The sequence below is a fragment of the Indicator indicator genome, chromosome 10 (assembly GCF_027791375.1).
Source record: "Indicator indicator isolate 239-I01 chromosome 10, UM_Iind_1.1, whole genome shotgun sequence".
Taxonomy (NCBI): Eukaryota; Metazoa; Chordata; class Aves; order Piciformes; family Indicatoridae; genus Indicator; species Indicator indicator.
The window spans coordinates 28,127,233-28,190,001 of NC_072019.1; the positions used below are offsets into that span (position 1 = coordinate 28,127,233).

Below are 62,769 nucleotides of genomic sequence, written 5' to 3' on the forward strand. Positions count from 1 at the left end.
ATCTGATGAAGATCATATAGCTGCAACTCCTGCCAGGAAATCTTCATAAGCAATTGCCCTCAAAACCCATCTGCTCTGTCCTGTCCACAGTGGCCACCACTTGGAGGCAAGGAACTATGGTTGGATAATCAGTAATTGTCTTGAAACAGCTCTTTAATCATGAAATCATAGAGTCATTTTGGCTGGAAGAGACCTTTAAGGTCATTGAGTCCAACTGTTAAGGTCACTGCTAAACCACATCTCTCAGCTCCACATCTCCATGGCTTTTCAGTCCCTCCAGGGATGGGGACTCCATCAGTGGGCAGCCTGGGCCAGGCCTTGACCACCCTTTTGGAAAATAAGTTGTTCCTCATTTCCAACCTAAACCTCCCCCAGTGCAACTTGAGGCCATTTCCTCTTGTCCTGTCACTTGTTCCTTGGGAGAAGAGACCAACCCTCACCTGGCTCCAACCTCCTTTCAGAGAGTTGTAGAGAGCCAGAAGGTCTCCCCTCAGCCTCCTTTTCTCCAGGTTGAACAGCCCCAGTTCCTCCAGCTGCTCTTCAAGACTTGTGCTCTAGACCCCTCTTTCACCTTATGTGTAATGCTAAGAGATTGTCACTTCTGATCTCCTGCTACACAGCCTTCTCCTTGTGTCTGCCATCAAGCTTGAGATCATTTGCAGCACATCAGGCAATTGCAGAGGCCCAAGGTGCAGAACTTTGGCTGACTGATGGGATGGAAAACCAGTGTTAGTGTTCAAACTTTGAAGTTGCTTTGCTGGACCAGCACATGTTGCTGGGCCTGACACAGGTGGCAGAAGCACATGGGAGTGGTAGGAAGGGGTCAGGCTACTACTTTTGGCAGCAGCTGGCTGTTAGTACAGATGACTTGTAATGTGATACTGCATCTGGCTAGAAATAGAAGGTAGAAGATGATTGGCAGTGCATCACTTAGACTAGAAATGTGGGAAAGGCAGAGATGATCACAAAGTAGGGCAGATGAGGTAGATCTGGTGGCAAAGCTTGGAAGAAAGGAATAGAGAGACCCAAGGGCTGTTCTCCTAAAAGCTACCTGTGAAGTCACAGAATGGTAGGGGTTGGAAGGGACCTCTAGAGACAGAGTCCAATGCCCCTACCAAATCAGGGCAGGTCACACAGGAATGCATCCAGATGGATTTTGAAGATCTCTAGAGAAGGACACTCTACAACTTCACTGGGCAGGGCTCCAGCACTGTTACAGCAAAGAAGTGTCTCCTCACGTTGAGGTGGAACCTCCTGTGTTCCATCTTGTGCCTGTTGTTCCTTGTCCTGGCACTGGACACTACTGAAAAGAGCCTGGCACCTTCATCTTGACACCCACCCCTCACATATTTATAGACATTAAGAAGGTCCCCTCTCAGCCTACTCAAGAATAAACAGCCCCAGGTCTCTCAGTCTTTCTTCATAGGAGAGATGTTCAAGTCATGAACATGAAATTATCCTTGTAGCTTTCCATTGGACTCTCTCCAACAGATCCCTGTCTCTTGAATTGGAGAGCCCAGAGCTGGACCCAGTATTCCAGGTGTGGTCTCATCAGGGCAGAGTAGAGGGGGAGGAGAACTTCTCTAGACCTGCTGGACACACTCTTCTTGATGCACCCCAGGATGCTACTGGCCGCCGTGGCCACAGGGGCACATTGCTGTCCTATGGATAATTTGCTGTCCACCAGGACACCAAGTTTTTTTCCCATGGAGTTGGTTTCCAGCAGGGTGACCCCTAGTCTGTACTGGTGCCTGGTGGTGATCCTCCTCAGGTGCAGAACTCAACACTTGTCCTTACTGAACCTTTTGAGGACAAGTCTGTAGCAAAGAACTGAAAGCTGAACTTTTTTCCTTAAAGCCTGCCTGGCTTTCCATGTTCCGCTATGGTTTTGTATCCATGCTCAACAGGAAAAATGCTTCCTTCTGGTAGGATTCACTGCAGTGTATCTCCTGGAGCATTTAGTTACCAGTTATCGAAGCTGGAAGGGGGCATCCAGAGGTAAGCAATCCCAACCCATTGTTCAGAGTGGGGTAGGGGTTGGAAGGGACCTCTGGAGTTCATCCAGTCTGGCCTTCCTGCTAAAGCAGGGGCACCCACAGCAGCTTGTCCAGGACTGTTTCCAGTCTGGTTTTGTACACCTCCAGTGCAGACATCACAACCTTTTTGGGCAACGTGTCCCATCACTCTTAGCTTTTCCTTGTGTTTAAGTGTATCCTGGTTTCTGCCCATTGACTTGGCAGTGGATGCCATTGAGAGGACACCAGTTCACCCATGGCAAGGGGGTTGGAACTAGATGATCTTTAAGGCTACTTCCAACCCACAGCATTCTGTGATTCACTCTTCCTACACCTTGCCATCAATGCTTATGCACATGGTTCAGAACGTCCTGAGCCACTTCTTCTCCAGGCTGAGCAACCCAGGCTCTCTCAGCCTCTCCTCATATGTCAGATCATCCAGTCCCTTGGTCACCTTTGTGGCCCCTTGTTGTGCTGAAGTTGCTTCATTCTGTAATTGTCTTGAAACTGGAGAGCCCAGCACTGGGCCTGATAGAGTAGGAAAGGTCTGCTCCTGAATACCATCTGAAAGGAGACTGGAGTAAAGTGGAGGCTGCTCTCTTCTCCCAAGGAACAAGCAATAGGACAAAAGGAAATGCCCTCAAGTTGCACCAGGGGAGATTCAAGTTGGACAACAGGAACAATTTCTTCCCCTTAAGGGTTGTCAAGCCCTGGCCCAGGCTGCCCAGGGCAGTGATGGAGTCCCCATCCCTGGAGAGGTTTCAGGGTCATGGAGATGTGGTGTTGAGGGACATGGTTTAGTGGTGACCTGGCAGTGCTGGGGTATGAGTTGGACTCAATGATCTTGGAGGTCTTCTCCAACCTTAATGATTCTATTATTAAAGAGTTGTTCTAAGACAATTACTGATTATCCAGTCCTGTTTCCTTGCCTCCCAAGTGATTACCAAAGATCTTTTCCAACCAAAATGATTCAATCCTTCTGGCATTCCTGTTATCCCTGGTTCATTTCCTTTTTTTCTTCCTTCCTTTCTTTTTGATTTGAGGCCTTTCCCCAGAACTTCACCCCAGATAAGCAGGTGGATTGACATGGAGAGGCTCCACCTGCCCGATGACTGGGCCAGCTGGAATTCCTGGTGGATTAGCGCTGCAGAGCTGAGACTAGCACTGCTGATCTATAAATATAGCAACTCTTTCCCATCTGATCCCCCTTCAAAATGCCTCTGGTACATCAAAAAAAACCTGGGGGAGGCAGGGTGGGTTATTTAGCCCTACCAATGGTGTTAGGGTTAGGTTAGAGAGAAGCTGGCCAATGTGCTCTGAGATGTATCAAGAAGAGTGTGGACAGCAGGTCAAGAGGTTCTCTGCCCCACTGAGCCCACCTCTGGAGTCCTGGGTTCAGTTCTGGGCTCCCCAGTTCAGGGGAGACAGGGAACTACTGGAGAGGGTACCGCAGGAGGCTACGAAGATGCAGAGGGCCCTGGAGCACCTCTGTGAGGAGGAAAGGCTGAGAGCCCTGGGGCTGGTGAGCCTGCAGAAGAGCAGCCCCAGAGGGGATCTGAGCAATGCTCAGCAAGAGCTAAAGGACCTGTGGGGGGCAAGAGGATGGGGCCAGGTTCTTGTCAGTGGTGCCCAGTAACAGGACAAGGGGCAATGAGCACAAACTGGAGGTTCTGTCTAAAGAGGAGAAACTTTGGTGTGAGGGTGCTGGAGCCCTGGAGCAGGCTGCCCAGAGAGGTTGTGGAGTCTCCTTCTCTGGAAAGCTTCCAAAGCCAGCTGGGGATTGTGATCCTGGGCAAGCTGCTGTGGGTGCCCTGCTTTAGCAGAGGGCTTGGACTGGATGATCTCCAGAAGTCACTTCTAACCCCTAACCATGCTGGGATTGTAGTATGAGTAAGCATGGGTGAAATGGGCTGTGGTGTCTACACCTGAAGGCATGGTATGATTTCTATGTTTTCTCTAGGCTTTAGTGAGGAGAGCAAAACTTGTCTGTTTCTTTTTCTCTCCACCCTTCAGGCAAATATTCAAGGTATATTCTTTCTGCTTGACATGGGCAAGTACATGTTGAGTTCTCATACAGTGTAGGCAGACACATCAGTGAATTTTGGTCATTGATTCCTGGAAGGGTTTGTTTCTTTTCATTTTTAAGATCTCCTGATAGAAAAGAACTTTATAGTTACACAGCACTTTTCCTATTTGAATTTTTCCTTCACTGGGCCAAGTGTTTTGGGTGGTTGTGGCTTGTGCAAGTGACTGTTTGGCCTTACACCGTGAAGAGAAGGCAGATGCTTTAGAGAATCATGGAGTAGTAGTACAAGTTTTCACTTGGGTTCAAATGTCACAGTTTACTGGTTTAAATCTACCAGTTTTTAACAATGTTAAACCAAATGAAACCAGTATTAAACACAATAATTAAACCAAGTGTTTAATTTTGAGCTGGACAGATTTTGCAGTTCCTTGAGTACAGTGCCCAGAAGGTGGGCAGGACAAAAGGGATCCTGCAGCTCTCTGAAATAAAAAAGATCACTCTTCCTAACATGGAAAAAAAACCCCAAAACATTTCATTGGGTCTCTTTCTGAAAGGAGTTAAAGATTTGCTTGAATTTTCTAAACAAATGAGGTTTGCATGTCTGCCATGCAAATTCCATCCCAGGAGGCTGAAGACTGGCGAAGGTCTAAGCAAGGGAAAGCAGAATTTTATGAAAGATGTTTGTTCTGATTATGAATGTAAGGTTACCAAATATGGTAGACAAAAGGATGTCTCTTACATTGAGACTGTTGTGGATGCCTCATTTTGTTTCCAGATTTCAAAGAACATATTTGTTTTGGAGCCTGTGATCATATTAATTTGTGTTCTGAATGCACTTAGGAGGAAAGTCTGCCTTGCAAAGTAATTTTTGTTGAGTTTTCTTTCTCACAGCTGGGTTAGAGATTAAGATTAAAAGTCTTTTTTTTCCATTTGTTCCATGAGGAATTCTCATGGTGGTTTGGGAGCACCTTTTAAGAGTGTCTGCCTCAAGAGAGGCAGAGGGAGTTTGTGTGTTGCACAGCACAAAGAGGAAGGATAATTTCGCTTCAGCTCTGCTTCCACTCTAATCTACCATTTACAAACTGTAATCTGGCCTGCACCTTGCTCATGGACAAGGAGATTTAATACCTGCAGTTAGATCAGAGCTCTGTGTCTGTTAAAAACCAACCTACCTCTACAGCTACTCCTCATTTTGGTATTGGCAGAAAGGGAGAGCTGGGAATGAGCAGAGAGGTGTGGAGAGAAAGCTCCCATCCAGCCATAGAATCATGAAGGTTGGAGAAGAACTCCAAGAGTCTAACTCTTACCCCAGCACTGCCAGCTCGCCACTAACCCATGCCCCTCAGCACCACATCCAGGGATGGGGACTCCAGCACTGCCCTGGGCAGCCTTGACAACCCTTTTGGGGAAGAAATTGTTACTCACATCCGACTTCAACCTTTCCTGGGGCAGTTTGAAGCCATTTTCCCTTGTCCTATCACTTGTGCTTTGGAGAGAAGAGACCAATCCCCACCTGGCTCCAACCTCTTTTCAGGGAGTTGTAGAGAGCCAGAAGGTCTCCCCTCAGCCTCCTTTTCTCCAGGCTGAAAAACCCCAGTTCCCTCAGCTGCTCCTCACAAGACTTCTTCTTTGGACCCTTCCCCAGCTTTGTTGCCCTTCTCTGGACCTGCTCCAGCACCTCAATGTCCTTCTTGGAGTGATGAGTCTTAATACAGCCCCAGTTTTAGCCCTACTAAGTTGCCTGTGGAACTCTAATACCATTTCCAGAATGAATTGCTTTGCTTTCTTTTTGTATCTTCATCCATTCATTCCTTTCATCACAAAATGGGCAGCTCTTCCAATTTTTTTCTTGCTGAAACAAGGCAGCACTATTGAAACATCAAGGAGAAAATGAATATTGTTTGCCTGGAATTGCTTCAAGTGTGTCCATGGGGCTTTATTTGTATTTGCAGTGACTTGCTTTGTGTCAGCTGAATGATGGAATTGAGTTTGTATCACAGGTTAAACACAGCAACCAAAAAATTAATCTCCTGTGTTTTCTTTTTTAGCCTTCTGTTGAGTCTGCAAGCCCAGGTAAATATTTTTTTAATTTTTCCTAAACTTGTAAGGGAAAAGGGCACCCTTCAGAGGTTTTTTTAGCTCATCTCTTCCAGGATATAAGTTGAGGAGTTGGTCAGTGACATTCCTGGTTGAAGTAGTCCCTGCTCTCCTCCGGTTTATACCAGCACAAGTGTCTGAACAGCAAAAAACCACCAAGGATGGATGATTCTTTCTAAAGCTGCATTAAGGACACAGCTGGAAATGGTTTTGTCCTAAGGAGCACAGTGCCAACAAGTGCTAGGGGTGTGGAAGGGACTACTTCACCCGGCAGTGTGGCTACCATCCTTCCAGGCATGGCTGGAAGTTAAAACATTTAACTTGGTGGGGTTAAAAAGACAAAAGTTAAGGCATGGTGTTTCCCAGTTAATGAAACCACCATTGCTGGATGGTTTTTTGTGCATGATCCAGCAAGAAAATAATTATTTTACTTTTTATTACCCGATTGGAGTACTAAAAAGATGAGGGATTTAGTGACTTTTGGGTTTAACTCTGGTTATTTTCTGCTATTCCAGCATCCCAAAGCTACTGGATGTCCAGCAGTCAGCTTAAGAGTAAATTATGAGTGTCTGGGGTGGGTGTTTTTTGGTGTGTGCTGTACTTAGTGTTATTTATTTCCAAGGCTTTTGGCATTCTACAAGTGGAAAAGCTTCCCAGTAGTTCCTTTAGCTGGGCTGCTCTGTCTCTTGAGCTCTTAATTTCCTTCAGAGAAACAATCAGTTGCTTGAACACTTCCAAATACAGTTAAGCCTTTAGAGCCAACCCCTCTCTCACACACCCTTAGCATGGACACAGTCTTCAAGCTTTGGAAAATGAAATTGAAATCAAGCTTTGTAAAAGAAGATTGAAATCCTCCCTGGAAACAAGTGGACCACTACTCAGAGGGCTAGAATTAGAATTCAGGTATTGCTGGATTACCACCAACTGCTGCATCTGCCCAACCATTCATCCATTCCTTTATTTCTCATTGTCACAAAAATCTTAACCAGGCTTCTTGACAAAGAGCTGTGGCAAGGAAAAAAAACCAACAAACAAAACCCAACAAAACAACCAAAACCAAGAGGCATGGGGAAAAATAACTTAAGGATTCTGCATCCTAAATAAAATCTGCATAACCCTGAAGCTTCCTTCAAGTTTAAATTATGGAAGAGTCATTAGTTGTGTCAACAAGAAAGCCTCGTAAGCAGAAAGGAAACAACTGGCCTGAGTTTGTATTTTATGAGGATTTCTCCTCCTAGCAGAACTCTTGACTGAGGATTATTTAAGTCTTCAAACCCAGAAGCTTTTGCAAACTCTTAACTAGGAGCCCAATGTCCAGAGAGAAAGTGTTTAGAGAAGTGGTTAAACACTATCTCCTGGTCCTTTATTTCCTTACTACCCAAAGGACACCTCTGAGATTGACTTTCCCCAGATAAATGCTTGAGGGATTTAGAGGCTGTTTTAATTTCTGAATATAATCTGAATATTAAAATGTCACCACAATAAAACCTTAAACTCTGCAAGGCCATGATCTAACTCAAAACATTCTTTAAAATGTTTTCTATCAGGAGGTTCAGCAACATCTGATGACCATGAATTTGATCCATCAGCTGATATGCTGGTGCATGACTTTGATGATGAACGGACATTAGAAGAGGAGGAAATGATGGAAGGAGAAACAAACTTCAGTTCTGAAATAGAGGATCTTAACAGGGTAGGTAGCCTTAAATAGTCATAAAACATAACCACAGGCCACAGTCTCACAGAAAACATCTGCAGGTTTTTCTCCCTTCTATTTTGAAATTAAATAAAACACCCCACCCCGCCCCAAGAAAAACCCCCCTAATAGGCAAATAATATAGATGGGAGAAAGGGACTGAGTTCTGCAAAGCTGGGAAAAGGTAGCCTGGGCATAAATACTTAATCATGTCCAATTTCTGCTTGGTCAGTCTCTTCTTGCATCTGTATATTGCTGTAGGATTTGTAATCTAGAGCTAATACCAGCTAAACCATGCCCTGACTAAACTTGGCTATTCCAGTGTTGATTTGGGCATCTGGACTTGGATTGTTTCTTTACAGTCTCATAGTTTCACATTTCTTTTGCATTTTTATCCAAACATTTTTAGAATCACAGAATGATTTGGGTTGGGAAAGACCTCTAAGGTCATTGATACCAACCATTCTAGGCCATGACCCTCAGCCCCACATCTCAGCCTCTTTGAAAGCCCTCCAGGGATGGGAATTGAGCCATCTCCCTGGGCAGACTGATCCAGTCTTTGAGAACCCTTTCCGAGTGAAGAAGTTTCTTCTGATTTCCAACCTAAACCTCCCCTGGTGCAACTTGAGGCCATTTCCTCTTGTTCTATCACTTGTGCCTTGAGAGAAGAGACCAACTGCCACCTGGTTCCAGCCTCCTTTCAAGGAGTTGTAGAGGGCCAGAAGGTCTCCAGCCTCCTTGTGTCCAGGCTGAACAACCCCAATTCCCTCAGCTTCTCCTCACTAGATCTCTTCTGTAGACCCTTTACCAGCCTTATTGTCCTTCTTGGATTGAGGGGCTCAAAACTGAACCCAGTATTTGAGATGTGGCCTCACCACTACTGAGTCCAGGGAAACAATCGTGGCCGTCTTGGCTACCTGGGTACACACTGGCTCATCTTCAGCCAGTAATGCTTTATAACATGTTAGTGGAGCATCTTCATTTTTAAAGCAGAGGAAGATGCAGGTGAAAAGATTTTCACAACAAAAAGAGCTGGTGTCAGAATTCACAATTATTGTTAGCAGTGATAAATCTTAAAATGTACATCTTAAATAATTGAAGATAAGAATTATTTGTCATTGTGAGGTTCTGCTGTCACTTCTGTATTGTTAAATTACTTCTCAGGCAGGAATAATACTCTTAAATTCCAAACTAGGTTCATTATAAGTCATTTAGCTACTGTGATCTGAAATCCTTCTTGAACAGATCATTAATGATTCCCAGCTGCATATTTGATGTACAAATCCTATTTAATCTAAGTGGTTATTCCAATATGACTTTAAATTAATTTAGTGCACTTAAAACGTACATTTGAGGTGGAAATGATCCTTTCTGGGCAATTTCAGGTTTGATCAAATGGTTAAACATAAAGAGGACTAAATAGTGTGTGAATCTAAATATGCTTCATCTAGATGAGATGAGAAATGGAGCTCCACATGCATGTCATGTGGATTTGAAGTTGAAACTATGGGGTGGTTTTCCCTCATATTTTGTGAAGAGTCAACAGCTGGTTGTGTCATTGTGTCATGCTTTGTGCCTCGCTGTATTTCAGCCCTCACTTTATTCCCTCACGGCTGGAAGTTTGTCTTTTCTCCCTGTGTCAGCTCTTTTGTGGTCAGGACAGTGAGCAATGGTCTAACTTGAGTTCGGGTTGCTCCATCACAGAATCACAGAATGTGAGGGATTGGAAGGGACCTTGAAAGATCCTTGAGTCCAACCCCCCCTGCCAGAGCAGGATCACCTAGAGCAGGTTAGACAGGAACGCATCCAGGGCTCTGTCAACCTCACAGTGTAAAAGCTTTTCCTTACCTTCATGTGGAACCTCCTCTGCTGCACTTGCACCCACTGCCCCTTGTCCTATCACTGGACATCGCTGAGCAGAGCCCGGCTCTGTCCTCCCCACACTGCCCTTCACATCTTTATAAACATGAGTGAGGCCCCCCTCAGTCTCCTCTTCTCCAGGCTAAAGACCCCAGCTCCCTCAGCCTTTCCTCACAGGAAAGCTGATCCACTCCCTTCTGCATCTTTGTGGCCCTGCACTGGACTCTTTCAGGCAGTTCCCTGAGGTTCTTCGTGAACTGAGGGGTCCAGGACTGGACACAGTATTTCAGATGTGGCCTCACAAGGGTAGAAGAGGAGGAGAACCTCTCTTGATCTACTCACCCCACCCCTTCTAATATACCCCAGGATGCCATTGGCCTTCTTGGCCACATAGGTACATTGGTGGCTCATGGTCATCCTGTCCACCAGGACTCCCAGGTCCCTTTCCCCATGCTGGTCAGTCCCCAACCTCCACTGGTCCATGGTGTTGTTCTTTCCCAGATGCAAGATGTTAAGACTCTACACTGGCCCTTGTATTTCATTCAGTTTCTCTCATCCCAGCTCTCCAGCCTGTCCAGGTCTCACTGAATGGCAGCACAGCCTGAGGGGGTGTCAGTCACTCCTAGTTTCATGTCATCAGCAAAATTGCTGCCAGTGCCCTCTGTGCCCTCATCCAGGTGCTGCTCTCCTCAGCAGAATGCTTTGGCAGAGCATCTCATGGTCAGTGTGTGGCCTGTAGGTCAGGTTTTGACTAGTTTAAGGTGCTTCTGTGCCAGCAGGATCTTGCTGGAGACCTGTGGACTACTCTTTTTCTTCCCCCCCCACATTCACAGGTATTGTTTCAGATTTCCCCCACCTGATTTCCTAGTTCTGCTTCTTTAGATATGAGGTGGCAGTCAGGTTTTGCAAAGGAATTTTTAAACCTTAATAATTGAACTCCTGGCTGTCATCAAAATTGCACTTTCCTCTGAGGCTGAGGATCTTTTCTACTCCTGGGTTGAATCTGGAATGTGTTAGTACTTGGTGCTGAGCAGTATCCTGTGTTTCCCTGTGTGTAGATTTTTGGCTAGCAGCAGCATATCTGTGCCTAGAGACCTGAAGTCACCCTCTGTGCTGCACTAGTGTAGGACAGAAGAGTCCCCTGAGAGCAGAACTGCACTTAAAGAATCACAGGTTCAGGTTGGAAGAGACCTCTATGAACATCAAGTCCAACCTTCATCCTAAGACCACCATGGCCATTAAAACATGTCCCCGACTGCCATGTCCACATGTTTCTTGAGCACCTGCAGGGCTGGTGACCTCACCACTTCCATGGGCAGCCTGTTCCAATGCCTGACCACTCAAAGGGGTTCAGCAATGTTTTATAATACTTTAGTGCAGAGTTAGTTTTATAATACTCTTAGGGCAGAGGCAGACCTGATGTGGCCTTGGGTGCAGCCTGATCTAGTTGGAGGTATCCTTGCTGACTGCAGGGAGTGGACAAGATGACCTCTCAGAGTCCTTTCCAACCCAGTGCAATCTGTGAAATGGAGGTGCAGGTGAAATGATTTCCATAGCACAAAGAGCTGTCAGCAGAGCTAGGACTAGAATTCCACTTGTTGTCAACAAATCACAGAAGGTTGCAGTGCTTCTCCAAAAGGTTCCTCCAGCCTCTAGCAGGGTGCACTTCAGGCACATGTGAAGATAATGTTGTCTCTTTGTCCATAATGCCTGCCAGTCTTTTGGTTTTTCCTCCTGTGGTTCTGTCCATTTGGTTTTTAACCTCTGGGTGTCATGTCCATGAGGCATGTGGCCAGGTTGCACAGTTCATTTAGCATGAGAAGCATGTTTGGTTTTGCAGACCTCCTGTGTGCTCCTCTCAGTGGTTGCTCCTCAGTTAGAAGCATGTACAGTTGGGTTTGGTTACCTTCTCTCTTCTCCTTGTGACACAGTGCTGAGTTCTGTCTCTCTCCTCACTTCACATCTCCTCCAGATCCACGACTTAGAATCCATTTCCTGTTGCTAACCATAGAATCACTGACTGGGTTGGGTTGGAAGGGACCTTAAAGGTCATCTAGTTCCAACCCCCTGCCACAGACAGGGCCACCTTCACTACACCGGGTTGTGCAAATGGCTGCAGTGAAGCAGGAAATGCAGTGATCTAGACTCAGCATTTCTATCAGATTTCAAAGAATCATAAAATATTCAACATTAGAAGGGACCTCTGATGGTTATCTAGTTCAGTGCTTTGCTCCACGGGTCTTGTCCAGTCCACCCTCAGGGTAATAAATGAAGAAATTAAGAAGAACAAGCCAATTTCCACAATTCCAACTTGGGTTTGCTGCCTCCTGTCCCTGTCTCTTAGAATCACAGAACAGTTTTGGTTGGCAAATGCCTTTAAGGTCACCAAGTCCAACTCAGCACTTCCAGGTTGCCACTAAACCATGTCCCTCAGCACCACATCACAGCTTTGAAACCCCTCCAGGGATGGAGACTCCACCACTGTTCCAGGACATGACAACCCTTTTGGGGAAGAAATTGTTCCTCATGTCCAAACTAAATCTCCCCCAGTGAAATCTGAGGGCCATTTCCTCTGCCCTGTTACTTGTTCCTTGGGAGAAGATACCAAGCCCACCTGGCTCCAAACCCCTTTCAGGGAGTTGTAGAGAGCCAGAAGGTCTCCCCACAGCCTCCTTTTCTCCAGGCTGAAAAACCCCAACTCTTTCAGCCTGTCTTTGTAGGAGAGGTGCTTCAGCCTTCAGATAATCTTTGTGACCCTCCTTTGGACCCACTCCAACAGTTCCTTGTCCTCCAGTATTTGAAGAGGGCTACAGGAGGGCTGGAGAGGGCCTTTTGACAAAGGCATGGGGTGACAGGACAAGGGATGATGGCTTCAAACTGGAAGAAGCTGGATTTATATGAGACTTTAGGAAGAAATTCTTCTCCATGAAGATGGTGAGGCACTGGAACAGGTTGCCCAGAGAGGTGTGGAGGCTCCAAGCCTGGAAGTGTTCAAAGCCAGGTTGGATGTGGCCTTGAACAACCTGGTCTTGTAGGAAGTTTCCCTGAGGGTTGGAACCCTGATGGTCTTTAAGGTCCCTTCCAACCCAAACCATTCTATGAATTTTTGGAGGTGTTGCAGAAGTCACTGCCTTGCCTAGGACAAATTCCTGCCTGTATAATCTGTCCCTATCTCGGCTGTCTGTGTGAAGCAGTTACAGCTGACACATTTCACCTGGATTTGCCACAAATATGTACACAGGACTGCAGTTTTCCAGGTAGTTTTGGGGCAGTAAAGGGAATATCAGGAATATCAGGAGCATCTGTGTGCTGAAGGGGAGTGACAGAACCAGACCTCACCTGCTGCCTTGCGGTGCTTGTGTTGTGCTAACACAGCAGTAGAGAAGCACCAAGAGAGGGATGGGGCATAAGACCTTTGTGGCTCCTCTGGGAGGTGTTTGGTACATGAGGTCTGCTGTAAATCCACAAAGAATTGGGAAATCAAGAGTTTCCCTGCATAAAACCCAACAAATTTCTCTTGGGAGCCGAAAGTTTGGATCTTGAGTGTGCCGTTTGATGTTGGAGGGGCCATTCTCAGCCTACATGGCCATCATCCATCTGGGTTTGGTGTGTTGTGTTTGACAGCTTGAAGCTGCAGAGCAGATGTGGGATGTGCAATGTTTGTGTTCAAATCTCCTACTCTGTTTGGCAGGAGAGTGATATGCCAATCCAGGAGCTGCTCAGCCGATATGGCTACGATGGTACCATGCCACTCCAAGAAGATGAGGAGGATGAGGAGGAAGAAGAGGAAGAGGAGGAGGGAGAAGATGATGATGATGTTGATAATGATGACAACAGTGGCTGTAGTGGTGAAAACAAAGTAAGTGTTGACACTGATTTTGGAAAATCACAGATGGGAGGGGTTGGAAGGAACCTCTGGGGATCATTGAGTCCAACCTCACTGCCAAGGCAGGGTCACCTAAAGAAGGTCACACAGGAAGATGTCCAGGTGGGTTTGGAATGTCTCTGGAGATGGAGACTTCACCACCTCTCTTGAGCAGCCCGCTTCAGGCTCCATCACCCTTAAGTTCCTGCTCATGTTTAGATGGAACTTCCTATGTTCAACGTTGTGCCTGTTACCCCTTGTCCTGTCACTGGGCACCACTGACAAAAGCCTGGTCCCATCCTCCTGACACCCACCCTTGAAGTGCTGATCAGCATTGATGAGATTCCCCCCTCAGGCTGCTCTTTTCCAGACTTAAAAGCCCAAATTCTCTCAGCCTTTCCTTGTCAGAGATGTTCCAGTCCCCTCAGCATCTTTATAGCCCTTACTGTAGCTTCTAGCAAGTCCCTGCCCTTCTTGAAATGGGGAGCCCAGAACTGAAGCTCTTAAGGGTCATTCTGTCCTAGACAACCATTCAAGATGCCAGGGCATGGCAGAAGTGATTCATAACAGAGTTGATTTCAGGTGCTGTGTGCACACAACCCTCTCTTCTTAGGTTTATTCTGAATTATCTGCCTATATTTCTCTGCACTGCCCAGAGCAGTTGAGAGGGGATCTTCTCAAAGCTCAGTGAGAGCTAAGGGATCTGTGGGGAGCAAGAGGATGGGGCCAGACTCTTCTCAGTGCTGCCCAGCAACAGGGCAAGGGCCAGTGGGCACAAACTGGAACCCAAGAGCTTCCATCTGAACAGGAGGAGAAACTTTTTTGCTGTGAGGGTGCTGGAGCCCTGGAGCAGGCTGCTCAGAGAGGTTGTGGAGTCTCCTTGTCTGGGGAGCTTCCAAAGCCAGCTGGGGATTGTGATGCTGGGCAAGCTGCTGTGGGTGCCCTGCTTTAGCAGGGGGTTGGACTGGATAATCTCCAGAGGTCCCTTCCAAGCCCTACCATTCTATGATTCTATGTAACATACTGCCCATTTTCAGGCTGAGCTGGATAAAACTTCAGTGCCTGTCAGTGCTGTTTGCAGCTAGAGGAATCACCTTGGTCCCTCTGCAGGGCACAGATTCACACATTGCATTGTGTTGGAAGGGACCCTCAAAGGTCATTTTGTCCAACCCCCCTGCAGTCAGCAGGGACACCTCCAACTAGATCAAGCTGCCCAGGGCCACATCAAGTCTGATCCTGAATGTTTCCAGGGATGGGACCTCAACCCCATCGACCTGTTCCAGTGTTTCACTACTCTCATTGTGCAGAACTTCCTCTTGATGTCCAACCTAAATCTCCCCTGCTCCAGTTTCAAACCTTTGCTCCTCATCCTATCACCACAGGCCCTTCTAAACAGTCCCTCCCCAGCCTTACTGGAGGTACCTTTCAGGCACTGAAATGCAGCTCTAAGGGCCCTAACCCTTTGGAGCATGCTGCAGAACCCCGGTTGGTTCCCAGTCAGATACAACCAGTGGGTTAATGAGTTAGGACTGTGGTTGAGTTGGAAGTGTGAGTTAACCTCTTCTTACCCCAGTTTTGGTGTGTTTGGACTAAAAGTGGTGGGGAGGGCTGGTCCCAAAGCCAGTCAGCTAACCTGTTAGAAGGCTTTGCCTCAGAGAGCAGGGCTGAGAGCTCTGAAATGCTCCCAGGCTCTTAGCAGAGAGGCAGCAACATCATCCGTGGGGGTGGAATAATTGTATAAATCATTCAGGCTTTCTCTGCCAGCACTCATCTTTCTCCACAGCTTATTTAGTTGGGCTGCTCTTAGCTGCTTTCTATTTTTAATCTGCTCTGAGCTATGCATGTGATAATACTCTGCTTGCTGCTGAAGGTGCACGTCAACATGTGCCTAATGCTTCTGTGTTAGAGCTACCAAGTGTGAGTGCTGCCAACACAGCCATGAAACACACGAAAGGTATTGACAACATCATTGAACAGAGAGCACTGAGGTATTTTTAACCTTGTAACAAGTTAATCTGCCTGCATTGTAATCATTCCCTCTGCTTCATTAAAAAGTCCTGTGGGTTATCATCTCTTCATAGAGGAATTTCTAGGGTTTGAATTTTTCATAACTTCATGTACATACTTGAGGTCATCGATGGCCACATCCTGACTTGGATGTTTATGGAAGTCCTGGGTCCAGTTCTGGGCTCTCCAGTTCAAGAGAGACAGGGAACTACTGGAGAGACTCCAGACTCTGAGGGGCTTGGAGCGTCTCTGTGAGGAGGAGAGACTGAGAGACCTGGGCTGTTGAGACTGCAGTAGAGCAGCCTGAGAGGGGATCTGAGCAATGCTTTTAGCTATAGGGTGGTGGGCAAGAAGGGGCCAGACTCTTCTCAGTGGTGCCCAGTGATAGGACAAGGGGCAACAGGCACAAACTGGAACCCAGGAGGTTCCAACTTAACAGGAGAAGAAACTTCTTTGTTGTGAGGGTGCTGGAGCCCTGGAGCAGGCTGCCCAGAGAGGTTGTGGAGTCTCCTTCTGTGGAGAGCTTCCAAAGCCAGCTGGGCATTGTGATGCTGGGCAAGCTGCTGTGGGTGCCCCTGCTTTAGCAGGGGAGTTGGACTGGATGATCTCCAGAGATCTCTTCCCACCACCACCTCGGTGGGATTCTGGGATACATTTTGTGTATACAGCACCCATATAAAACAGACCCTGATGGGGCAGCACAGAGACACTGTCCCTACGAGCAGCTCCACATAGCAGCTGAGGGGTTGGACTGGATGATCACCAGAGGTCCCTTCCAACCCCCACCATGCTGGGATTCTGGGGTCTGTGATTTCTGCTTGACTGAGAAAAGTATAGCCAGTATGATTATTCCTCTCCTTTTTATTGAAAATTCATAAGGAAGGGTTTTGAAGATCAGAGTAAAATTTTAAAGTTAAATGAAATGAAATGCAAACTGCCAAGGGTTTGCTTGACTGAATTAAAAGCTAACTGTGATGTTTCACTCTGGTTCATATTTCTATTTTCTGTGTTAAGAGTCTGAGGGTTAAATTGATCTGTTTGAAGTCCTGGTCAATAAATAATCTGCTGTATTTACACTTCTGTTGTGGTTCAGTCTGGACAGGCCACAATCTATGCACAGAATCACAGAATCCCAGCATGGTGGTGTTAGAAGGGACCCCTGGAGATCATCCAGTCCAACCCCCTGCTAAAGCAGGGCACCCACAGCAGCTTGCCCAGCATCACAATGCCCAGCTGGGTCTGGAAGCTCTCCAGATACGGAGAGTTCACAACCTCTCTGGGCAGCCTGCTCCAGGGCTCCAGCACCCTCACAGCAAAAAAGTTTTTCCTCCTGTTCAGATGGAAGCTCCTGGGTTCCAGTTTGTGCCCACTGGCCCTTGTTGTCTCACAGTCACTTCATGTTAATATATCAAAGACCTTTTATCTGAAAAGTGGGGAAAAATATCGTCACATAGAAAGGATCACTGATCTGCTGTTTGCTTTCTTGTATTTAAGGAGGAGACCATAAAAGATTCATCAGGTCAGGAAGATGAGACCCAGTCATCTAATGATGACCCAGCACCGTCTGTGGCTTCTCAAGATCCCCAGGAGATAATTCGCCCTCGTCGATGTAAATATTTTGACACAAGTAGGTAAAATTCCTCCTGATGGCCAACCTAAACCTACCCTGCTCCAGTTTCAAACCACTGCCCCTGCTCCTATCCCTCCAAGCCCTTCTAAACACTCCCTACCCAGCCTTCCTGGAGGTCCACTACAAGAGATGTAGTTATATGTCATGACAAGGCTTGGTGACACTGGGTTAGGGTCTCCTTGAAAGAAGGTGAAAGTCCAACTGTAGGAGAAAGTAGTAGCTGAAGGGTACTAGAATTCCACATGGGATACCATCACCAGCTTTATAGATCAACCATTTTCTCTCCTACTTTCTTTACAAATTGGTCTTGCATCCCATTGAGTGCATTGAGCTGGTGTTGAGTTCTTCTTTTAGACAACTCTTACTTCTGTGGCAATCCTGCTTAATGGCATCTGAACCTTGTAGTGCTGAGCTCCCAGCAGGGCCAGCTGGACGACAAGCTATCTGTTTTGCCTTTCTTTAATGGAAGTGGCTGTCACTGCTGGTTGAATTTCTACTGTTCTATGTTTTAACAAATAAAAGTTAAATAAAGCTTCCTTGTGATACTGGATACAGCACTTGAAAAAGGTCCCCATGAACTAGCAATGTGCCCTCATGCGCCAGAAGGCAATGGTCTCCTGGGGTGCATGAAGAAGAGTGCACCATCATCATGAATGTTATTATTACAGACAGTATTCAATGGAGAGTTTGGTAAAGCAGAACCTTGTGAAGTTCAACAAGGGCAAGTGTAGGGCCCTGCACCTGAGGAGGAACAACCCCCTGCAGCAGTACAGGTGAAGGGTGACCTGCTGGGAAGCAGCTCTGTGGAGATAGATCTGGCAGTGCTGGTGGAGAACAAGTTCACCATCAGCCTGCAATGGTTCCTTGTGGCCAAGAAGGCCAGTGGTCTCCTGGGGTCAATGAAGAAGGGTGTGGCCAGCAGGTTGAGGGAAGTTCTCCTCTACTCTGTCCTAGTTAGGCCACATCTGGAGGACTGTATCCAGTTGTGGGCTCCCCAGTTCAAGAGACAGGAAACTACTGGATAGAGTCCAGTGAAGGCTACAAAGATGCTGAGGGGCCTGGAGCATCTCTGTGAGGAGGAAAGGCTGAGAGCCCTGGGGCTGGTGAGCCTGCAGAAGAGCAGCCCCAGAGGGGAGCTGAGCAATGCTCAGCAAGAGCTAAAGGACCTGTGGGGGTCAAGAGGATGGAGCTCAGTAATTCCCAGTGACAGGCCAAGGGGCAATGGGCACAAACTGGAACCCAGAAGATTCCACTGAGGAGGAGAAACATCTTTGTTGTGAGGGTGCTGGAGCCCTGGAGCAGGCTGCCCAGAGATATTGTGGAGTCTCCTCTGGGGAGCTTCCAAAGCCAGCTGGGCATTGTGATGCTGGGCAAGCTGCTGTGTGGGGGCTTTATCAGGGGGGTTGGACTGGATGATTTCCAACCCCAAGCACTCAGGGGTGCTGGGATACTCATGAGCCATGACATTGTAGAAATGCAGTTTTCTTTTCTGCAGTTTTCTTTTAATCCCAAAGTGCTGAGGAAGCCTCAGCATGTAGCTGTGGAGAGGATTAAGAGATAGCTTAACCAAATTCTAGTTTTTAACCATAGCATTAGCATAATGCAAGTATTCTGCATGAAGCTTGGGCCTTTTTACACTGTTCAGCCATGTTTAAATTGTAATTCAATGCACAAATCATTTTAGGGCTCCTGTTACCACTTGCTCTACATCAACCAGATTCTGCAGTTGCTTTCAGCACATTGTGCAAGGCAATGAGCCTCTGTCAGAAAGAGCTTACAGTTTTTGTCAGTCCTTATCCAAAATAATCTATTTTAAATGCTTCTGTGCATCTCTAAGCAGCACAGCCCTGCTTACTAAATCCCAGGAAAACTGAGAAAAGCCCACTTGCAAATGCTCTCTCACCTTGTGCTGTTGTCTACCTTAAATTTAATGACAGCTGCTTGAAGGGAATTGTGCTGGTTTGAGGCCAGCCAGAACGTCTCTTGCCCCGAAAGGGACAAAAGAATGACACACACAAACAGATTGGAGAGTGATGGAGAGTTTAAATGGAAAAGCAATTGGTGAAGCTACAGAGAACTACAAACTACAAAGCATAGTGGAAAAGAACATCCTAAAGTATACAGAAGCCCTCACAGAATTCCCAAAAGCTTCCCAATCCTTCCCTCCTCCCACCTGAGGGTCTACCCAATCCCTCAGGGCTCTTCCTTCCCCCCCTCCCGCTGCTAGGCAAGTCTCAGGTTGGCCAGGTCTGAGACTGCCCCCCCTCCATTCTCCTCCTGGCATTAGGCCTAGTCAGGCCTAAGAGGCCTGAGATACCCCCCCGGCATTACCCGATAAGAGAGGACATCTCCCACGGGGGCAGAGAGGGAAGAAAGAGGAAGAGAATGACTCTGCAGATGGATTGATAGGGGGCAGGATTTATGGGTAGGAATACGCCGAGTCCTGTGTCCACCCCTATTGGGCGGGCACCTGGGACACCAGAGGTGTATCTCATGCAGCAGTGGCAGGGGGCACCCAGCCCAAACTGCCACAGGAATAAAACCAGCAGTAAAACTGAGCCAGGAACTCAATGAACAAGGTGCTGAAACCCACATGTGGATGCTGAATATCCTAAAAATACCTTTAGCTGTTTGTAGTAAATTAGGATGTGGATCATCTCCACTGCTTTCAAATCTGGGTGAGGGAAAGGAAATTTTAATTAGGGAGTAGTAAAATTAGGGAGGTTGTGGATGCCCTCTCCCTGGATGTGTTCAAGGCCAGGTTGGATGGGGTATTGACTATGGTGGTGGTGGGACACTTGGAACATGTTGTCCAGAGAAGTGGACACCTCATCCCTGGAAGTGTTCCAGGCTGGATGGGGCCTTGAGCAACCTGGTCTAATGGAAGGTGTCCCTGCCCATGGCAGGGGGGGTTGGGACTATATGATCTTTAAGGTCCCTTCCAACCCAAACCATTCTGTGATTCTGTCCAACCTCAATGTCAATATTGGGTCATTTTTTGAAGTTGTCAATATTGAAGCACTTAATGTCACTAAAACTCCCTTTTGCCCTCATGTGGTCTTAAAGATGGCCTTGAGGCAGAGCAGGACTTGTGGCATGAGAAGTTGGGCTTATGTTCCCCTTGGTATTTTGATGTCCTCAACTCTCCTCACTCAGCTGTCTTTGCTGGAGGTTGGCATGCACGGGCTGCACCACAGCTTATTTTGTTGCAATGATTCCTTGCAGACAGTGAAATAGAAGAAGAGTCTGAAGAAGATGAAGATTATATCCCCTCAGAAGACTGGAAAAAGGTAAATACCAAGGGCTGTTCGAAAAAGCTTGTATTTCATGGGTAATCATCTGTTACCTAGTAACTCTAAGCTCTTTAGATCCTTTTTTTCCCCCACAAATATCATTTTGATCATACAAAGTGTTGAAAAATTTCCCTAAATAGTCAAAACTCCATTTCCCTACAGTGCCTCTTAACTGTATTTTTAGATTTTTGAACAATGAATGTTTTCAAGGGGTAAAAAAAAAAAAGAAAAGCCCCAAAAAGATGTGGTCGTGCTTCTGGCTGTGAACAAAAACCATCAGGGCTGTGCTTGCTCAACTTTTCTGTTGTTTTGTAACAGGAAATCATGGTGGGCTCGATGTTTCAGGCTGAAATCCCAACTGGCACCTGCAAATACAAAGAGAATGAAAAAGGTGAGACTCTTCTGCTGGGGAGATGTAAAAGATTGGATGGATCATAGAATCGTAGAATTGCTTGGGTTGGAAAAGATCTTTAAGGTCGAGTCCAACCATCAGCCCAACACCACCATGCCCATTAAACCATGTCCCAGAGTGCCACGGCCACACGTTTCTTGCACACCTCCTGGCATGGTGACTCCACCACCTCCCTGGGCAGCCTGTTTCAATGCCTGACCACTCTTGCAGGAAAGAAATTGTTCCTAATATCCAACCTAAACCTCCCCTGGCAACTTCAGGCCATGTTCTCTTGTCCCATCATGACGACATTAAGATGCTGAGGGGACTGTAACAAATCTACTTCACAAAGAGAGGCTGAGAGACCTGGGGTTGTTTAGCCTGGAGAAAAGCAGCCTGAGAGGGAATCTTCTCAATGCTTGTATATATCTGAAGGGCAAGTGTCAGGAGGATGGGGCCAGACTCTCTTCAGTGGTGTCCAGTGACAGGACAAGGGGCAATGGACACAACTGGAACACAGGAGGTTCCACCTACACAGAAGCAAAAAATGCTTCACTTTACAGGTGGCAGAGCCCTGGGGCAGGCTGCCCAGAAAGGTTGTGAAGTCTTCTTCTCTGGAAAGATTGAAAACCCAGCTGGGCATTGCCATCTTGTATGATTACTTCGGGTGGATCCTGCTCTAGTAGAGCTGTTGAACTGGATCACCTTCTGCAGTCCCTTCCAACCTCTACCATTCTGTGATCCTGTGAATCTGTGAAAGCCAGGTTGGATGGAGCCTTGAGCGGCTGCTCAAGGTCTAGTGGAAGGTGTCCCTGCCCATGGCAGGAGGTTGAAACTAGATGATCTTTAAGGTCCCTTCCATCCCAAACTTGTCTATGATTTTACTGTACCAATATTTTAATCCTGTAGGCTCTTCAGAAGTAAAAATGGGAGATGATTCAGAGGATATGCCATGTTTCTCCCATGATGGTCAATGTGTTGTGGCTTCCCTGATCTGAAACCTCATTCAAAAGCTCTGAAAACTCAGTGGAGATTTGGGAGTATTAAAACTCAGCAATCCTTAGCTGGGTGATTTCATTTTAGAAAGCATTTCTTGGAATTAGTAGAAAGGTCTTAGCCAGGTTTCCTTTCAGGAGCTGTTTTGACTTCAGAGTGTCTGGCATCTGGGTGTCACCTTCCCTGGAGAAGGAGCAGACCTCGTTGTTGGCTTTCGCCAGCCATGTGAGTTGAGACTTGCATATTTAGTGGTCCAGACACCCTTCAGCACCATTTCTGGTGCTTTTTGGTTTCTGGGACTGAAAGTGCCCTGGTCATTTGGATCCCTGAATTCATGAGACTGTCCAGAGATAGTCTGTGGTCTGGATGAATCTTGGTGCTCTCATGACCTAGGAGGGTTTCATAGATTCATGGAATCATAGAATAGTTTGGGTTTCAAGGGACCTTCATGATCATCTACTTTCAACTCCCCTGCCATGGGCAGGGACACCTTCCACTAGCCCAAGCTGCTCAAGGCCTCATCCAAACCTGGCCTTGAACACCTCCAGACTGGTGTCATCTACAACTTCTCTGGGCAACCTGTTCCAGTCTCTCACCACCCTCACTGTCAGGAATTGTAATCTCCAGTCTAAATCTTCCCTTTTCCAGCTTCTATCCATTCCCTGTCATCCTATCACTACAAGCCCTTGTAAAAAAGTCCCTTCCCAAAATCACTTGTTTTATAAGAGAGCAGAAACTTTAGCTTGCTTGTGTTTGTTTCTTCTTGTTCCCTCAGTGTATGAAAATGATGACCAGCTGCTGTGGAATCCTGACTTCTTACCGGAAGACAAAGTGATCGAGTTCCTAAATGAAGCATCGAGACGTACGGGTGAGGAGAAAGGTCTAGAAGCAATTCCTGAAGGATCACATATTAAAGACAACGAGCAGGTATCCAAGAATGATGAGAATTTGTAATGGGTTTGCTTAAAATCATGCAATTTTGTTGAATTATTTAAATTGGAAAAGGCCTTGAAGATGATGGAGTTAACGCAGCACTTCCAGCTCATCACTAAACCGTGGCCCTCAGCACCACATCTGTGTTGCTTTTGAAACCTCTTCAGGTATGGGGACTCCACCACTGCCCTGAGCAGCCTGTTCCCAGGCCTTGACAACCCTTTTGGGGAAGAAATTGTTCCTCATGTCCAATTTCCTCTTGTCCTATGATGTGCTCCTTGGGAGAAGAGACCAACCCCCACTTGGCTCCAATCTCCTTTCTCAGCCTTCTTTTCTTGGGGCTGAGCAACCCCAGTTCCCTCAGCTGCTTCTCATAAGACTTGTGCTCTAGACCCTTTACCAGCTTTATTGCTCTTTGGACATGCTCTGGCACCTCAATGTCCTTCTTGGACTGAATCCAGTTGTGTCATGAATCAAGTCCAACCATCACTGCCAGGTCACCACTAAACCATGTCCCTCAGCATCACATCTCCATGGCTTTACATCCCTCTAGGGGTGGGGACTCCATCACTGCCCTGGGCAGCCTGGGCCAGGCCTTGACAACGCTTTCCATGAAGAAAGAGTTAGTTGAGGCCCTGTCCATAGAGACACTCAAGATCAGACTCAACGTGGCGCTGGGCAGCCTGTTCTAGTTGGAGGTGTTGCTAATGACTGCAGTAGAGGTTGGACAAGATGACCTTTGAGGGCTCCTTCCAACCCAGTGCCATCTATGAATCTGTAAAGGAATTGTTCCTCATGTTCCACCTAAACCAAACCTTTCAATCAAGATTTTTTTCCCCCATTATCCAACCTAAACCTCCCCGGTGCAACCTGTGGCCATTTCTGCTTCTCCTGTCTTTTGTCACTTGGACCTAATTCCGACATCACCTAGTTCCAACCCCCTGCCATGGCCAGGAACACCTTCCACTAAAGCAGCTTGCTCAATATTCCAGAATAAATTCCCTTAATTTTTATTTCACTCCCAAGAATTACAATTGTATTTAAATCAGCTTTCTTCTTCTTGTGGAAATAGAAATATGATGGATTTAGTTTTTTACCTCTCCACAAACATTATTAACTCCACAAACTATTAACTCAAGCTGAACCTTCCTCTCTGCATCAGTGCTTTATTTCATTTCTAAAGAATTGTGTGTGAATAAATTCTCTTCTTGCACAAAGCTGCAGGGGGTTTTAAACCTTTTTTATTTCATTATCCCTCCCCCCCCCAAAAAAAAAAAACATCAATTTTTTCATATATTTGTAAATATTCAAAATACTTTGCCTGGAGATATTTTGGGTTCTGTCATGATTTGGAAATCTAAGCAGAAAAAGGAAATTTAATCCTTTTAAAATTAGATTGTATTCATTCAAAGAGTGTAGTTTTAACAAATAGTTATTAACTCTTTGCATTCATTTAAAGAGTTTGTCATTTTAGGAACTATTAATCAGTTATTAACTCTCTGTATTCATTCAAAGAGTTTATCATTTTAGGAACTCTTAATCAGTTAATAACTCTTTGCATTTAGAGTTTATTTATAATATTAATAGCTATTAATAATTTATTAAGCCTTTGCATTCATTCAATGAATTTATAATCTTAACTATTAATCAGTTATTAATTCTCTGCATGCATTCAAAGAGTTTATTTGTAATATTAATAACTATTAATCTTTTACTAAGTCTTTGCATTCATTCAAAGACTTTATTTATAATCTTATTAATCAGTTACAAACTCTTTGCCCTCATTCAGTTTATTTAGAATTTTAACAACTTAATCGGTTAGCTCTTAATTCAAAAAGTTTACTTTTAGTAACTATGAATCAGTTCTTAACTCTTTGCATTCAGAGGGTTTATTTATAATGTTAATAAGTATTAATAATTTATTAAGCCTTTGCATTCAAAGACTTGATTTATAATCTTAACTATTAATCACTTATTAACTACTTTGCACTCAAAGAGTTTATTTAGAATTTTAATGACTATTAATCAGTTACTAATTCTTTACATTCATTCAAAGTTTATTTATAATCTTAATAGCTATTAATCAGTTATTAACTCTTTCATTCCAAGAGCTTAATTTGAATATTAAGCATTTATTAAGTCTTTGCATTCATTTAGAGTTTATTTGTAGTCGCAATAGCTATTAATCAGCTATTAAGTCTTTGCACTCATTCAAGGAGTTTATTTATAATCTTACTAACTATTAATAATTTATTGACTCTTTGCATTCATTCAAAGAGTTTATTTCTATTTTTTAATATCTATTAAGTCTGTTTCTGTGGCACAGCATCAATGTAGAAGGTCAAATGTCTCTCTTTTCACCTCTCCAGGCATTGTATGAACTGGTGAAGTGCAATTTTGATACTGAAGAATCATTACGAAGGCTGAGGTTTAATGTGAAAGCAGCCAGAGGTGAGCTCTGCACTGACAATTAAGCTGAAATGGTTCAATTCTCATTTCATTTATGACAGAGGTTTGGGGTTTGCTGGCAGCAGGCTGGAAAGTGTAATTAGGGCTTGACTGTGTGTAAGCCATCAACATCAGTGCCCCCTTGTCTGCAACCTGTAGTGGATCTCCTCTTGTTCTCTGAGAAAATGAGGCTTAACAGGTGTAGCATAGCCAGGTACATGCTCAAAGACAGCATGGAAATTGTCCTTCCTGTCAGCACACCTGGATATTTATATCCATGACCTTAGTCACAAACTGAAATTACTTCTGAACTCTGCATTTCTTGGGCATTTAATTCTGCTAGGCCTTTTCAGTTATCAAAGTTAATGGAAGAAACATGGAATATGAAATGAAATCCTTCACAACTCTAAATAAAGGAGAATCACAGAATTGTTTGGGTTGGAAGAGACCTTTCAGACCATTGAGTCCAACCATGACCTCAATCTACCCCGGCTGGTGCTAAACCATGTCCCTCAGCACCACATCTCTGCCTCTTCAAAACCCCTCCAGGAATGGGGATTCAACCACATCCCTGGGCAGCTTGTTCCAGTCTTTGAGAACCCTTTCAAGGAAAAAATTTCTTCTCATGTCCAATCTAAACCTCCCCTGGTACAACTTGAGGTCGTTTTCTCTTGTTCTATCACTTGTGCCTTGAGAGAAGAGACCAACCCCCACCTGGCTCCAACCTCCTCTCAGGGAGCTGTGGAGAGCCAGAAGGTCTCCCCTCAGCCTCCTTTTCCCCAGGCTGCACAACCCCAGTTCTCTCAGCTTCTCCCCACTCACCCTGTTCTCCAGACCCTTCTTCAGCTTTGTTTCCCTTCTCTGAACCTGCTCCAACACCTCAGTGTCCTTGAAGTGAGGGGCCCTAAACTGCACTGAGTATTCAAGGTTTGGCCTTGCCATTGCCCAGTACAGGGGAACAATCCACATTGTTGGCCACACTTATTGCTGATCCAAGCTAGGATGCTGGTGGCCTTCCTGGTCTTCTGGGCACACACTGGCTCATCTTCACCCAGCAGTCAATCCAGCACCTCCAGATCTTTCTGGGCTGGGCAGTTTCCAGCCACTCTGCCCCAAGTATCTAACTCTTGTATTTCACACAGTGTAACATTAAAATGTCTCTGCTCTTCAAGATGCTTTTGGAGCCTTAAGCACTTCCTGGTTTGATATTGATCTTTATACTCAAAGGGCCAAGAAGCTAAGAGAGAACACAAGGTACTTTCCTTCCACATTGATCTGTCGGTTATGCTTTCAAACCTGTGCTTCTCCAAAGTTTACAGTGAAAAATCACAAGACAAGAATGATCACACAGAGAGGATTAGTTTGTTCTCCCACTCTTTTAATCCTTATTTATTCTTGAATTTAAGAATCAATTAGGCCAAATTGCATCAAGTTCTTCGAAGTGGAGCTGGAATCTATTAGGGGTTTGTTCTGCCTTCAGTGGGGCCAAGATGTCCTCACTATTTCTTATTCCATCTGACTGGGATTAACAGTCTGTCATTGTTGGCTCCTGCCAGCATTAAGGAGGATCTCATTCCTTCTCCCCAGCTTTTTCCACATACCAGCAACCACTTTGAGTCCACAGCATGAATTCCTTCAGGCTGTGTCCTGGCTTGGAGGACACCTGCTTCCTATGGCTCTAGGGGCAGAATGGTGAGACCAGGAGTCTAAGTCCTTCTTCCTCTTCCTGATGCCTTCTTATTTCCCCACATGGCATGCCTGGGATGTTTATACCAGTGATGGAATCCCAGCATGGTAGGGTTGGAAGGGATCTCTGGAGATCATCCAGTCCAGCCCCGCTGCTAAAGCAGGGGCACCCACAGCAGCTTGCCCAGGATCACAATGGCCAGCTGGTTTTGGAAGCTCTTCACAGGAGACTCCACAACCTCTCTGGGCAGCCTGCTCCAGGGCTCCAGCACCCTCACAACAAAGAAGTTTCTCCTCTTGTTCAGGTGGAACCTCCTGGGTTCCAGTTTGTGCCCATTGCCCCTTGTCCTATCCCTGAGTACTACTGAGAAAAATCTGGCCCCATCCTCTTGCTCCCCACAGGTCCTTTAGCTGAGCATTGCTCAGATCCCCTCTGGGGCTGCTCTTCTGCAGGCTCACCAGCCCCAGGGCTCTCAGCCTTTCCTCCTCACAGAGATGCTCCAGGCCCCTCAGCATCGTTAGAGCCCCCATTGGACTCTCTCCAGTAGTTTCCTGTCTCTTTTAAACTGGGGAGGCCAGAAGTGGACCCAGTACTTCAGGTGTGTCTTTCCTAGGACAGAGTGGAGGGGCAGGACAACCTCCCTTGGCTTGCTGGCCACACTCTTCTTCATGCACCCCAGGACACCACTGGCCTTCTTGGTGACCAGGGCCCATTGCTGGCTGATGGTGAACTTGTCCACCAGCACTCCCAAGTTCTTCTCCACAGAGCTGCTTTGCAGCAGGTCACCTCCTTACCTGTATTTGTAGAGGGGTGTCTTCCTCCCCAGGTGCAGGGCTCTACAATTGCCCTGGTTGAACTTCATGAGGTTCTGCTCTTGCCATCCATCCTCTCCCTACCACACAGCTACTGAAGGCAACCACATTTCCCACCAACTTACTGCAAGGGACTGATGAATGACATTTCTGGAGGTGGTTCTCCTTTAGTCAGCAGATGGTGTAAGAAACCTGAGCACCACCTATGTTTTCTGTCACTTAATGTTGTCTCTCATGACTTTTTGGTTAAGTATTCCCTTTCTCCCTTTTCCTTGTTACAGAAGAGTTGTCTGTTTGGACAGAAGAAGAATGTAGGAACTTTGAACAAGGGCTGAAAGTCTATGGCAAGGATTTCCATGTGATTCAGGCAAATAAGGTAAAGACTTCTGTCGTCTTCTTCCTTTTTTAAAGCAATATAATTGTAAATCATAGCATGAATGGTTTGGGGTGGAAGGGACCTTAAAGATTGTCTGGTTCCAACCCCCTGCCATGGGCAAGGACACCTTCCACTAGACCATGTTGCTCAAAGCCTCATCCAACCTGTCTCTGAGAAGACTGGGAGGTGAAATTAAATTCTTATCTTTGGTTTCTTTCACAAATTCCTCTATTTACTTCTAATTGTTTCTACATATATGTCCAAATTCACAGATTGCATTGGGTTGGAAGGGACCCTCAAAGGTCACCCTGTCCAGTCCCCTGCAGTCAGCAGGGACACCTCCAACTAGATCAGGCTGACCAGGGCCACATCAAGTCTGAGCTTGAATGTCTCCAGGGATGAGGCCTCAGCCACATCTCTGGACAGCCTATTCCAGTATTTCCCTACCCCCAATGTGCAGAACTTCCTCCTAATGTCCAACCTAAGTCTGTCCTGCTCCAGTATCAAACCATTGCCCCTTATCCTATCACCATAGGCCCTTCTGAACTGTCCCTCCCCACGCTTCCTGTAGGTGCCCTTAGATAATGAAATGTAGCTAGATGTAAGTTGATGTCTCAAAGTCCAAACCCCTCTGTAGCTGTGCTTGCAGCACCTCAAAACCCCTCTGTAGCTGTGCTTGCAGCACCTCAAGATGTCTTCAAGCTCCTTAAAACCATCTTCAAGCTTTGCATTCCAATTTCTTTTCCACTGAAATTCTCGGTCAGTGGTTTCCAGTCTTTCCCCAGTCCTGTGAAGCAGCAGTAAGTTGGAATGTCACACCTTTTGATTGAAATGGTGGCTTTTTTTGCCTGAAGTGGTGTTCAAACTCCTGAGGATTTGCCTGGCCCCTCTCTCCTAGGTACGGACGAGGTCAGTGGGGGAGTGTGTGGCCTTTTACTATATGTGGAAGAAGTCGGAGCGCTACGATTTCTTTGCGCAGCAGACTCGCTTTGGGAAGAAGAAATACAACCTTCATCCTGGAGTCACGTAAGATCTGCAGCACTCTTACCTGCTTTCACAGCCTGGGGACAACGTTTCAGCCTTTGTGACTCCTTATTTCAGTTTTTTCTGCCTTTTTTTCAGCCTTTTTTCCCCTTCACATACCTGTGTCCGTTCGTGTGTTCTCGGCTCAAATCCAAGCGAGTGAGCCGACACAGATCCACAGACTGCACTGGGTTGGAAGGGACCCTCAAAGGTCATCTCTTGGCCACACCCCCCTGCAGTCAGCAGGAAGATCACCAACTAGATCAGGCTGCCCATGGCCAAATAAGGTCGAGTTGACCTTACACATCTCCAGGGATGGGGACCTCAACCACATCCCTGAGCAACCTCTTCCAGTATTTCACCACCCTCGTTGTGCAGAACTTCCTCCTAATGTCCAACCTAAATCTCCCCTGCTCCAGTTTCAAACCATTGCCCCTCATCCTATCACCACAGGCCCTTCTGAACAGTCCTTCCCCAGCCTGTAGGTCACCTCCAGGGCTGCTCTAAGGTTTCCCTGGAGCCTTCTCTTTTCCAAGCTGAGCAACCCCAATTCTTTCAGCCTGTCCCCTCAGGGCAGGTGCACCAGCCCTATGTCCTTCTTGTTTGGGTGACTCCCAAGCTGGATGCAGTGCTCCAGGTGGGGTCTCAGAAAAGCAGAGCAGAGGGGCAGAATCCTCTCCCTTGGTCCTAAAGCTGTTACCTTTGCAGGATAAGGTCTCTGCATTCCCAGCTGTGAGTGGCTCACACTTGCAGCATGTGCAGGGAGCCAAGGTGATGCTGAACCTGCTCTTCCTGTTGTCTAGAGATTACATGGACCGTCTGCTGGACGAAAGCGAAAGTGCTGCCTCCAGCAGAGCTCCGTCCCCACCTCCAACAGCCTCCAACAGCAGCACCAGCCAGTCAGAAAGGGAAGACAGCACCACCAGCAGCAGCAATCAGAATGGTCAGTGCCTGCCTCTCCCTCCCTAACAGTCACCAAACCATCACTGCTGATGAGCCCAAGGAGCCAAACCAACCCAGCAGGAGTTGTAAAGGTCTCCCAAGGTGTCAGCAGTGATGCAGCTTTTAAACAAGAGGGTTATGCTTAGCTAGGGGTCACATCTTGAAGCTGAATCTCCACCAGAATCTTCCTTTCCAAGGTCATTCATCTGTTCTTGTCTTCTCCAGGCTAGTGTAGATGTGCTTTGTGAGGAGTATCAAACAGGTGGGACGCTGAGATGAGAAAACTCAGTGAGGTGAGAAACAACTGAGGTGGGAAAACTCAGTGAGATGGGGAACAACTGGGATGGGAAATAGCTGGGATAGGAGAACCCAGTTGCATGGGAAATAGCTGAGACAGGAAGACTCAGTGAGAGGGAAAATGCTGAGACTGGAGAACTGAGTGAGATGGGAAACAGCTGGGCTAGGAGAATTCAGTGAGACAGGACACTACTGGGATGGGAAACAGCTGGCACAGGAGAACTCAGTGAGATGGGAAGTGACTGGAATGAGAAAATTCAGTGAGATGGGAATCTGCTGGGATGGGAAGAATCAGGGGGATGGGAAGCAGCCGAGATGGGAAACAGTTGGGGTGGAAAAACTGAGATGGGAAGCAACTGGGATGGGAGAACTCAGTGAGATGGGAAACTATTGAAATGGGAGCTGGGCTGTTGTGTAGCTTCTGTGGTGCTTGTCTCAGGAACACTGGGGAAGTTAGTAATGGGAGAAGAGCCAGGGCTTGCCTACTGCTGGAGGAAGAAAACCTCCAAAGCAAGGAACAGCAATTCTGAGGGATCTGGAGTTAAAGTGGTAGCAAGTGGAAGGAGCCTGGAGCCTGAATGAGGTTGAGGAAGGAGCTTGAGGCCTTTCACAACCTTCAGGTTCTGAAAAATCAGGTGGAAGCTGCAGAAACTGCCCTGGTGAGGACAATCCATCTGGAACTTGATCAGTTGTGGGGTTCCAGGATATTTTCTTGGCTGCTACTGCTTTTCAGGGCATTGTCAAGTCCATCGTGATAAGACTGTCATTTACATGACACACAGTGAGGACACAGAGCAATGTTGGCTTTTGGTTTAGTTGAGTGGATCTCAGACTTCTGCTTCTTGAGCTGTCACAGGTTGTTCTGTCCTTGATTCTCTCCCTGACGCTATGTCTCTATAACACAGGGGTGTCTGCCAACGGGCCAGGGGAGATGCCATATAAAGATGAAGCAAAAATGGAAGGGTTGCACATCAATGGACCTAGCAGTGGCAAGAAAACACCTCACACAGATCTGGATACCAATGGGTATGAGACTGAGAACCTTGTCACTGACCCAAAACTTGCTCATTCAGCTTCGAGGAACGAAAACGACTTGGAAGAAAAAAACGAGCGACCTCTGAAAAGAAGAAGAATTAACAGCAATGGGAAAGAAAGTCCAGGTTCTGCAGAGTTCTTCCAAGAGGCAAACTCACATGGGAAGCTTGAAGAGCTAGAAACTTTGGATGACTGAATTCCAAGATTTTTATTCCGTGGAGTAAATGTTGGGGTGTCTAAAATTTTCAGGGTTGATGGGTTACCTTACAAACAAAAAAGAATCCAGTTCCATAAAACCAACCTGCCCAGGTATATATATATAGAGAGAGGTATATATATTTATTTTTTTCCCCCTAATACCTTCTAGTTGGCTCTTAAAAATCTAGTTATTCGGTGTTTTTCAGTGCTGAAAAAGCAGTGGGAGGAAAAAAAAAAAACACAAAACAACCAAAACCGCGTTTCCCAGACAGGAACTCTGGAGGCTCATAAAAATATTTGAGAAACAAATACTGTGAGCAAGAAAGCAGTGAGTTTCTGCAACAAAACCCCAAAAACTCCTCCCAGATGAAGAAGTTATTGTTTTCTGTGTGTGCAAACACCTTTTTGGTTTTGTCAGGCGTTGTGCAAGTGAACAAACCCATCCTGTTTGTAGCAGGGGAGCTGGGTCAAGCGTTGCAGGGAGGGAGAAAGCAAAACGCAGGATGCTAGGACACCCCCATCAGAGCAGGCAGAGTGAGAGGAGAAAGTGTCACCTCCCCCCACCCCCGTATTAGTACTAAGGAACCCCTCTGAATCCTGAAAGTTAAGAGCACAACTATTTTTTTATATATATATATATAGAAGTTTAAAACAAAAAAAAATGGTAACTAAATAAACCAGGTCAGGTTTGTCTATGTAAAATTGTTGACATCAATGATGTCTTTTTTTCCATATTCTTTATCTGGGCTAAAGAAATACATTCTGTATTTTTCCAGATTTCTTTGTAAGCCTTTGAAAGATTTTTTTTTTTTCCTTCTTCCTTTTTTTCCTTTTTTTTTTTTTTAACTTCAAAATTGTCTTGAAACTGAACTTGTCCTTTCTTAAAACAAACAACAACCAACCAAACAAAAAAGCTTGTATCATTTTCTTAACTTGTACAGTTGGTAAACTTTCTTATGAGAGAATTGATATCTGGAGTTTAATGTCAGCTTCATTTTATTTTGCTGAAGTCTTTTCTAAGGAAAAAAAAAAAAAAAACAAACCACAAAAAAAAAAATCACCAAACAACCAAACCTCCACTCCCCTCTAACCCCTCAAACCAAACCAATTGACTTAAAAACTGCCTATTAGTCACCAACATCTTCTTTTCTTCTCTGCAGTCAACAGTTAGCATCAGGAATGGTTAGAAAGTCATTTTGCTTTTGAAAAGGTGATTTATTGTTTTCCTTTTTCTCTACCTTTATGGCAAATAGTGATGCTAAACAAAGAAGAATTAAGTTAAGCACCTCGCTTGCCTTGCACAGTTTTATTTTCTCTCCTTGCTTTTGTTAGGCTCATTTGTAGGTTGAGATCAGAAAAATTTCACCTCAGCCCACATCTTTTTAAGTGTTTGTTGGGTTTTTTTTTCTTTTTTTACTAAAGATTAAGGTGGTGGATCAGCCACTTGAGTCATTGTCACTCTGTCATCTCCTACATTTCACCAAGGGCAGGGAAAGAGGGCAGGTGAGGCTGGCTTGTAGCAGCTGGGCACCTGGTGCCTGAGCTTGAATGGCTGGAAACTAGGGAAGGTTGTATGGAAACCAGTGGAGGCTTCTGGAAACTAGTGGAGGATGTCTGGAAAATAGCAGAGGATGTCTAGAAACTAGCAGAGGATGTTTGAAAACTAGTGGAAGATGTCTGGCAACTGGAGGAGGATGGCTAGAAACAGTGGAAAATGCCTGGAAAATAGCAGAGGATGTTTGGAAACTAGTGAAGGATTCTGGAACTAGTGGAAGATGTCTGGAAACTACTGGAGGATGGCTAGAAACAGTGGAAAATGCCTGGAAAATAGAAGAGGATGTTTGGAAACTGGTGGAAATATCTGGAAATGAGTGGAGGCTGTCTGGAAACTAGTGAAAGATGTCTGGAAACCAGTGGAGGATATCTGGAAGCTAGTAAAGGACGTCTGAAAACTAACAGAAAATAGTCTGGAAAATAGCAGATGATGTCTGGAAACGAATGGAAAATACCTGGGAACTAGTGGAGAGTGTCTAGGAACTAGTGGAGAGTGTCTAGAAACTAGTGGGAATGTCTGGAAAGTAGTGGAAGATGTCTGGAAGCTAGCAGAGTATGTCTGGAACTAGTGGAGGATGTCTGGAAGCTAGCAGAGGATGTCTGGAAGCTAGCGGAGGATGTCTGGAACTAGCGGAGGATGTCTGGAACTAGCGGAGGATGTCTGGAAGCTAGCAGAGTATGTCTGGAACTAGCAGAGGATGTCTGGAAGCTAGCGGAGGATGTCTGGAACTAGCGGAGGATGTCTGGAAGCTAGCGGAGGATGTCTGGAAGCTAGCGGAGGATGTCTGGAAGCTAGCGGAGGATGTCTGGAACTAGCGGAGGATGTCTGGAAGCTAGCGGAGGATGTCTGGAACTAGCGGAGGATGTCTGGAAGCTAGCGGAGGATGTCTGGAGCTAGCGGAGGATGTCTGGAGCTAGCGGAGGATGTCTGGAAGCTAGCGGAGGATGTCTGGAAGCTAGCGGAGGATGTCTGGAACTAGCAGAGGATGTCTGGAAGCTAGCGGAGGATGTCTGGAAGCTAGCGGAGGATGTCTGGAACTAGCAGAGGATGTCTGGAAGCTAGCGGAGGATGTCTGGAAGCTAGCGGAGGATGTCTGGAACTAGCGGAGGATGTCTGGAAGCTAGCGGAGGATGTCTGGAACTAGCGGAGGATGTCTGGAAGCTAGCGGAGGATGTCTGGAACTAGCGGAGGATGTCTGGAAGCTAGCGGAGGATGTCTGGAACTAGCGGAGGATGTCTGGAACTAGCGGAGGATGTCTGGAACTAGCGGAGGATGTCTGGAAGCTAGCGGAGGATGTCTGGAACTAGCGGAGGATGTCTGGAAGCTAGCGGAGGATGTCTGGAACTAGCGGAGGATGTCTGGAAGCTAGCGGAGGATGTCTGGAACTAGCGGAGGATGTCTGGAACTAGCAGAGGATGTCTGGAAGCTAGCGGAGGATGTCTGGAAGCTAGCGGAGGATGTCTGGAACTAGCGGAGGATGTCTGGAAGCTAGCGGAGGATGTCTGGAACTAGCGGAGGATGTCTGGAACTAGCGGAGGATGTCTGGAAGCTAGCGGAGGATGTCTGGAAGCTAGCGGAGGATGTCTGGAACTAGCGGAGGATGTCTGGAAGCTAGCGGAGGATGTCTGGAACTAGCGGAGGATGTCTGGAAGCTAGCGGAGGATGTCTGGAACTAGCGGAGGATGTCTGGAACTAGCGGAGGATGTCTGGAAGCAGCGGAGGATGTCTGGAACTAGCGGAGGATGTCTGGAACTAGCGGAGGATGTCTGGAACTAGCGGAGGATGTCTGGAAGCTAGCGGAGGATGTCTGGAAGCTAGCGGAGGATGTCTGGAAGCTAGCGGAGGATGTCTGGAGCTAGCGGAGGATGTCTGGAGCTAGCGGAGGATGTCTGGAACTAGTGGAGCTTACATGGCTGAGTTATTTCAGTGGGAGCAGAACCATCACCCAGGCTTGGCACAGCAGATTCAGATACCTACAGCTTCAGTAGCTCGAGGTCCATGTGTCCAAGTGAAGTTTGTAAGATGAGAAGTGCAGGAAATGCAAATTCTTTATCAAGAAGTGTGAAGGGCTGATGCTCACCATCCCACCAGCATCATCTGGAAGTTGAAGCAGAGCTTTTCATCCATGAAATAGCTTTTTAACAGTAGTGTTTTAAGTCACAACTAACCTTCTACTTAGATGAAAAATAGGTAAGAAATGGTTCATTTGTGTAATTTCTCACCATAACTCCTCACGCTGTGCCTCACAGGAGGGCTGCTAAATCTCTGGTGGATCATTTTGACTTAAAAGTTTATGAGTTTTGACAATTCTAGTTTCAAATTTCAGCCTGTGCTTTGAAATTCATGTCTCCACCTAAACCAGCCAATCAGCTGCTCAAGGATTTGGTTTTATTATTTTCAACTACCTGTACTTGGCCTTTGGATCATAGAATCATGGAATTGTTTTGGTTGGAGAAAACTTTTGAGATCAAGTCCAACCAGCAAGCCAAATATTCTGGCTCCAGCCTGGCTCCCTTCCCATGAGGAGTCACTGGAGTCTCTTGACCTTCTCTTCCTAGGAATGAAGAAATTCTTTCCAGTGAGGGTGGTGAGATGCTGGAACAGGTTGCCCAGGGAGGATGTGGATGTCCCCTCCCTGGAGGTGTTCAAGGCCAGGTTGGATGAGGCCTTGAGCAACCTGGGCTGGTGGGAGGTGTCCCTGCCCATGGCAGGGGGGTTGGACCTAGGCTGATCTTGAAGGTCCCTTCCAACCCAAACCATTCTGTGATTCTATGAATGGATGAATGCTGTGAGTGATCCCTCCTGCTGGTCCAGCTGATGGGTAGGAGCTGATTGCTGTACATGTACCACCTGCATTAATCAATTGATTTAGTAAGAAGTTGCTGTTAATTTGGCAAGCTGGTGTTTAGTAACAAAACCCAAATGACCACAGCTGATGGTCCTGCCATGGTTCCAGGCTGAGTATCTAAGGGTCTTTACCCACTGGAGTCCTACTTCCAACTTGATTTTGATGCTTTGCTTTATTTTTGGAGGTTGAAAATAGTTCCCCAAACCTTACAGTACCCTTTGTAAGTGAGTTGTCTCAGACTCATGTGTGGAATTCAGCACTGTGTAACTCTTCAGGAACGTTGCTTCGGGTTTGATTTTTAGCTTTTCCTTTTTTCCTAGTGGCACACAGAAGAGACCTTGACATTCCATAACCCAACAACTACTTAACCCTCAGCTAGACCTTCAAAATTTATTGAATTCCCATTTAGTTTTTGTGCTGTTTCACACAATACGTTGGGGTCATGTTCTTCCACTATCACTTGAGAAGTCATTGCACTACTAAAGCTATTTTAAAATCCTACAACTTAAGAGTAACTTTGCTGTCGTTTTCAAAGCTTCCAGCACAGGTTTGAAGCTGTTTCCACCCTGTGCTGAGATCACAACTCACACATTGACACTTGGGTGTGTTCTGTGTTTTTTGTTTTGGTTTTGGTTTTTATTTTTATTTCCAAGCCCGGTCCTGGTGTGGGGTTCTGGATTCATGAAGTGCTTGAAGACTTCAGAACAGAGAATCCAGTTCCCCAGAGGAACTCAGCCTTGGGCGTTCTAAAGGGTTAAATCTGAGGATGCAGAATAAAAACCCAAACCCCTAACCACACAGAAAATGTACAGATTAGTTTTATACCTTTTTTTCCACACATAGTAATTTTGCACTGTTAGTAACTCCTGTCTCTTATCCCTCCACCCACCCCTTCCCCATCTGCAATGCTGAAAAAAAAAGCTTATTAAAATATTTTTGTAAACATTTCTGGCTGCAGAAAAACCATTCCTGAGTTTTCTTTGTTCAAAATGGGGGGGAGGGGGGGGGAAAGGAGTCAAAAAGAAAAAATTGAGTTTGGGGCAGCCAGGAGGAGGGGAGGAGGGTGGTGGTAGGTTTGCCATGGGTTACAACTTGCTGGTTAATTCATCAGGGAAGGGATCTTTAAAGGTCCATCCAGTCCAAACCACCCCCCCACCCCCCCAACTAAGGCAGCCTGCTCAGAGCCCCAACCAACCTGACCCCTCTGTGGGCAGGCGCCAGGCTCTCACCACCCTCAGTGTCAACCGTGTCTCCCTTCTCTCCAGTTGCGTCTCTCTCTTGTGAGTTCAAGCCACCACCCCTTGTCCTGTCACAACAGGCCCTGCTCAAAAGTCTCCCCAGCTTTCTGATCAGTCCCTTTAAGCACCAGGGGGACCCCATGGAACCTTCTCCTCTCCTCCTGGCTGAATAACCCCAACTCTCACCCTGGCCTCACAGCAGAGGGCTTCCAGCCCTCCCAGCATTGCTGTGGGCTCCTCTGGTCCCACTCCAACAGGTCTGTTGAAGGTCTTTCTAAACCAAAGGCTAAGTCCCAGCAGAAAGCCTCAGGCAGGAGGTGCAGCAGGGTCCTGCTCCAGCACAAACCCTAGTGCTGACCAGGGACTGCTGGGAGCAGAAGATCCTGCTCTGGTCCCATGGTTAGAGCACCAGCAGGGACCACTGAAGACCTTGTGGAGTGCTCCAGCCCCATAAAGCACCTCAGGGAGAAGGAAAGGGATTGAGGTTTCAGCAAGGCACAAGGTAGTTTGGGTTGCTTTGGTTGGGGTCCCCCCAGCTCACCATTAGCTATTTTTTCCATCTTCAAAGATTAATTCAAACTGAAAACTCAAGAGACACCTCTCACCCCCCCTTCTTCCTCCACACATCCCAGAGACCATCCAGCATCATGGAATTGTTTTGGTTGTAAAAGACCTTCAAGATAATTGACTCCAACCCTTACCCCAGCACTGCCGGGTCACCACTAAACCATAGCCCTCAGCACCACATCTTACAAGACTTTGAAACCCCTCCAGGGATGGGGACTCCACCACTGCCCTGGGCAGCCTGGGCCAGGCCTTGACAACACTTTTGAAGAAGAAATTGTTCCTCATGTCCAACCTAAACCTCCCCTTGGGCAACTTGAGGCCATTTCCTCTTGTCCTGTCACTTGTTCCTTGGGAGGAGAAACCAACCCCCACTTGGCCCCACCCTGGTTGATCTTCATCCACTGTCAAACACCACCCCCATCTCTTTCTCTGCTGGGCAGTTCCCACCCATTCTGCCCCAAGCCTGGAGCCTTCATGGGTTTCTTAGGACCCAACGCTTGGCCTTGTTGAACCTCATCCCACTGGCCTCAGCCCATGGATCCAAGCTGCCCAGGCTCTGTAGAAGCTCTACCTACCCTGCAGCAGCTCAACACTGGCTCCCAGCTTTGTGTCATCTGCAAACTGACTGAGGGTGCCTCCACCCTTCATTAATAGAACTATTAAAGAGAAGCAGCCCCAGTGCTGAGCCAGCACCTCACTGTCCTTCTTGTACTGAAGCCACAAGAAGGGACACCAGCCATGCTCCAACTCAGCAGCTTCATCAGCTCCAGGCTTTTCTTGTGGCTCTGGGGTCTGGAGGGGCAGGAGCTAGGAGCTCCCAGGCAGAGGTGAGAACAGATGAGGCAGGAGGAGGGAAGCTCATTGGTTTATTTGAAGCCAGTAGAAAAATACATCATAGGCACATCAAATTCTTCTTGCTGTCAGCACTGGCTGCCATCCAAAGCCTGCCATACATTCACATAGAAAAAGTCAACCCCTTTAGTCACTAAAATGCTCTTTTTGTGTGTGTGTGTGTTTGTTTTTTTGTTTTTGTTTTTTGTAAATAGATTCTACATAGAAAATATTTTAGTTGGTTAATAGCATAAAAAAATACTGAAGTAAGAGCTCTCTTGGCTGTCCCAGTGTCTACACACCACCCATCTAGACCCCAGCCCTGTGCTGGGCCAAGTTACAAACCAGCTTTAAAAATACTTCACTGTTTGGACCAAAAAAACCCAAAAGCCCCCAAAATGTACAAATCTAACCAGCAGATTCAGAAAAAGAACCAAAAAGAGACCAAACTTTTGACAAGGAGGCACCACCCTGACTGCAAACACAAAGCACTTCACAAACACTCTGGTGGCAGGAGCCTGGCTGAGGGACAGGGAGTGGGGTGGTGACAACAGGCATGGAAGGGGTGGTGGGAGCCTGGGGTAGGGGTAGGGGTGGAATCTGCCAGCTCCAGTACAACCCAGTTGCTGGGAACCAGTGCTGAGACCTGTAACTTAAGCTAGAGCTGAGGTGGGAGTAGCTCTGGGTCCTCTGCACTGCATCTGGCAGAAGAAGCTCTGCTAGTGGTTGCTGAGTGAGGCTGGACTGAAATTTCGGAAGCTGGAAAGGAGCAGGGAATAATTTTTCTCCAGTTCTGCACTTGGAGAGGGGAGCCCCACATAAGGGCTGCTCCAGGAGCCACCAACTCAACCCTGGGTGCTGCAAGAGGCACACCAATCCTCTCCAGCATCCCACTGCCCCTAAAAAGGAGTGACATGGGAGGGAAGAACCCCAGCTCCAGCAGGGAGAACCCCAACTCCAGCAAGGAGAACCCCAACTCCAGCAAGGAGAACCCCAACTCCAGCAAGGAGAGCCCTCCAGCTCCAGCACACTTGGCCTGAATGTCTCCAGGGATGGAATTTTTGGAGCAGGGGCTGGCAGATTTGCTCCACACTCTTTACCAGAACCATTACAGAAATTCTCCATCAATCACACAGAAAAACATCACATGTGAAGCTCCCCACTAAATGCAGCTTCTCCAAGCAGCAGCTCCACTGGGAGCAAAACGTCTTCCAGAAACATGGACTGGTTTGGGTTGGAAAGGACCTTCAAGATCATCTAGTTCCAAGCCCTTGTCATTGGCAGGGAGAGCTCCTGCTAGCCCAGGTGGCTGTCTAGAGAAGCTGGTTTTCCTGGTTACCAAAAGTGTACAAAACCCCCTCATAAAAATTAGTTTTACCAAATATTGTGGATTTTTTTTTTCAACCCAAACTTAGAAACAATTCTTTTTAACCCAAAAGGAGACAGCTAGGAAGGAGTGCTGTGTAAAACAAGTTTTAAAAAAAAAATAAAAATCACTTAACACTGCCCAAAGTAGTTTAAAAAAATGCCATTTTCTGAAGAAGACTTAGGACATCCAGAAGCATGATCTGGCTTGGTTGAAGGAATTCAAGTTCCCAGGAGGAGTGGGAAAGGGGCTGGAGGGGCAGGTGTGGCAGCTGAGGAAGGAGGTGGAACAACATCAGCTCCCTGCAAACCCCACACTGCTCCCTGTTGGCCCCAAAGAGTCCCTGCCTAGGGCCAGCCCCAGCACAGCCAACAGCATTCTCAGACCCAAAGGTTTCTTCTGAGAGGCTGTGACCCTGCCAAACTCACCAGTGGCAGGTAGAACCTTCATGGTGGGAACATCCCTGAGCCTTGTAAAAGCAACCTCAGGTTGGGAAGAGGGAGGAATGTTTACAGGGCTCTTAGCAGGGTAAAGCCAGCTGGAAAAGTAGGTTAGCAGAACAGAGAGAACCCCCAAAACAACTAAGAATTGAAGTTCTGAGAGCATTGTGCATTCAACAAGGTTTTGGCCCAAAGCAGAATTGTTTCAGTTGGAGGAGACGTCCAAGATCCAGTCCAACCTGGCAGAAGTGGCTCTGCAGCACTCACCAGGCCTGAGCTGCAATGCTGCAGCCACCCCTGCCCTGCTCCAGCCACCCCTGCCCTGCTCCAGCTACCCCTGCCCTGCTCCATGCCCCTTGGGCAGCACCTTGGTCTCACCTTCCTGTGCTGAAGGGACCAGGCTGGGGGACACATGGAGCAGAGCCAGCCCCACCCCCCATCCATGGCTGCACCAAGATGAGATGCAGCCAAGGATGGCACAGCCAGAATCACAGAATCATCACAGACTGAGCTGGGTTGGAAGAGACCTTAAAGATCATCTCATTCCAACCCCATGCCAACACCTTCTAACTAGACCAGGTTGCTCCAAGTCCCATCCAACACCTCCAGGCTTGGAGCCTCCGCAGCCCTCCACCATTCCAACATGGACACCTCTGGTGGCCAAAGCTCAGCATGATTAGAAATCCCTTAATTCTTCATGATCAGACCTAATTAAGGTGCCTTCTTCACCCTGCAGTAAGTCACTGTCCCAATCATCTGTCAAGGCAGCAATCAAGAGTGTGCAAATCAAGAGCATCACCAGCACCCCATGGCAGGACACCTCTGATTCTTCTCCACATTCTGCCTGTGGATCAGCTGACCAGAAATGGGCTGCTTCCAAACAAAGCAGCCAAAACCAAAGGGCTCCTCTGTGGTCACACCGAGCTCTTGCCTTTAATATCCATCTTGATGCCAGCCTCAGACTGTTTGTTCAGTTGCTCCTCTGTGAAGGTGATGTAGGAGTACACCAGGCTCCCAGCAATACTGTAAAAGAGAGGTGGGCATGAGGCTGGCACAGCTCAGCTCAGGGCTACACAAGTTCCCAGTTCTTCCCATACTCCATGACATAAATTTCCAGCAGTAAACCCCAAGAGGATCACAGAATCACAAAATGGGTTGGGTTGGAAGGGACCTTCAAGATCATCCAGTTCCAACCCCTCTGCCATGGCCAGGGACACCTTCCACTAGCCCAAGCTGCCCAGGGCCTCATCCAGCCTGGCCTTGAACACCTCCAGGGAAGGGGCATCCACACCTCCCTGGGCAACCTGTGCCAGTGGCTCACCAGCCTCATAGCAAAGAACTTAGAATCAGAGAATCCTAGAATCAGTCAGGGTTGGAAGGGACCACAAGGATCAGCCAGTTCCAACCCCCCAGCCATGGGCAGGGACACCTCACACTAGATGAGGCTGGCCAGAGCCTCTTCTTAATGTCCAATCTAAATCTCCCCTGCTGTAGTTCCCAACCACTGCCCCTTGTCTTAGCACCACAGGTCCTCTCCAGCTTTTCTGTAGCCCCTTCAGATACTGGCAGGCTGCAATAAGGTCTCCCTGGAGCCTTCTCTTCTCCAGGCTGAACAACCCAAACTCTCTCAGCATGACCTCCCAGCAGAGGGCTTCCAGCCCTCCCAGCATTGCTGTGGCCTCCTCTGGCCCCACTCCAACAGCTCCATGTCTGCTGTGCTGAGGACTCCAGAGCTGCCCCAGCACTGCAGGTGGGGTCTCAGCAGAGCACAGCAGAGGGGCAGAATCCTCCCCCTCCACCTGCTGGATTTTACACCAGCTGAAGTTGCCTTTTCCACGAGCACCTTTATGAGTTATAGAGACCTGCCCTGGGCAGCCACAAACACCAGCTGCCAAAAAGTGACCATCAGGAGTGTGCCAAGGGTCAACCATCTGCTGCAAGCATCAAACAGCAAGAAAATTCTCTGTTTTCCTCCTAAAAATAAGGTGATTTGATTAATTTGTCTTGCTTAGGCTAGTGCTGGACCTGCTCCATCACTGGAGGGATCTTGCTGAAGGCCAGGAGAAGAATAAAAAGACTTTTTCCAGTACAAAGACAGCCCAGAGCAGAAAGACTTTTCTGAAAGCTCTGCTACAACAGCAGCTGAAACAGCCCCAACCCTCAATTCTTTTGCTACCTGAATTGTAGCTCAGGTTAAGCTTTGAGCTACCTGGTGTGGTGAAAGGTGTCCCTGTCCATGGCAGAGAGGTTGAAACCAGATGATCTTGAAGGTCCCTTCCCACCCAAATCATTCTATGACAGAATTTGGATACCAAACTCTGAGAACAACTCCAGTTTGCTTCTCGAATGCATTCCTGAGCTCTCCTGGCTTTCAAACAACCCAAGCATGTGCTCAAGCTGCTCATCCTGAGCTACAAGGGGTGGCTCAGCACCACCCCAGCCCTTCTGCTGAGGCACAAATGACAACTCCATGAGGCATTTGTGAAAGAACCAAGCAAAGCAGTTCAGTTTCACAGCAACTTTGACTTCTAAGTCAAATCAGAACTGCCAAGACTCAACCTTCTTACCTGATATTCAGACCAATGAAGTTTGTCCATGTAAAAATATAGTCTCCTCCAAAAAACATCCCAATATAGGTTATTAAAATATTCTGCAAAGGAAGAAGAGTTGAGGAGCACAAGGATCTAACACAGCTCTAGAGAAGTGCTAACATTAACAACATGGAAATGGGGAACCTCAGCTGCAGACAGTGTGAAACTGGGAGGTGAGGGCAATACTGGCCTCAAAATGGGCAGTTCTAGAGGTGCTGAGAAATGCTCCTGGATGAGGCTTTGGTTGCTCCCTCAGCTCCAGATGAGCCTTGGCCACTAAGGCCCAGAGTAACACTCAGGAGCACCTATTTTTGCAGTGGGGTTGTTGAGCTGAGGTAACCTAGCTTCATACAAGTGCTGCCAAACAGGTCCCAGACCCTCCAGCCACAGGTATGATCCCCAGCCAGGGGATTCCTTCACCATGGGCAGCAGCAGCCAGCTCCAGCATCCCTGCTCTGCAGGATGAATCCCTTGCAAGCTCTCCAGGAAGAGAAATGAGGTTTGGGTGGGAAGGAGATGGTCCTGAACTGTCAGTGCCACTTCATAGGATCATAGAATTGGTTTGGTTGGGAAAGACCTCCAAGGGCATTGAATCCAACCTTCAACCCAACACCACCATGGCCATCAAACCATGTCCCAGAGTGACATCTCCACAGGTTTCTTGAACACCTCCAGGGATGGGGACTCCACCACCTCCCTGGGCAGCCTGTTCCATGCTGACCACTCTAGAGCCTTGGGGCTCCTTCTGGGTGGTCTGCAGGACATCAGCCCTGCAGTCACAGAACCACAGACTGCATCAGGTTGGAAAGGAGCCTCAAAGGTCCTCTTGTCCAACCCCCCTGCAGTGAGCAGGGACACCTCCAACTAGACCAGGTCATGCCATGCCAACATGCACAGAGCATCTCTCAACTCCAAACAGCAACAAACAACCCTATAATCAATAACCAATAGTGCCACTGGGATTGTCCTCCCCTCCATGCAGCACACAGCTGAAGCCTCAGAGCTTCTGTCCTGCCCAGCTCATGCTTATGTAGAGCAGACACAACAACAGAGCTTGGGCAACAAGGTGCTGGAGCAGCATGAAGGGGGTGCTGGGAGGCTGTTGGTGGAGACACCATCCCTGGAGATGATAGAATCATAGAACCACCCAGGTTGGGAGAGACCTCCAAGATCACCCAGTCCAACCTAGCACCCAGCCCTATCCAATCAACCAGACCCTGGCACCAAGTGCCTCACCCAGGCTTCTCCTGAACATCTCCAGGGATGGTGACTCCACCACCTCCCTGGGCAGCCCATCCCAAAGGGCAATCTCTCTCTCTGTGAAGAACTTCCTCCTAACATCCAGCCTAGACCTCCCCTGGCACAGCTTGAGACTGTGTCCCCTCCTTCTGCTGCTGGTTGCCTGGGAGAAGAGACCAACCCCCTCCTGGCTACAACCTCCCCTCAGGTAGTTGTAGACAGCAATGAGGTCTGCCCTGAGCCTCCTCTTCTCCAGGCTAAACACCCCCAGCTCCCTCAGCCTCTCCTCATAGGTGTTTAAAAGACATTAAGATGAGGAGCTTAGGGACATGGTCTCACAGTTGTGTCCAGGGGAGGTGTTGGGTTATGGTTGGACTCAATGCTTTTAAGGTCTTTTCCAACCAGGAGGTTCTGTGATTCAAGGTGTCCACAGCTTCTGCTGGAATAACCCTTGCAGGCAGCAGCACCCAGTCCATACATCCCAGACAGCTACAGAATGATCTAGGAGGTACAGAGTTAGTTGGTGCAAGCCACAGTGCCAAGCATGCCCCTACAAGGGTCCCCTGCACCAACAGCTACAGCCATGGAGAGAGGAAGCTGAGGAACCACTCACCTTAATGCAGCCAACTATTGTAGTTGTAAGGGCAGAATTATACTGAGTGCAAAGAACAATGGAATACATCAAAATAAACCTGGAGAGGAAGAGGAGACATCAGGCTGCAGCACACACCACAGGCAAAGCCATTCACCCCTGACCCTCTTCTCTAGAGGTCTACCCACACCACCGCTTTCTTGGCCAAACCTGCCCTGAAGAAGGGTAGGAAATCATTCCCAACCTGCCACAGCTCCCAGACGTGGTGTCCATGCCAGGCATAAAGATTTAATATTGGGCTTTTAACCCAGAATTGCTCCAGCCCCCAAAATCTCTCAATTGCTGTGGTTGGAAGAGACCTTGAAGATCAGAGTCCTGCTGTTAACCCACGTGGCAGGGTGCCAGGTCACCACTACAGCATGGCCCTTAGCACCACACCTCCAGGGATGAGGATTCCACCACTGCCCTTGACAGCCTTGGCCAGGCCTTGACAACTCTTTTGAGGAAGAAATTGTTCCTCATGTCCAACCTAAACCTCCCCTGGGGCAACTTGAGGCCATTTCCTCTTGTTCTATCACTTGTTCCCTGGGAGAAGAGACCAACTCCCACCTGGTTCCAGCCTCCTTTCAGGGAGTTGTAGAGAGCCAGAAGGTCTCCCCTCAGCCTCCTTTTCTCCAGGCTGAACAACCCCAGTTCCCTCAGCTGCTCCTCACCAGCCCTGTTCTCCAAACCCTTCACCAGCTTCACTGCCCTTCTCTGGACCTGCTCCAGCATTTCCATGCCCTTCTTGAAGTGAGCCCCCAAAACTGAAGCCAAGGATTCAAGGTGTGCCCTCACCAGTGCTGAGCACAGGGGGATGATCCCTGCTCTGGTCCTGCTGAGGACACCTCCCCTGCACCCACCTTTTGGTGCTCAGAGGAGGGCAGCACCCACCTCAGCAGCACAGATCCTTACCCCATCACACATGACAGTGTGAACTGCACGAGGAAGAACAGGTCTGTCCAGCCCTGGTACTCCACTGCCTGCAAGAAACACAGCCCAGCTCTGAGCAGGGGGGAGAAGAGAGGGAAGAAAGAAGTGGGGGGAGAAGAGAAGGAAGAAAGAAGTGGGGAGGGAAGAGAGGGAAGAAAGAAGTGGGGGGAGAAGAGAGGGAAGAAAGAAGTGGGGGAAGAAGAGAAGGAAGAAAGAAGTGGGGGAAGAAGAGAAGGAAGAAAGAAGTGGGGGGAGAAGAGAAAGAAGAAAGAAGTGGGAAGGGAAGATAAAGAAGAAAGAAGTGGGGGGAGAAGAGGACACAGCAATTCACTGCAATACAAGGACTGGTTCAGGGATGGGGCATCTCCCCCCTCCCTGGACAACCTGGGCCAGGGTCTCACCACCTTCAGCATGCAAAATGTCCTCCTTCTCTCTGGTCTAAATCTCCCTCTTTGAGTTGAGAGCCATCATTTCTCCTCATTACCTTGGGTGTTTGTTAATGAACTACAAGATTTAAGGCAGCCACCCACACACCCAGGGGTGGTTGGAGGCTTTCCAAGGTGACCTCCCCAGCATGGCCTCCCCCAGTGCAGCCCCAGAAGCTGTCCCCACAGGAGCCACGTTCAGCAGCACGTCCCTCACAAGAGGCTTTTTCATCGGGCTGCACACGTGGAGTTTCCTGGCAGCAGCCCCAACACAGCTCATCTTTGTCTGCTGCTGGCTGCCAGGAGCTGGGCTGAGCAGAAAGAAGTTTATTCAGGGGGGGAAAAAGTAAAAAAAAAAAAAAAAAAAAAAAAAAAAAGAGTGAAAAAAAAAAAAAACCCACAAACCACCAACCCAGCAGTTTCTCCAGAGGTTGAACAGAGGCTGCACACAGCAGCACAGAGCCACCTTCTACTCCTGTCCACCAGCTCCTGCTTCTAAATGAGCACTTTGTCCCTAAATGCATCTCAGGGAGATGTCCTTCAGAAAGGGCAACATCTGAGCTACCTTCACCCCCTCCAACCACCTCTCCTCACTGATCACAGCTCATTGTCTTAGTCAATGATTAGTGAGGGTCATCAGCAGGTCATCAATTTCTTAAGGAAGAAAAAGCCAGCAGGGCTGGGCATGGCTTGATGGGAGGGGACAGGAGTGGCTGTGGGGACACCAGCAGCAAGAGTTGTCACCTAAGGATGGGCAACACCTCCAGCCTTCAGTATTTGCTGCCTGTGAAGAGGGACACTTGTGCACACAGGGATGAAAGTGAGTGTCACGCTGGTGATGATAAATAATTATCATCATAAACAATAAGAATAGCAACAGCAGCAGTGAGTGGTAGGAGTAACAATTACAATACTCAATAGACAATACTTGCTGACATGTTGGGTAAAGTAGAACCTCATGAAGGTCAGCAATGGCAAGTGGAGGGTCCTGCACCCCCTGCAGCAGTACAGCTGAGGGGTGACCTGCTGGAGAGCAGCTCCACAGAGGAGGACCTGAGAGCACCGTTGGACAACAAGGTCCCCATGACCCAGCAGTGTGCCCTCGTGGCCAAGAAGGCAAATGGTTTCTTGAAGGGCAGGCAGAAGAGTCTGGCCAGCAGGTCAAGAAGGGTTTTCCTGCCCCTCTGCTTTGCTCCATTGAGGCCACATCTGGAGCACTGAGTCTGGGCTCCCTAGTTCGAGAGACAGGGAACTACTGGAGTGAGTCCAGGGGAGGCTGAGGGCCCTGCAGCATCTCTGTGAGGAGGAAAGGCTGAGAGCCCTGGGGCTGGTGAGCCTGCAGAAGAGCAGCCCCAGAGGGGAGCTGAGCAATGCTCAGCAAGAGCTAAAGGACCTGTGGGGAGCAAGAGGATGGGGCCAGGCTCTTCTCAGTGGTGCCTAGCAAACTGAGCACAAACTGGAACCCAGGAGGTTCCACTTAAACAGGAGGAGAAACTCTTTGTTGTGAGGATGCTGGAGCCTAGGAGCAGGCTGCCCAGAGAGGTTGTGGAGTCTCCTTCTCTGGAGAGCTTCCAAACCTTGTGGCCATTGTGATCCTGGGCAAGCTGCTGTGGGTGTCCCTGCTTTAGCAGGGGGGTTGGACTGGATGATCTCTAGAGGTCCCTTCTAACCCCACCATGGTGGGATTCTGGGATACATTTCATGTATACAGCACCCATGTAAACCAGACCCTGATGGGGCAGCACAGAGACACTTTCCCTACGAGCAGCTCCACTCAGCAGCTGCCTCAGTGAGTGGAAAGGCCAAAAATAAGTTTGAAGAAACTCTTTTCTTCTAAAAATACTCAACTTTGGGGTATAAATGAGATTGGGTTTCACTTGCTGCACTTCCCCTTTCCTCAAGCCTTGCAGCAATGCTTGAATGGAGCAACTCTGTGGATTTCAAGGCCAACGTAAGACCCAGAGTTAGTTCCTTGCTGACGTGGTCTTGAGGAGATTCTTGCCTCACTTTCTCCTCATCTCCCTCCTCAGAGCTACTTCATAGCTTCACATTTTGGAGATACCTCCCAGGCTGAGCTACAGAACAATTCATTGTAACAAAGAGCAAAATGTTCTGAGCAACCCATTCTGAGCAGAAGACCTCATCCCAGCACAGACTCTGGGTTGTGGGGCTGGAATCCTACCTTCTGCACGTCTCCGGTGAAGTAGGCAATGGTCAAGGTGGGCAGGACCATGAACAGTGCATTGTAGTACAGCAGCCCGTACTTGCCCAGCTCCTAGGGACAAGAAACATCTAGGGGTGTGAGGTGGATCCAAGCAGGGACACAAAAGCCTCATCTGGCTGCTGAAGGCTGGGGCTGGTGAGCCTGAGGGAGGCAGGACGCTCCGAGACAGAGAGCTGGCGGGTGGGGGGTGGTAGAATCACAGAGTGGTGGTTGGAAGAGACCTTTAAGATCATGGAGTCCGACCATGAAGCCAGCACTGCCAGGTCACCACTAAACCATGGCCCTCACCACCACATCTCCACAGCCTTGAAACCCTTCCAGGGATGGGGACTCCATCACTGCCCTGGGCAGCTGGGCCAGGTCTTGACAACACTTTTGGGGAAGAAATTGTTCCTCATGTCCAACGTAACCTCCCCTGGGGCAACTTGAGGCTGCTTCCTCTCGTCCTGTTGCCTGTTCCTTGAGACAAGACACTGATTCCCACCTCACTACAACCTGAGTAGAGCTTTCAACGTGCTTTATGGTCACCACCCATCAAAACTCTTTCTCTGCTCTCCCAGAGGACTGTGGCAGTGACTGGCACTGGGACACGGCTGCAGCTGGTGCCATCTGGCAGCGCTGCCACGGTAGGATTGTCAAACCCTCAGGACAGAAGATTTTGGCTGGGCCTCACCCCTCCACCCTCTCTGATGCAAGGAGCAGGCAGACAAAGTTCACTGTGAAGGCTGAAAGTCAAAGCCTACCTTTGAATCCAGCTTCTGTTTCACATAGGCACCGTTTGCAGCCGTTAAGGCATCGTTAATCAGGATAAAAATATATCCCTCCAGGTCAAACGCCAAGTCAGCACTGGGGAGGGGAAACAAAGGAAAAAAAACACCCCCCTTAAGGTCTGAAGCTGTGGAGAACAACAGAAAAAAAACCCCACTCCTTGAGTTGAGGTATGACACCCAGGAAGATTCCTTCCACCTTCTGCTCAGCCAGCGAGCCGGCAGAAAATGTTAATCATGGGAGGAGGAGCTGGGATCTGGGTCACTGAAACACTTTTTTTTTTTCCTACTGGAGGGGATGTCTGAGTGTGGAAAAAAAAACAACCCACAAGTCAGCATTTCATCTCCTGTCTTCTTGGGATGTGCCATGGTGCTTGATTGCCTTCAGTGGGACCCCTGGGGAGATGAGGGGAGAGCAGAGCAGGAGCTCACCTAGCAGCTATGAAGGCGCCAATGATCATGGCAAATACTGTCATCTGAACGCTCCAGGAAAACTTCTTCCTGAGGAGACAGAGAGAGAGACAGGCAGGCAGGAGGACATCATGGCCACATGCAACCTCAGTGAGGTAGTGCAAGCACTCTGGAGAAGGGCATGGAGAAGCTTCTCCTCCTGCTTTAGAGAGCACTACAACTCTGCTCCTTGCAGAAAGGGTTCAGCTGGGCACTGGGTGCTTGGTGTCCCACGGGGACCAGCCCAGCCACACAGAGGTGCTTCCAAGGAGAGAGATGCTGGCTCAGGGCAGGAGATGGTTTGGGGGTCTCTGGAAGAACCCAGGAAAAGAGCCCTAAGCAAGGGTGGACAGGTACAAAACCTTCCACTTGGGTGGAAAGGAACCTCGTGAAGGTCAGCAATGGCAAGGGTAGGGTCCTGCACCTGGGGAGAACAACCCCCTGCAGCAGTACAGGTGAGGGGGGACCTGCTGGGAAGCAGCTCCAAGGAGAAGGACTTGGGTGTGCAGCCAGCAATGTACCCTCATGGCCAAGAAGGCCAATGGTGTCCTGGGGGGCACTGAAGAAGAGTGTGGCCAGCAGGGCAAGGAAGGTCCTCCTCTCCCTCTACTCTGCCCTGGTGAGGCCACATCTGCTGGCCTGGGTCCAGTTCTGGGCTCCCCAGGTCAAGAGAGACAGGGAACTACAGGAGAGAGTCCAGCAGAGGCAACAAAGATGCTGAGGGGCCTGGAGCATCCCTGTGAGGAGGAAAGGCTGAGAGCCCTGGGGCTGGTGAGCCTGCAGAAGAGCAGCCCCAGAGGGGAGCTGAGCAATGCTCAGCAAGAGCTAAAAGACCTGTGAGGGGTAAGAGGATGTGGCCAGAATCTTGTCAGTGGTGCCCAGGGACAGGACAAAGGGCAGTGGGCACAAAGCAGAACCCAGGAGGTTCCACCTGAATAGGAGGAGAAACTTCTTTGTTGTGAGGGTGCTGGAGCCCTGAAGCAGGCTGTCCAGAGAGGTTGTGGAGTCTCCTTGTCTGGAGAGCTTCCAAACCCAGCTGGGCATTGTGATGCTGGGCAAGCTGCTGTGGGTGCCCCTGCTTTAGCAAGAGGGTTGGGCTGGATGATCTCCAGAGGTTCCTTCCATCCCCACCACAGAGGCATTCCAGCACTGTGCTGCACAGGCTGCAGCAAGCTGAGGCAGAGCCCATCCAACCTCCCTGCTCCTGCCTGGCGGCTCCAAGGGGCACCTCCTCTTGCCCAGCTCCCTCCAGGCATGGAAAAGCAGCAGGGAACTGGGATATGCAGATCTGGACAAGCCACACACCGCTGCTCTGCATCCACTTCCTCCACCCACTCTTGTTCCTAAACCCCATCCTGCAGCCAAGTCCCCTGACCACACCGATCTCCCACCCACTGCACACCATTCCAACACCTCCAGCCCCTCCCACCACCAAGAGGGACCTGTCCCTGAGTGCCCTGGTGGGGCTGGGAAGACTCACTTGAGTAAGAATCCTTCGGCAAACATTGTAAACAGGATGGAAAACCTCCGCAGGACGGTGAACATGGGCAGGCTGCAGAGGAAAAGGAGCAGCAGGCTCAGAAGGTGTCACCAACCCAAGCCTGGCACCACCAAAATGCCTCCCTGAGGCCACCCACCTGGCATGAGCTCTCCAGAAAGCAAAGCTGTGGGCCAGCTGCCAGCTTCCTCACGGAAACAGCATTACTCCCACGCCAGGATGGGGTGGTCAGCTTTATGTCAAGGTGGGGGACCTCAGGAGCAAGCCCAGACCCTCATCCCTGGTGGGTGAGGGCCACCCCCACGTCCCTCCCTAGCCAGGGGATGATGGAAAGCGATGGGAAATGTGCACACAGCTGCATTTAGCATGGGCTGAGGAGGAACCCCACCACCTCAGCTGGCTCCTCCTTGGGTCACCCACACCCCCACAAAGCCTCTGCAGCTCCCCATGGATACCAGACTCCCACCATGTCCCTCCCTCACTGTCCACCCCCCAGCAGAGAAAACTCATCCATACTTCAGTTTCTTTGTGCTGAAGAGTCCTGTGATCTGGTTCCCAAAATACAGAAGAGGTAGAGGAAACGTCTGGAAAATTTTAAGAGGGACAACAGATGGAGTGAGAGAGTGGAGACACCCGGGGGACACACGCACACGGCACCCCCAGGACCACCCTCCTTCCATTCAGGGCCATGAAATTATTCCCACCCCATGACGGAGACATTCCCAAGTGGACACGTGCCAGCTGCCCAGCCTTGGAGCTGCTCCATGGCCACGGGTAGCGAGCAGGAGCCTTCCGCTGCCAAACAGAGCCTGTGGTGCCCATGGTGGGTGAGGGGCTGGGGCAGACACCCCTGCCCAGGTGAGGGGAGAAGTGTGGGTGCCCAAGGAGAGGGTTGGGTGGCTGGGGAGGGGTACTGGGTGCCCAGGGAGGTAGCTTACCCGCCGTGGGACATGCCTGTCAAGGTCAGGGAACTTGACCACCCTCAGCACCTTGCCCACCCACAGCACCACCACCGTTGCCAGCATCTGGAAGAGAGTGGGATGTGGGTGTCAGCCTGGTGACCACCCCCCAAAATTGGGAGGTCAAGGGGTGGGGGACACACACAAGACAAGGGGGACCCCACCTACCTGACCCAGCCCCACACACAGCGAGGAGGGGAACCTGTGGACAGAGAGTAGACGTCAGGGAGGGAGCACCTATACTGTGGGGCACCCACAGTGAGGAGGGGGAACCCACGTTGTGGGTGAGCACCCAGGAGCCAAGCACCCCCCACTCTGTGTGCACGGGACGGGGAATAGCAGCAACCCCCAGCCCCAAAACTAGAGTCCATAGCTGGGGGCAGGGGAGTGGGCACTGCCTGGGGGTTCCCTACAAGGGGGGGGGGGGGCACCCATAGAAAAAAAAGAGGGGGTGTGCATGGGGGGTGTTGGAGTGGGGAGCAGATCCACAGCTGGAATGGGCATGTAGGGGGTGCCAAGGGTTGTAAAGGACCCTATGGAGAGGGGAGCATGTATAGAGGTGCCTGGCACCCAAGGGTGTGGGTGCATGCATAAATGGGGGAGCAGGTGGGCCGTGCATGCAGAGATGCCTGCTGGTCCCTGGCACCCAAGACCTGGGGTCCATCATGGGGGAAGGGGGTACATGTACAGATTTGGGGGTGCCCACTGCTGCCCAGCACCCATGGGTTGGGGGTCTATGGTGGGGTACAGGGATGCATGCACAGTGGTCCCCACTAGTGCCCAGCACCCAAGGGTGGGGCTCCATGGTGGGGGAAGGGAGGGTAGATGCACAGATGGGGGTCAGGGTGCCCGCTGGAGCCCAGCATCCCAGGGTGGGGGGGGGCTGAACAAACTAGGGATGTGCAGAGGGGGCGCCTGCTGGTGCCTAGCACCCAAGGGTGGGAGTCTATGTTGGGGGAGGGGTACAGAGGGGGTGCCCACCACCCAAGAGCGGGGGTCCGTGGTTTGGGGGGGTGCCCGCGGAGGGATGCCCGCTGGTGCCCAGCATGCAAGGAGAGGGTGCAGGGGGGTACCCGCAGATGCCCTCCCCCCGCCGCCGCAGGCTGTACCCGTAGGTGGTGAGGACGCTCTTGTTGACGACGACGATGAGGAAGGAGCTGAGGCCGTAGAAGGCCGCGGCCAGCAGGCGCAGCCAGGGGCTGGGGCCCGGCGCCGCCATGCCCCGCTCCGCATCGCCGGGCGCGGGGGCTCCCGCGGGGGCTTCCCCCTCGGCCCCGGCCAACGGGCGTCTGCGCGCCACCGGCCGCGACATGGCTGCGGGGGCGGAACGGCAACGGCGGCGGGGCGGGCACGGGGAGGGGCGAGAGAGCGGGGTGGGGCGGGCGTGGGGGGCATCGGAGGGGGTTCGGGCATGGGGGGCATCGAAGGGGGTGCGGGTATGGGGAACATTGAAGGGGGAGTCCGGTATGGGGGGCATTGAAGGGGGTGCGGGCATGGGGAACATTGAAGGGGGAGTCCGGTATGGGGGGCATCGAAGGGGGTTCGGGTATGGGGGGCATCGAAGGGGGTGCGGATATGGGGGGCATTGAAGGGGGAGTCCGGTGTGGGGGGCATTGAAGGGGGTGCGGGCATGGGGAACATTGAAGGGGGAGTCCGGTATGGGGAGCATTGAAGGGGGTGCGGGCATGGGGGCATCGAAGGGGGTTCGGACATGGGGGGCATTGCAGGCGGAGTCCGGTATGGGGGGCATCGAAGGGGGTTCGGGTAGGGAGGGCATTGAAGGGGGTTCGGGCATGGGGGGCATTGCGGGGGCTCTGGTATAGGAGACATTGAAGGGGGTTTGGGCATGGGGGCTTTGCTAGGGTCCGGTATGAGGGGAACTGAAGGGGGTTCAGGCATGGAGGGCATTGCGGGGGATCTGCTGTGGGAGGCATCGAAGGGGGTTCAGGCATGGGGGGCATCGCGAGGGTCTAGTGTGGGGTAGGCATTAAACAGGGTCCGATGGGAGGGCATTAAACGAGGGTCTGGTATGGGGGGAGCACTGAACGGGGGTCTGGTGGGGGAGGCATTACAAGAGGTGTGGTATGGGTGAGCATTGAACGGGGTCTGGTTGGCAGAGGATTGCATGGGGGATTGGGCATGGGGGGAATTACATGGGGGCTCAGTGTGGGGGATAGCTAGCACGGGGGTGTTGTACAGCGGGGGTGGGGTCTGTTCTGGTGGGGCACTGCAGTGGGATCCGGCATGGGGGGCATCGCACCAAGGTCTGATATGTGGGGGGACATAGCACAGGGGTCTGGTAGGGGGAGCAGTGTGGAGGGATCAGGCATGGGGGATATTGCTCAGGGTCTGGGGGAGGGGGAGGTCGAGTATGGGGGGCACATTACACAGCGTTCTCGGGGGGGGGGGGCATGCGTGGAGGGGCATTGCACAAGAGCCTGGCATGGGGGCGGGGGACACACACAAAGGAGGAGGGGGCATACAGGGGGAGGTCACTGGGGCATGGCATGGGGCAGGGGCCACTGCAGGGACAAGGGAACACACTGCAGTTTGCTCAGTGAGGGGACTGGATGGGATGGGGAGGGTGCCTGGGAGGGGGGAAGGCTTCCTGGAAGGGGAGGAGGGTCCCTCCCCACAGCAGAAGCAGGCACAGGAGGTGCTGCCACCAGTAGAAGCGGGTGCAGGGACCCAGCACCCTGCAGGGTATTGTCCTTGGGTGACCCCACACACAGGATTTTGGCACCAGGCCGGTCAGAGATTAAATCTTCCCCTCTGGGCAACCTTCTGCCAAGTGGAAAAACCCCAAAATAAGCTTGAAAAAAAAAAAAACCAACACAAAGCAAAATAAAAATCCCCAACCAATACAAAACCCAGCACCCAAACCACCACCCCATGGGTTACATCAGAAAATAAAATGAGGGCTTTGTTTGAGGTTTTGTAAAAGGCAAGAACCAGAGAAGAAGACAAAAAGAACCAAGAGCAGTCACTGCTGTGCTAGCTGCATTCTACCACCCACACCTCCAGCTCCTGTCACCAGGCTGGGGAACTGATGGTGGGTCCCCACTGGGGCAGATATGGGGTGCCTGCTGTGATGGGGGGGTCCATGTGGGACACTGGAACAGGTTGCCCAGGGAGGTTGTGGATGCCCCTTCCCTGGAGGTGTCCAAAGTCAGCTTGGCCAGGGCCTTCAGCAACCTGGTCTAGTGGAAGGAGTCCCTGCCCACGGCAGGGGATTGGAACTGAATGATCTTCAAGGTCCCTTTCCACTCAAACTGTTCTGTGATGCTGTGTCCAAGGGGTATCTAGGGAAGTCACATGGATGGAGGACAGAGCTAGTGTGGGTGGCCATGGAGATGCTGCACCAAGAGGGTAGGTGGAGATGGAGGGTGGATGTGGGGTCTTGCAGGCCAGCTGCCAGAGAATTAGGGTGGGCAGATCCCAAATGCAGCACTCTGGGGTCATTCCTGCTGGGAAGAGGTCAGGCAACTGCAGGGAGTTCCCTGCTCTTGGCCATGGGGGTGTCTGCAGAGGAACCAGCCCCTTTCTGAGAGCTATCCCCAGCTGGCTCCCTGTCACGTCCCAGCCTGCCTGGGCACAACCAGCGCCTGTGGTTTGTGATGTGAAAGAGGGTGACATGACCCTGTGGGCACCAACTGCTGCTTGCCCTGGCGTGTTCACTCTCATCCCCTCCCAGCAGGAAAACAAACTCTCTGCCCAAACTTCCTTCTTCCTGGCCAATTCATGCTCCTGCTGCTGCCATTGGAAGCCTAGGAACAACTTTCCCATCTCTAGGATGTCCTTTAAGCCAGGCCAAAACCTACAACCATAAAAGTTTTCTCATTGGCATCACCTTCCTTGTTCCTGCCCCCAAGTCCTGACCATCCTTATCAAGCCACAGTGCAGCCTTGGACCTGGAGATATTTGCTCCTCCAACAGCAGAGAAAGGAACCTAATCCTGCTTGGAATCCGGAGTGATGCAAATGGCCTCCATTCCCACCAGCACATCCAACCTCTCCAGCAGCACCAATGACCCCAAGAAGGTGTGCAGGGCACTGCAGATCCCTGCAAACCCCATGAAGGGTGCAAGGAAGCCCCCATGGGAGCAGCTCTAATGTCAATCCAACAGCAGACACAGCTCAGATGTCACCATGGTGGTTTTAATGTCAAATATCTGGACCTAAGTATCTGCACCTTCTGGGTGAGTGGGTTGGCAGCAGAAGATATGGTTACAGTGGTAAAGACACAGCAAGAAGGGGATGTCCTAAATATCTGCACCCAAATATCTAGACCTAAGTGTCTGTACCCAAGTATCTGTACCCAGATATCTGCATGCAGATATCTGCACCCAAATAACTGCACCCAAATAACTGCACCCAGATAGCTGCACCCAGGTAGCTGCACCCAAATATCTGCACCCAAATAACTGCACCCAGATATCTGCACCCAAATATCTGCACCCAGATAACTGCACCCAAATAACTGCACCCAGATAACTGCACCCAGATATCTGCACCCAAATATCTGCACCCAAATAACTGCACCCAGATATCTGCACCCAGATATCTGCACCCAGGTATCTGCACCCAAATATCTGCACCCAAATATCTGCACCCAGATAACTGCACCCAAATAACTGCACCCAGATAGCTGCACCCAGATAGCTGCACCCAGATAACTGCACCCAGATATCTGCACCCAAATATCTGCACCCAGATATCTGCACCCAGATAACTGCACCCAAATAACTGTACCCAGAGAGCTGCACCCAGATAGCCGCACCCAAATATCAGCAGAAGGTATGGTTACAATGATAAAGACACAACAAGAAAGGGATGTCCTAAATATCTGGACTCAAATATCTGGACCCAAATGCCTAGACCTAAGTGTTTGGACCTTCTAGGTGAGTGGATTTGGTTAGCAGCAGTAGATATGGTTGCAGTAAGTAACACAGCAAGAAAGGGATGTCCCAAATATCTAGACCCAAATATCTGGACCCAAGTATCTGCACCCCAGTATTTGGACCTTCTGGGTGAGTGGATTTGGTTGGCAGCAGTAGATGTGATTGCAATGATAAATAACACAAGAAGAAGGGGATGTCCTAAATATCTGGACCTAAATAATTAGACCTAAATATCTGAACCTAACTATTTGGACCTTCTGGGTTTGGTTGGCAGCAGCAGAGGTGGCTGCAATGCTAAAGACCCCCTGAGAAGAGGACAGCTCCAGGGCCATGTGCCTGGGACAGCCATGTCACTGGTGTCCCCCGTGGTGTCCTCCATGATGAGCACAGCTCTGGGTATGACACAAGAGCTTTGCTTTTGGCAGCTCAGCCTGTTCTGGCCTGACCTTTCCTTCCTGCTAAACTAAGCCTCTGACTCACTGCAGTAATGTTGGTGACCCAGCCAGCTCTGAGCCCACCAAAGATAACAAGTGGGAAATTCATCTGGTTTGGTTCTCACTTCCTTTGGCAACCTGGCTGGAGCAGGACCAGGGCAGGGGTTGTCACCCTGGACCCAGCACTGGTGAGACCACAGCTCCAGTACTGCCTTCAGTTTTGGGCCACTCACTCCAAGAAGGACATTGAGGGGCTGGAGTGAGTCCAGGGAAAGGCAACAAAGCTGGTGAAGGGTCTGGAGAAGAGGGCTGGTGAGGAGCAGCTGAGGGACCTGGGGTTGTTCAGCCTGGACACAAGGAGGCTAAGGGGAGACCTTCTGGCTCTCTACAACTCCCTGAAAGGAGGTTGGAGCCAGGTGGGAGTTGGTCTCTTCTCCCAAGGGAAAAATGAGATGACAAGAGGAAACAGCCTCAAAATTGTCCCAGGGCAGGTTCAGGTTGGACACAAGGAACAATTTCTTCTCCAGAAGGACCAGGCTGCCCAGGCAGTGGTGGAGTCCCCATCCCTGAAGGAGTTTTACAGCTGTGCAGATGTGGTGCTGAGGGCCATGGTTTAGTGGTGACCTGGCAGTGCTGGGGTCATGGTTGGACTCCATGGTCTTAAAGGTCTCTTCCAACCAAAATGATTCCATGACTCTATGGTACCCCCAGGAACAAGGTCATAGGGAAGGCTGGGGGACATGGAAGTGGTGGCAGGACTTGGTGGTGGGTGGGGGCTGGCACAGGCACCAGAACAGGGCTCAGCAGTTGTGAGCTGCAATCTCCTGCCTGGGGGTGGCTGGGGAAATTCATGCTAGAGCAGAGGCACCAAGGACCACACTGTCCTCTGCAGATTGCCTTGGCTACTTGAATTCAGGGCTAGTGGGTGCCCCCCAAAACATGGGCAGATGGGGTGCAAGTGCTCAGTGTCACTGAGGCAGGTTGAGGGCCAGGAGAAAGTGCTAGCAGGGAGGGAGGTGACTGACCTCAGCCTGGGGTTGGACACAGCAAAGGTGTTGTGGTACAATGAGCCAGGCTGGGAAATGGCTGGGAAGCACTTGGGGTCCCATGGGAAAGAGGCACTGGGTGCTGAAGGCACCATACTGGGAGAAGCCTGCTATGCTATGCCATGTCAGCCCCTGGAAGGACTCCTTCAAGTCCACCTCTGGGCATTGGGCTGTAAGGAGGATCCAAGAACATCAGGAAGAGCCCTCAAGGGAGCAAAACACTGATGGGGTTTGGGAAGCCAAGGCGGTGTGACCTTCCTCAGAGGAAAGTCCAAAGGAACTGGGATTTCTGAAGGGGGCTCCAAGAAAGCTGGGGAGGGACTTTTTAGGCTCTCAGAGAGTGACAGGACTGGGGGGAATGGAATCAAGCTGGAAGTGGGGAGATTCAGAGTGGAGGTGAGGAAGAAGTTCTTCCCCAGGAGAGTGGTGAGAGCCTGCAATGGGTTGTGCAGGGAGGTGGTTGAGGCCCCAGCCCTGGAGGTGTTTGCAGCCAGGCTGGATGAGGCTCTGGCCAGCCTGCTGTAGTGTGAGGTGTCCCTGGGCATGGCAGGGGGGTTGGAACTGGATGAGCCTTGTGCTCCCTTCCAACCTTGACTGATTCTAGGATTCTAGGATTCTGTGATTCTATGATTCTGAGCATGGGAAAGGAACAACCTGTGGGAAAGAGCCTGGCTGGAGCACTTACTCTGGTCCTCCACTGCCCAAGGGCTGGCTGCATCAGGGTGCTCAGCCACAGCTCACTGTGGCCACGCAGGAGGAGACAAGGGGACAGAGGTTTAGCTGGCACCAGCAAAGCCTGCTGGGCTGGGCAACACAGGAACCAGCAGCTCAGAGGGGCTGAGACACCCATCCTGGGACACCACCAAGCTTGGAGGGGTGCTGGGGAGCAGCCATAGGACACCACAGCTGGAGCTGTACCTGCTCCAGATGTGCTGAGGCGACGACAGAGTTGCTCCGCCGGCTCCAGATGTGCCTCCTGCTGCAGGCTTGGCTCCGGATGTGCTGGATCCAGATTGGCTCTGTGGCTTCCAGATGTGCAGGGCTGATCTCAGTTGGGCAGTGCTGGCTCCAGATGTGCTGTGCCCACTCCAGGTTCACTGTGACTGCATCCAGATGTGCTGCAATGGTGCCTAGTTCGCTCTAGCAGCTCCAGATGTGTGCGGTCACGTTGCTGCCCTGGCTCCAGGCAACAGGACAGCACTGAGGGTGAGCACATCTGGCTCCAGGCCACAGCTCCAGCTGTGCACACCAGCAATTCCCTCCTGCAAATGGTTGTTGATGAACACAACCCATGAAGTCCAGTCCCAACATGCTGAAACTCAAGTTGCCCCCAAACCCCTCCTGACCTTGCTCTGGATGGGTCTAACCCTACATGCAGACCCCTTCTGGTGGTTACTCTAGCCACTCATCATAGCTCCATCACATGGGGAGCTCCCAGCAGCCCAATGCTCTTGCTTCCACCCATCCTTGGCTTTCACAGCCCCCCCTGCCCTCCATGGATCATTCAGAACCCAGAGCAGCTGAGACTTGCTGACCGAAGGTGACTCTGTCTTGCCCTGTAATTCCCCTCCCCTTTCCTCCTGCCTGGGCAGAGGTGGGTGAGCCCTGTGGGATTTCCTGTGGTTGCAGCAACTCCTGAGGTTAACACTTTTAGTGAGGTGCAGTCATCAAGTGATGTTGTACCTCTGGACTCAGCTCTGGTGAGGCCACACCTCAACCCTTGGCTTCGGTTTTGGGGGCCCCTCACTCCAAGAAGGACATTGAAGGGGCTGGAGCAGGTCCAGAAAAGGGCAATGAAGCTGATGAAGGGTCTGGAGAACAGAGCTGGTGAGGAGCAGCTGAGGGAACTGGGGTTGTTCAGTGTGGAGGAGGTTGAGGGGAGACCTTCTGGCTGAAAGGAGGCTGGAGCCAGGTGGGGATTGGTCTCTTGTGCCAAGGAGCAAATGACAGGACAAGAGGAAACAGCCTCAAGTTGCCCCAGGGGAAGTTTAGGCTGGACATGAGGAACAATTTCTTCCTCAAAAGGGTTGTCAAGGCCTGGCCCAGGCTGCCCAGGGCAGTGCTGGAATCCCCATTGCTGCAGGGGTATCATTGCCATGGAGATGTGGTGCTGAGGGCCATGGTTCAGTGGTGCCCTGGCAGTGCTGGGGTAAGGGTTGGACTCCATCACCTTGAAGGTCCCTTCCAACCAAAACCATTCAGTGATTCCATGCAAAAAGAAGCCACAGGCTCTGCAGGGGGGAGTTGGGGTATGATGATGGGATGGAGAGCACTAGGAAATCCTCAGAACCTTCTGCCTGCAGTTCTGGATGCCCACAGCATGAGATGAGCTGGAGACCACAAGAAGAGAGGATTGCCAGTGAAAACAACCTCAGTCTTTGAGGAGATTTTCATTGTAGGCTTCTGGAATTAGTGGGAAAATATTCTCTGGTTGACAGAGCTCAGCCCAGATGCCCAGAACCCCTCACTGGGTTCCTGTCACATCACGTGTAGCGACGTGGTCATAAAAATCCATTAGGGGTGGACTTTAGTTTTCTGGGGTGACCCCAAATCCTGTGACGGCTTCAAGCTAGAAAGCCACCTGTGTCCCCTCCTGTTCCTTTAAGGGATGCTGGGTTTCCCCATGGACTGACTCAGACTGGAAACTCTCAGTTTTTCTCGGCACAGCTATCTAGGTCAGCTTTGCTGACAGTTGCTGATGCTGCTCACCACGTTCAGCAGCTCCAGCCACAGCAGCAGCAGCAGCACATGGCTTGAGGACCAGCAAGGTAAGGACCACCCTGTTCTGATTTCCTGGTTAATCCAGCTCCCCCCTGCATTTGAAGGCTAAAAAAATTCCCATCTGAAGTTTTTTTTTTGGCTGCTCTTGATGGGTGTTGGTCACTTTGGACACGTTGGTGGCCAAGGTATCAAGTCCCTGAAACAAGGTTGGAGTGAGGTCTTACCTTCCAGGGACCTGCTGGTTGCATCCCAGCCCTCCTAACTCACTCCAGGATGGACACCTGCAAATATATCCATAGCCAGAGGGGAAATATATCCATAGCCAGAGGGGAGCATGGCTCAGCTCCTGTCCTGCAGCTCTCAGCACTTGGTGGTGCAAGGCTGAAACTGGGGCTTCAGCAGTTGCAAAGCTCCTGCTGGTTCCCTGGGGTCCAGATTTGTCCTTTACATGGGAGAGGTCTCCAGCACAGTCTCTGAGAAGAGCTTGTGGGAGCTGGGGTTGTCCAGCCTGGACACCAGGAGGCTGAGGGGAGACCTTCTGGCTCTCTACAGCTGCCTGAAAGGAGGCTGGAGCCAGGTGGGATCAGTCTCTTCTCCCAAGGAAGTGAGAGGACAAGATGAAACAGCCACAAATTGCACCAGGACAGGTTCAGGTTGGACATGAGATGAAACTTCTTCACTGAAAGGGTTCTCTGGAAGAGGCTGCCTGGGGAGGTGTTTGAATCCCCATGCCTGGAGGTGTTTCAAAGAGGCAGAGAGGTGGTACTGAGGGCCATGGTTTAACACTGACCTTTGTAGAGTCAGATGCTGGTTGGACTCGAAGGTCTTCAAGGTCTTTTCCACCTGGAACAGTTCTATGAGAAACTTCTTTTTTCCCTGTGTTTTGGGCTTTTTACTTCTTTGTTTGCTCTGCTTGTCTTGAGTGCTGCTGCATAGGGAGCCCTTTGAGCAGGGAGGAGATCAAAGAGCAGTGTCTCAGCAAGGGGGGCAAAGCCTCCTTCCTTCCAGTTCTGGACTTTGCAAGAGCTCAGACTTAGCAAACTCCTGTAAACTGAGACCAGCCTGGGAAGGTGAGTGATGCCTGGAGGAGGCAGTGCCTCTGATCCTGCCTTTAGGCTGGCAGCCAGGCTGGTTTGTTGTCTCTTTAGCTCTTTTCATACCACACAAGGCTGGCTTTGGGTTTGGCTTTTTTGTCCTTTCCATCTGTTGTAACTTGCAGAAGGTTTGCAGGCAGTTGGGTGGCCTTCAGGTTCTCTTAGTGGGTCAGCTAATGGGAAGGCTCTTGAAATTTGACTCACTCATAGTGAATATTCTTCAAACAAACCAGGTCAGCTCAAGCAGTAGGAGAAAGAGAAAAGCGTGAGCTGGAACTTGCAGCTTGGGCTGGCTTGAACAATGTGGGTTTGAAGCTCTGGTGGTGAGTTCAACTTCATTGTGTCCCTTCAGGGAAAGCTTCCCTCTCTGAGGTCAGACTTGATA

At 49.5% G+C, this 62,769-nt stretch overlaps 2 protein-coding genes across 2 annotated transcripts; one reads left to right on the forward strand and one right to left on the reverse strand.

Moving 5' to 3' along the window:
* The first annotated feature begins 6,086 nt into the window (after positions 1-6,086).
* On the forward strand, positions 6,087-31,671 carry MIER1 (MIER1 transcriptional regulator). Its single transcript, XM_054384060.1, has 12 exons — positions 6,087-6,114; positions 7,686-7,831; positions 13,386-13,553; positions 17,061-17,193; positions 20,422-20,486; positions 20,808-20,880; positions 22,652-22,803; positions 25,179-25,260; positions 28,038-28,132; positions 29,031-29,158; positions 29,959-30,098; positions 31,300-31,671. The coding sequence occupies exons 2-12, from the start codon at positions 7,733-7,735 to the stop codon at positions 31,623-31,625; spliced, it is 1,461 nt and encodes a 486-aa protein (XP_054240035.1). The 5' UTR covers positions 6,087-6,114; positions 7,686-7,732; the 3' UTR covers positions 31,626-31,671.
* A 9,712-nt stretch (positions 31,672-41,383) lies between these two features.
* On the reverse strand, positions 41,384-53,501 carry SLC35D1 (solute carrier family 35 member D1). The gene is made up of 12 exons (XM_054384321.1): positions 53,299-53,501; positions 52,358-52,391; positions 52,169-52,255; positions 51,747-51,814; positions 51,213-51,284; positions 49,715-49,783; positions 49,259-49,361; positions 48,474-48,566; positions 45,849-45,916; positions 44,916-44,994; positions 43,040-43,122; positions 41,384-41,495 (listed from the first exon to the last, which is right to left on the reverse strand). Exons 1-12 carry the CDS (start codon positions 53,499-53,501, stop codon positions 41,387-41,389), a joined length of 1,068 nt encoding a protein of 355 aa, XP_054240296.1. The 3' UTR covers positions 41,384-41,386.
* Positions 53,502-62,769: the final 9,268 nt, after the last annotated feature.

Bases quoted from the DNA above. Each gene is read 5' to 3' on its own strand.
- MIER1 (XM_054384060.1), top strand. From the start codon at position 7,733: ATGCTGGTGCATGACTTTGATGATGAACGGACATTAGAAGAGGAGGAA. The intron at 20,881-22,651 runs GTGAGACTCTTC...TTGTTCCCTCAG, and splicing joins ATACAAAGAGAATGAAAAAG to TGTATGAAAATGATGACCAG. The intron at 29,159-29,958 runs GTAAGATCTGCA...CCTGTTGTCTAG, and splicing joins AACCTTCATCCTGGAGTCAC to AGATTACATGGACCGTCTGC.
- SLC35D1 (XM_054384321.1), bottom strand. From the start codon at position 53,501: ATGTCGCGGCCGGTGGCGCGCAGACGCCCGTTGGCCGGGGCCGAGGGG. The intron at 49,362-49,714 runs GTGAGCTCCTGC...TCCCCTCCCCAG, and splicing joins GGCGCCTTCATAGCTGCTAG to TGCTGACTTGGCGTTTGACC. The intron at 45,917-48,473 runs GTAGGATTCCAG...TGTTTCTTGCAG, and splicing joins TCACCGGAGACGTGCAGAAG to GCAGTGGAGTACCAGGGCTG.